The sequence below is a fragment of the Ictidomys tridecemlineatus genome, chromosome 4 (assembly GCF_052094955.1).
Source record: "Ictidomys tridecemlineatus isolate mIctTri1 chromosome 4, mIctTri1.hap1, whole genome shotgun sequence".
In the NCBI taxonomy this organism is placed as follows: Eukaryota; Metazoa; Chordata; class Mammalia; order Rodentia; family Sciuridae; genus Ictidomys; species Ictidomys tridecemlineatus.
The window spans coordinates 12457176-12529264 of NC_135480.1; the positions used below are offsets into that span (position 1 = coordinate 12457176).

Genomic DNA, 72089 nt, shown 5'->3' on the forward strand with positions numbered 1-72089 from the left:
TCCTTCAGCCACGCCCTACCAATTTAGTTAATCCCATCCGGGAGTAATTCACTGATTAATCTAAGGCTACAGCTTAATCATTTCTCCTCCAAACCCTCTTGCCTTGTCTCACCTGTGCGCTTTCAGGGAACACCACATCTAAACCATAACAAGGATCAAATGAGTTATTCGTATCTGACTATCCACCAATAAAACACAGGAAAAACTAAGAACTAACATGGATCACAGATGGTTTTCTCTGGATCTTCAAAGATGTATATGGATGTCACTCTTTCTCCTATTCTATCTCTGCTCCACACTCTATCCCGACACAGCACTTGGAACCAATCTCCCAACTAGAATTGGCATCTCTTTCTCACCCAAGCAGAAAAGTAGATGCTAAGTCTATTCTTCAGCTGTCTGTGAGATTCTGATTATTTAAACTCCATTCCAACATTCAAACCCCCTGCCCCGTATATCTCAGTGTGAAAGTAGACACCAACTGTTCTTCCACTCATTCTTTTTTTTTTTATTGTTGGTCGTTCAAAACATTACATCTTTCTTGATATATCATATTTCACAGTTTGATTCAAAAGGGTTATGAACTCCCATTTTTACCCCATATACAGATTGCTGAATCACATAAGTTACATCAATTACATTTCCATTGATTTACATATTGCCATTCTAGTGTCTGATGAATTCTGCTTTCTATCCTATTCTCTACTATCCCCCCTCCCCTCCCCTCCCCTCTTCTCTCTCAACCCCCTCTACTGTAAAACATTTCTTCCACTTGTATTATTCTTCCCTTACCCCTCACTTCCTCTTGTATGTAATTTTGTATAACCCTGAGTATCACCTTCCCTTTCCATGCAATTTCCCTTCTCTCTCCCTTTCCCTCCCCCCTCTCGTCCCTATTTAATGTTAATCTTCTTCTCCTGCTCTTTGTCCCTACTCTGTCCTTAGTTACTCCCCTTATATCAAAGAAGTCATTTGGCATTTGTTTTTTAAGGATTGGCTAGCTTCACTTAACATAATCTGCTCTAATGCCATCCATTTCTCTCCAAATTCTATGATTTTGTCATTTTTTAATGCAGAGTAATACTCCATTGTGTATAAATGCCACATTTTTTTATCCATTCATCTATTGAAGGGCATCTAGGTTGGTTCCACAATCTTGCTATCGTGAATTGTGCTGCTATGAACATCGATGTAGCATTATCCCTGTAGCATGCTCTTATTAGGTCTTTAGGGAATAGACCGAGAAGGGGAATAGCTGGGTCAAATGGTGGTTCCATTCCCAGCTTTCCAAGGAATCTCCATACTGCTTTCCAAATTGGCTGCACCAATTTGCAGTCCCACCAACAATGTACAAGTGTACCCTTTTCCCCACATCCTCGCCAACACTTGTTATTGTTTGACTTCATAATGGCTGCCAATCTTACTGGAGTGAGATGGTATCTTAGGGTAGTTTTGATTTGCATTTCTCTGACTGCTAGCGATGTTGAGCATTTTTTCATGTACTTATTGATTGATTGTATGTCCTCCTCTGAGAAGTATCTGTTCAGGTCCTTGGCCCATTTGTTGATTGGGTTATTTGTTGTCTTTTTGTCTAATTTTTTGAGTTCTTTGTATACTCTGGATATTAGGGCTCTATCTGAAGTGTGAGGAGTAAAGATTTGTTCCCAGGATGTAGGCTCCCTATTTACCTCTCTTATTGTTTCTTTTGCTGAGAAAAAACTTTTTAGTTTGAGTAAGTCCCATTTGTTAATTCTAGTTGTTAACTCTTGCGCTATGGGTGTCCTATTGAGGAATTTCTTCCACTCTCTTGCTGGAGAGTTCTAGGTGCTTAAAGAGTCTTGAATTGTTAATAATCAAGTACTTACATCAATAGAGTTAACAAAGGAAAGGCTGCTATATGGCAGGATTTAGTCTAAATTAGTCAAGAGAGACACTGGAATTCCTTCACCTGATTGAAAGTGCTCAATTCTTGTCTTTCCAGGTGAAAGAACAGTTTCTACATACCACTACTCAGCAGAATCCAAAAGACACTACTGACAATACTCTAGGTTCAATATAAGCTATTATTAAAGTAAGAACCACTTAACAAAGTGTATTTTTACCTCTGCAATGAAACAGAGTCTTATTTTCCAAACGCTCCAGTTCTCATTCACAGGTGGCAAAGCACAAGCCTCCCCACTTTTTAAGCTGTGAAACTGATTATGTTCATAGTCTGGTGCCCTTGAATTTGAAAGAGATAAGAAACTTTGGGTTCTGTTCTCAGTTCTTTTATCTCTAGCATTCGAGAGTAACAAATGGAAATTGATATTTTGAGGGGCTCAGACTTGCAACTGGGAGATCCTCCATTTGTAGTGTTGAAGTCAGCAGTTACACTTTTGGATTTTTCATTAACATACACACCAGAAATGAAACCTAAGGTCAGAGTGGTCCAAGGATAATGATATTCAAAGGTGACTGAGCCACCGTGCTTTAATGTGGACATTTCTCATTGTATTCCCCTGAGATAAGGTTATTCAAATGACTAGAAATATCTATTACAAAATTTCCACAGTGTCTCTATTGAATTTTCTTAACTGGGCCATATACTACAGTTTTTATATCAGAAGAAAATGCTTCTAGGACAATAAGCAATTTTCTTTCAGCATCAACGAACAGTGCTCTAAATATAAAGAACTGGCCAAAGAAAAATTCTCTTAAAGATGAGAGATTTCAGTCCCACCATAGAAGCCACAGCCTACCTCTTCAAAAACACAGCAAAACTCAGCAATCCAAGCTCTGAAAGCTTTGAGAAAACAAAATGGAAGATATGAAGATCCTGAGAGGTAAATTGAAAGGAATCCTTTCAGACCCTACCCATGTGACCAATGGGGAAATTCCCAGGTGCCTACAAGGAAAATTTCCAGAGAGAATAGACAAGAGCGTGTACAAGGGGGAGGATCTCTCTGTGCCTAGAAACATGAAGAAATGCCATCCCCCACATTCCCCACGAGCCTATTCTCATGAGCCCAAACAAGATCCGGGTCACCTAGAATATGAGAATGAGACTCAAGGTGTCAGGAAGTCCCTTTCTGAGAAAGAAAGTCTGTCCTCTGGGAAAGGTCTTAACACATGGTGGACGTTCCAATGTTCTGGGTGGGGAGGGCACACATGTAGACGAAAACAGACACAGCCAAGTACAAGTGGTGTTTGTGAAGAGTTGCTATGACGGCACTCATAAAATGGCTAATGCACTAACTTCCCTTCACTTCATGTAACGCTATCAGCAGTGTTTTTCCCTGATATCATAGTCTTAGTTGAAACCATCCTGGAGATACCGACTCCCCTGACAGAAGCCGCCCTTTCTGTCATACAAACAGATGTTTCTGCATAAATGTTCCCCTGATCTCAGGTTCTCCTATCCCCCCAAACCCTGAGCTTCCCTCCCTAGAATTTCTACATCTTGTTCTGTTCTTAATGAGGAAAGTCCCAAGGGCCAGGTGGGTCCACCTGGAAGGTACTGACAGCCTCAGGATGAGCCAGGAGCAGTGTTAAGAGGATTTTCAAATCGACTGTCCTGTCTCTGCCACTGATGTCAAAGGACAAGGTAATGGAGAGACCTGTGGGCAAAGATCTGCTTTTGAATCACTTCATAACACCAAACTGAAAAAGGAGTCAGGAGGTCAAACTAGAATAAAAAATTTTAAAAAATAAAGAAAATAAAAATAGAATGTCTTTGTAGATAGTGTTTTCCTACTTTACTTTTTAAAAATATGCCTTGTGATATTTTGTGGAAAGCTGGGTATTTCACACAGGACTGTAACTACTGCGATTCATATTGCTCATTCTTGGGAATGAGTAGGGTTCTCCTCTGCTAGACCTTTGGGCTGGGCTGGGCATGGAGTCTCTTGTGTTGTAATGAACCCTTCCCATCCCTCTGGTGAGACCTGGAGTGTGTGGTGTAGACTGATGTCACCTCTGTCTTTTGCCTCTTTGGCTTTGGGTCTTCCTTTTCTGCTCTTTGCTGGAGAGACTGTCTGCTCTCCCAGCTTCCCCCTTCTTATTTTTACTCAAAGCTTTTTGGAGTTGAAGAATAGGAGGTGAAGGTCATTCTTGAATTTTCTGGCAGCCCTCCGTCTTGGGAGGTACTGTTAGTCTGGACTCCCCATTTGCCTGTGCCCCTGACAGTCTCCATGACTGTCAGCCCACACTCACCTTTAACAATGTTAGAATTTCAAGTTCAGTCTTCTTTCCATTTTATACAACACCAACAGAGACGTGGGCCAGTCCGTCCTGGGTACTTGGGTCCTGTTTCTTCTTGCAGGAACCTCTCTCTCTGTGTATTTAAGGTCATCTGTGTTCCCTGCAACCTTCATTCTCCCACAGGTTCAAGAATAGCTATTAATTTGTGGGTTCTCCAGCTTCTGTCTCGGGTGGGTGGAAGCCATGTTCTCTGCACCCCTGCCTTGAAACTGGAACTGTACTTGTGGTTTTGATATTTGCAAACCACAAATTGGCCCAAACTGTCATGAATGAACAGAAAATGTCTTTATTTCAATGCTGATACATTTTTCCATTTTTTACTAGTATTTATTGTCTAAGACTATGAAAATTGTAATATTTTCACCATTTTGCAGTCCCACCAGCAATGTATGAGTGCACCTTTTCCCCCACATCCTTCCCAACATTTATTATTGTTTGTATGCATATACTGCCATTCTGACTGGAGTGAGATGATATCTTAGAGTAGTTTAGATTTGCGTTTCTCTAATTGCTAGAGATGTTGAACATTTTTTCATATATTTGTTGATTGACTGCATATCACCTGAGGAGTGTCTTTTCAGTTCCTTGCCCCATTGATTGATTGGGTTATTTTTTTGTGTGTGTGGGGGGTGGAGTTTAGCTTTTTTAATTCTTTATATATCCTAGAGATTAGTGCTCTATCTTAGGTACAAGTGGTAAAATTTGCTCAGAAGAAGCTTTTTAGTTTGAATCCATCCCATTTATTAATTCTTGATTTTAATTCTTGTGCTATAGGAGTCTTATTAAGGAAGTGGGGCCTAATCTGACATGATGGAGATTTGGACTTACTTTTTCTTTTGTTATATGTAGGGTCTCTGGTTTAATTCCTGGGTCCTTAATCCTTGAGTTTTTGTGCATTTTGTTGCATATAGATTTCCAGTTTTCCCAGCACCATTTGTTGAATAGGCTATCTTTTCTCCTTTGTCTAAGATAACTGTAATTTTGTAGGTTAGTCTCTGTGTCCTCCATTCTGCACCGTTGGTCTATCACTCTATTTTGATGCCAGAACCATGCTGTTTTTGTTACTATTGCTCTGTAGTATAGTTTAAGGTCTGGTACAGCGATGCCACCTGCTTTACTCTTCTTGCTAAGGATTGCTTTAGCTATTCTGGGTCTCTTCTTTTTCCAGTTGAATTTCATGACTGCTTTTTCTATTTCTATGAGGAATGTCATTGGGATTTTTATTGGAATTGCATTAAACCTGTATAGTGCTTTTGGTAGCATGGTCATTTGACAATATTAATTCTGCCTATCCAGGAACAAGGGAGATCTTTCCATCTTCTAAGGTCTTGAAGAACTTATATGGAAAGATCTCCCTGGTTCCTAGATAGGCAGAATTACAAAGACATTCTAAAGCAGCAGTGGAAATCAGACTCAGATATGACATAGAAACTGTAACTAATCAGATGGTGAACTAAAAAAGAAAACTATGAAAAATATATTGAAGGATCTAATGGGAAACATAGAAAACATGCAAGATGAGAAAGCTATTGTTAAGCAAAGCTTAGGAAACTAGGAAAAACTCTCCAATGGAAACAATAAAAATGAAAAGTCAGTAACAGATAAATAATGCTATCGACTAACTCATCAAAAGATTGGATGCAGCAGCAGCAGAAAGAATTACATGTGGCTTTAAGGTAGAAATTATCCCAACTGAAACACAAAGAGAAAAAGTAAAACAGTAGGGAAAATAGAGTATCTCTTAGCATTTGTATTGGGAATGTCCCCCAAAGATTCAGGCATCCAAGGCTTGTTCCCAGCTGGTGATGCCACTGGGAGGTGGTGGTAACAGGAGGTGGGGCTTGTTGGAGGAAGCCACTGTGTCACTGGGGGCATGCCCTTGAAGGGTTTATTTACCCCTGACCCTTCTCTTTCTCTATATTTATCTTTCCCTCTTCTTCTTCCTCTTCCTCTCCCTCTCCCTCTGCTCTCTGGCCACCATGAGCTTTGCTGTACCATGTACACTCCACCTTGTACGCCCCAGGATATTAACACCTAAAAGCAGCGGAGCCACCAGAGTGACTAACATAGATATAATGGAATTCCAGGGGAAGAAGAAAGAGAATTGGCCGAATAAATGTTTGAAGAGTTACTGACAAGAATATTCCAGGATAAATGACAGATGCTTACCCACAGATTATAGAAGTTTAAATATCTCATCCTTTAAATATTACCAATCCCACACCACCAAATACTAGGCATGTAACATTCATATTATTAAAAGCAAGTACAAAGAAAACACCTTCAAGGTAGACAGTGGAGAAAAAAAGACACATTATCAAAAAAAGGAGCAAGAATAAGAATTCTTTTCACAATTCAAGCATGCAAGAAAACTGTAGAATGTGACTTTAAAGTGCCCAGAGGAAAACTGTGAATCCTGGATTCTATATTCTGCAAAACTACTCTTCAAAAGTTGAAGAGCATATCTTAAAAGGTCTATCTACGTTAGACCTTTAATAATAACACGTTGCCAGTATGTCTCTATGTGGTAAGAACAGTCGGTTCCAGGATTTTGGAGGGGCATCCTAGCAATGCAAAGACAGAATGGTACCATGCCCCAATTTCATACTCAGCCCCTCTCATGTGATATAATGGGGAAAAACTGCAATGGGGAACTTGAAGACACATATTCTTCAAGACAGTGGGTATCCTCTAGAAAGAAAAAAAAATAACTATACTGAGTTTTCAAGGTACAGCCCTATGAGACTCTCCTCTTCTTGGAGTTAAATTCCTCAGCTTTCTATGGGTCTCCTAAATGAGGATACTGAGAGCACAATCCCAGGCCCTGTGTCAGCTGCTGATTTTCAAATTCAAAATTGAGTTCAAGATCAGAGCTGGTATGGGCTGCGGCCTGGGCAACTTCTGCCTGGAAGGAACACTGGCTGCGATCCTCCCTCCTGAGTCCCCTGCTTTCCTGGCCAAGTCTCTTCACGTTGGCACGTCACTTCACATCTCAATGACTCTGTGGCTCCTATGAAGACATCCAGGAGCACATGGGACTCCGAGGGCTGAATTCCAAGGCCACGCTCTCTACACACTAAAACCCGCCACCCATTTCCTCAGTGTTGTGTTTTGGAGTCTCTTTTGGATTATAAGCTCCTCAGAGGGGGAGATAGATACCATCTTACAGACCTGACCTAACCTTGAGAAGGAGGGCGCATGTCAGCATGTAATAACTGTCTATGAAATGAGTGGCATATTTAGGGAATTTTAGAAGTAAATCTGAGAGATAAAGCCACAGACGTGCTTCTCGGAATGAAGAACCCGTGTGGCAGCCAAAAGAAATAAAATTGTCTTTTAAAAAAAGAGTGTGAAGTTTAAAAAAAGAAGTAAAATCCCCATTAACCAAAAAAAAAAAAAAAAAAAAAAGACAATCAACTGAATGTTGATCGTAGTGTATTGATAACTAGAGAAAGGAAAATAACTATGAGTTTTCTCATGTTTAATTAACACAAACAGAAATCGGGGGCGCATGTGCAGGAATGGATATTAAGGGTGGGGAAGATGCGGGTGGATTCGGCTGAATCTACTGATATGGGCCTCTAAGCAGAGATTCTGCTTTAGAGGTTGTAGCTCAGGAAGAAAGGTGCCAAGTTGTTTTGGTGAAAAGGTGGTTCACCACGAGGAAGTTGGGAACACCCGAACTCCCTGGGGTTAACCTAGAGGAAGGGACTCAATGGCTTAGGGAATCCAGGACTCACACCAGTGCCCCACCTCCGACTCTCAGGCCTTTGGCCCTGGACAAAATTATACCATCAGGCTTCTTGGTTCTGGGGCTTTCAGACTGCGGCTGAGCCACACATTGGCATCTCAGAGCCTCCCTATTGCTGACAGCCTCTTGGAGGCATGGAACTTCTCAGACCCCATAATTATGTGAGCCAGTTCCCCTAATTAATCCCCTCAGATGTCTATCATCTGTCTGTCTGTCTATCTATCTATGTATCTATCATCCCCTATTTATTATCTCTCTAGAGAAACAGGTTCACAAATATACAGCACTTTCCCAGGTTCACATAGCACAGCAAATATAATTGTCAGGATTAACTAATAAAATGTGACGTACGTTCCACTTTCCTTTCAGCCTTATCCCACTCTTTATAAACCAGAGGTGGCTGTTTTCTATCTCTGAAGTTGTTTATAGATCATCTTATCTAAGAAAGGGTTGATAAAGAGTACTCCAGACACTATTCTTTGCCCTTGGCTTCATTCAACTGATTCTTGATTCTTCACTGGTCTCTCAATTTCACAGGCAAGTACAAAGACAAGAAATCAAGTTAGGTAACTTCAATTTATTGTACAATTACTAGCAGTTGAGGCTACATAAGGAGATCATGAGTACGCTAATAATTCATCATACTATGCTTCAATAAGAGGGACGGTGGTTATGGAGCAAAGACTAAAGGCTAGACGAAGAGATGCGTATTAGGGAATCTTTACAGAGAAGTTGTTGAAGTTTAGAATGATCATTGGGGCAATGGCAATGTGAGGAGCCTGCCAGCCGTATGCCCCTGGTGGGTGTGTGGCAAAAGAGACTGACTTCTCAGTGACTCACAGGGCTCCTCCACTTAGGCTTCAGACAGGACTGACTCTTTCCTTCTTTTAGAAATAAAAACAGCAACAAAACCATGTGCCTAGCTTAATTTTTCTTTACTCTCTTCTACTTAGTTCCCCACTTAATGCTTAATACCCCCACACACACCTCACGGCCTCTCTCTCCAAACACCTTTACAAATGTTCCACCCCTCTGCTCTTCACATCCCTAGATGGAATGCCTCTGTGTCTTTTGCATTCATTTATTTTGCTATTTTCTCTGCCCCATCTCTTTGCATACCTGGAGTCTATATGTCACTGTGAACTTCTCCCAAGCTTACATGTTTCCCTTATTCTAAGTGTGAGTTATTTTCTCTTTGGTTCAGTTTTTTCTACATTGGAATACCTGATATCCTCTGTTTCTCAGGCACTTTTTTTTTTTTAACTAATTCTTACGCCTTCTAGATTTTATCCTTATTTTTTCCCTCATATTATAAGCATATGAAGTTTAACTTGGCTTTCCTTCATCTCAGAATAACTCTTAAGAGTATTAACCTAATAACGAACTCCCTTGTAATTAAACTAAACCTCTGTCACCCAATTGTGTTGGACGCCATCAAGCCTTTCCACTGCACTTCCCTCAAGATGAAAGTCTAAACTGAGCTTCACCTCAGCTATCTGTGAGCCTCTTTCAAACCTCATATTTCTGAACTATTATTTTTTCCAAAATGACTAGGTGTTCTCCTTTCATCTTAGACTCAAACACTTGATGTATTAGTCAAACCCTTGCTTGCTTAACTTTATTCTTTAACTTGTTAGTAAGACCTACTAGTTTATTTGGGTAGACCTTTTGCTACTTGTTTTAGGTATGATCACTTCTCTCCATGACCACTCATTTCAATTCACACCTTCGTTATTCTTCCTTCATCACAAATGCCTTACTCAATGTTCTTTCCACTTTCAGGTTTCCTGTTTTTACCTGTCCATCTCACCAGATGCTGGTAGCTGAATAAACTCCCCACTACCTCTTCACCAAACACTGTTGAACTACACTGTATCAGTGAATGAACTGGTGATTCAGGCAATATACTGTTATAAAACTAGTGTTTTTTCAAAAATGTGTTGTCATTGAGGGAGTGTAGTATATTTAGATATAGAAAACTGCATATTATGTAAGTCGTATATGTATATGGGTGTGCATACAGGTGGACAGGTGCATATCATACATAACTATAGCTATAAGGAACTCTAAAAATAACTAAGAACTAAATATCATCAAACTGTCAAAGTTTAGCTCAACTCTCAGTCCAGCCTCCTCTTTTTCCATCTTTGCAGAGTTAAACAGTAAAAGTCTAGGGATTTCATGTTGGCTTCTCAGAGTGATCACTTGGAGATCAAGACACAAAATTTAAAAAGTATCTACAAATGGGGGATGATGGTATTTAGTTGATTGGAAATAATAAAAACAAAATATTGCTATTTGAAGGACAAATCTAACATAAAATGTTAGAAAGACTATGCTGAGAATAGTAATTTTGCCTTTTAAAGGTTTTGGCTTTCTGGACTCTGTAAATCAAAAGGTTCTGGGCATATGACTCTTAGGAACTCGTGGGAGAAGATGTTTCTATTTTTTCTTCCAACTCACTGTAAATTGGTGAATAAATGTTTAATTCTTCATAGAGACGATCATCTGGAATCTGAAAAGGGAAAAATCATTGCAAATCAATCACTAAGAACTGTCCATTTCTAGAAGCCCTATTCTAAAGGCTCACCTCCACTCCTCCTGTCCTCCCAAATCTCCCTTCCCCTCCTCCTCCTCCTCCTCCTCCTCCTCCTCCTCCTCCTTCTTCTCTCCCCTCCTCTTCTGTCCTCTTCCTCCTCTTCTCCTTCTCTTCCTTCTTCTCTCTCTTTCCATTCTAACTATTCCCCCCCTTTCCAGAAAACCACACCACATTGGCTGCCCAACTGGACCCAAAAGAAATCATGTGGGTCAACAACAAGTCTGTGAGATTATTGCCGTGTCTGAGCTCTGGTACACCTCCGTCCTATCTGTCTTTGGGGTAAAGTGATGTTAAAAGGTGGCCAGACTTGAATGCATCAGGAAGGTGGACGCACAGAACGCTTCCTCTGGCAGATTTGATTGTGCGTCAGTATGGCTGATTCCCACCAAAGGTGGAACTGACGGAGGGGTGAGTCAAGCAGTAGTGCAGGTGAAATCATGAATTAGGACATAAAACGTGAGGCTCTGGAGCAGTGAAAGGGGGAAAGTTAAGAAAAAAGAGAAAAAGCAGGGACAACTCTAAGGATTTTCTTCTAGAACAAAAATTAAGACGTGCTGTCTGCACATCCATCTGTCATGCTCAACACATTTGAGGTAGCTAAAATTTCTAAAATTATAAAAATCCTATTTCCCAAGTCCTATTTTATAAGATATTTGCTAGTTCTGAGTGTAAAATGAGATTTAAAACATAATGTTTGAAAACAAAAATCAGTGAAATTTGGAAAAACAATCTGGAAACCCCCACTCCCCCTCACCCCCCCCCAAAAAAAATACTCAGCGCCTATTTTTAAGGGATAAATCAAATTACTTAGCTTGTTGTCCAGGATTTCATGTTAAGCTTCTACGTACCTTATTTCTTTTGAATTCTTCTCCAATCCCATAGATTGTGAGTGACACCGTACTGCACAACCCCAGGATGGTGAGAAACAGCATCATTGCCACAATTTCCTGTTGAACAACAGCCCAAAAGATGGTCATGTGACAGGTGTCCCAAGAGTTCATTCCCTCATAGCAACCCCTCTCTTTCACCTCCCGGGACATAATCATCTCTTGCAAAGTGACACATACGTGGGAAAACCAGGAGGCAGACAGTTTCGACCTTGAGGAATCTGGCCAGGGGTGGGGAGAGGGGCAGGCAGCCTCTCCTTGGACTGCAAGTGCCTGCAGAACATTCCCTCCTGAGACAGAGGTTCCCCCAAAAAGGACTGTGTTCACGGGAAAGGAGAAGAGGTTTCCTGCTAGGATGGGCACCTCGAATCTCAGACTTTTCCCGAGAAATACTTACAGTGGTGAAAGAAGCCACGAAGCAGCCGTCATCCTCATGAAGGTTCTCACACTGGCTGATATAAACCCAGTTGTTGCCCAGGTTGAGGATCAGGATGACAATGCCCACTCCCCCGGCTATGCTGCTGACCGTGTTTGCTCCCAGTCGTCCTCGCACCTGGGGACCGAGAGGCCATTCAATCCTGGGCCTGCACCTGCCAGCACGTTCAACGCACTGACCTGCATTTCAGAGCTGGTTGCGTCCAGTAAACTCTGCTTGGTTCAAAGTCTCAGTTAAAGTGGGAAATCTTAGAAATGTCACCATTGCTTAATAAGCAGCTATTACTTTCTTGCTGGCACTGCCTTCAACAGGAGCAGCACAAGGGGTAGGGATGGAGCTCAGTGGTGGAGCACAAGGCCCAGCCGGGTTCAATCCTCAGCACAACAAATAAAGAAACACGAAGGCATGAAGGCACATGGCCTATCCTCAAAGAGTCCCCTTAATTAGAAGCTAATTATCTATTTGATCATATGACTATGCTTAAATATTTATAATATATAGTATGTAGGACTTAAAAAAAAACAACCAATGTCAAGGCAATTAGACTTCCCTGTATGTTTCCAATCATTATATCCAATGTTTGTTACAAAAAGCTTTCCAACACAAAATAGACTGGGAAAAAAAAAATCACATAGCCACACTCACTATAAGACTGTAGCTGAATAAGCACCAAAAAAAAAAAAAAACCAAATAACTCAATCAATAAATGGGCCAAGGACCTGAACAGTCACTTCTCAGAAAAGGATATGCAATCAATCAATAAATCTATGAAACAATGTTCATCATCACTAGCAATTAGAGAAATGCAAATCAAAACTTCGCTAAGATTTCATCTCACTCCAGTGAGAATGGCAGTTATTATGCATAAAAACAACAACAAGTGTTGGTGAGGATATGGGGGGAAAGGCACACTCATACATTGCTGGTGGGGCTGCAAATTTGTACAGCCAATATGGAAAGCAGTATGGAGATTTCTTGAAAAACTGGGAATGGAACCACCATTTGACCCAGCTATCCCTCTCTTTGGTCTATAGTCAGGATTTTAAAACAACATACTACAGGGACACAGCCACATCAATGTTTATAGCAGCACAATTTACAGTAGCTAAACTGTAGAACCAATCTAGATGCCCTTCAGTAGATGAATGGATTTTAAAAATGTGGCATATATACACAATGGAATATTAATAATAAAAGGGAATAAAATCATGGATGGAGTTGGAGAAGATAATGCTAAGTGAAGTTAACCAATCTCAAAAAAACAAATGCAGAATGTTTTCTCTGATATAAGAAGGCTAATTCATAGTGGGGTAGACAAGGGGAGCATGGGAGGAATAGACAGACTATAGATAGGGTAGGGATGGGGGTAGGGAAGGGAGGGGCAGGGGGTTAGCAAGGATGGTGGAATGTGATGTATATCATTATCCAAAAAGTACATGTATGAGACACGAATTGGTGTGAACATAATTTATATACAACCAGAGATATGAAAATTGTGCTGTATATGTGTAACAAGAATCGTAATGTTGTCATTTATTTTTTAAAAAATCAATTAAAAATTTTTTAAAGACTGCAGCTGAAGATGTATCTCCCTCAAGATCCTACAATTCCATTTTTCTTATCTTCCCAGGGATTAATAAAGACAGGGTTGCAACTCACCAGATGAATTCCATTTTTCTTTTCAGACATAATTGATAAGAGTCCAGAGATAGCAAACTGTCCAAAAGGAAAAGGCAAATAAAAACATGAGTCTCTGCTCTCTACACTGTCCCTTTCCTCCCATCTCTAAAGTAAAGTCTTGAGTACTCTATAAAGCTACCTCTTCATGTTCCACTTGAGACCAATATTTCTTTATTCTTATTTCCTATAAAGTGCTTCTCAAAGTTAAACATGTATATGAATCCTGTGTGTCTTGGCATAATATAGGTTCCTATTTGTTAGGTCTCTGGTGCAGCCTGAGACTCTTCATTTTTACCTGGCTTCCAGGTAAGGTTGACTTTGACAGTTCATGGGTCACTCTTAGAGCAGCAGCAATCTGATGCATGAGAGCTGTTATAAACACGATCCTCATTTTATTGCAATTTTTGTGTGTGTACATTCTCTGTGTTGCACTGACAGCTCCCATGCATCTGTGGCACCTCTGGCTCCAGAGTCTGGTGTGCATCCACCAGGCTCATAATGACTATGAAATGTGCATGAGGAAAGGATTGGCAAAAACATAAACGGAGAGCACAAATTCAAGACAGTCTCTAGAAGCTCTCAGATTGTCTATGGGTTGGCCGGAACTTAATGAGCTAAATGTTTGCAATGCAAAGACAGTAGAGAGAAATTTCAAATAATATATGGGAGAGGTTCAAGGTGATTCTTGAACAAGGATCTGAGTACTGTGGATTAGCAGAGTGTCAAGCCAATGTGATATTTTTTAGGGTTAACATATATCCTTATGAACATACCAACACATTCTGGTGTTGATGCCAAAAAAACCATAAATAATTGCACAATAATTATGTGAAGTGAAGGAAGATAGAAAAGAGAACATACTGTATGATTTCAGTTACATAAAACGCTAGAAGGTGCCAATTTAGTTACAGGTATAGAAAGATCAGTGAGTCCTTGAGGGAGGGTGGAGAGAGAATAAAGGCAGGCAGGGAGGGGTTCTAGAGAAGCCCAAGGAAACTTTTGGAAATGATAGATGTGCTCATTATATTCATGTGCTGACATTTTTTTAAAGTGCTGACATTTTAATGTGTATCTATGAGTCAAACATCAAATTCTAAATATGTTCAATCTATTGTTCATCAATTATACCTGGATCAATTTATATATCCTTGTGATCTCATCCAACCACCCATTTTATGGACAATCTACTGATTAAAAGAAATACAATGATAAAGTGCCCAAAAGGATTCCTAGGGCGTAGTAGAAGTTCATCAGATACCTGCTAATCTTCTTACTCTTCCGCAATCTCCCCCCCCCACCCACCACCACCTTCATAAAGATAACTTTTTACATTATTTTTTAAATGGACAGATAAGATTATATGTAGCCATTGTAATATCTTATTGATGAATAGTGTTAGGGGTATTTTCCAGGAATTGAATTTTGGAAGTTTGGGTTCAATTTCTATTAACTAAAAGTCCCTGGACAAAGTTATTTAACTTTTATTAGGTTCTGATCTGATAAAAGTATGTTAAAGGTTTAGAACACAGTTAAATGTAATAAGGTTCCTTTATTGTCATAGTTAGTGAGCACTATACGAAAAAGTGCTTTGAAAACTGCAAATACATGTATCTATAGTGCACATACATGTGAATAATTATATTATATTAATAATGCAGATAAGTAAGTAGTTATAAAGAAAATAAAATCTGTTCAATTGTTATTTAATAATTGTTATTTAATTTAATTGTCATTTTAAAATAGTTATTTCAGTAACAATTATAAATAGATACTCACAAGTACTGCTCCCCAAAATGGGTAGCCTGCTTTAATTGATGAAAATATTTCTTCATCAAAGTCTGACATTTCAAGCACAGAGCAGACAATTATTCCACAACAAAGGCATATGGCACCAATCAGAATCTGTGTTACCTAGAGAAAAATGAAGTTTTATGAAGTTGGAAGATATTTTCCCAGAATTGGATTCATGTTCTTGTAATTAGATCAAATATGGGAAATTGCTTTGGAATCTTAGATGGTCCTGAGAGGGAGTCCCAAATGCGAGATTCTTCAGTCATCCCCTGGCCACTGTAAGAGCTGAACTCATAGAAGAGCAGCCTACAGTGTGAATGGCCAAAGCATGTTTCATATCTTTATTGATGGTGGACATCAGCAATTATTCTTTCCAAGTAAGGACAGCGGTTATAATAGTGAATCCTTCATGCCTATCGGTCATTCTCGTCCCCCTAATTTAAAGTCCTCATGAGGGAATGCTTCTGTCCTCCAAGAGGGCCCAACTAGCTCCAACTCTTCATCTACCAGAATTTCTTAGAAGACCTCTCACTCCTCATGAACCCCAGTGAGAAATCATTCGATGGAACCAAATTCCCTTTCCTAGAGCCAAACCTTACTCCTGCTGAGACGTCTCCACTCACCCCCAGGAACTGCAGCTCTCTCTTCAAAAATGTCAGCCATGTCTTTGGTGGTGGGGGTGCGGTCGGTGTCCCCAGCTGGGGAAGGTCACCAGGAGACACTTCCAAGACCTCGATTTCGGGCGCACTGTGAAATTTAACAGAACTTCGGTCGTCAGGAAATTCTCTAACTCCCTGTACAAAGTCTTTCACTGACAGAAAGCAGAGTTTCATTTATGTGCTTTTCAAAACAACCCTACGATTGAAAATTTTTAAAATTTTGTCATTTAGTATTTAATTTTAACTACTTTTGTTTAACTTTTTATTTATATATGACAGCAGAATGCATTACAATTCTTATTACCTATATAGAGCACAATTTTTCACATCTCTGGTTGTATACATAGTATATTCACACCAATCTTCACTGTAATGATTAAAACATGAAGGCTCAGATGATCCAAGTACCTGATCAAGAAAACTTAAACATTATCTGCATGATCAGATGAAATAATATAGGACAAAAACCATGCCAAGTAGTTTCCTTCTTAATCCAGGTTTACTATTAAACTCTTTCCCATTTATCTATGTTTATAAGTAAAACTGAAAACAATCAAACACATATGTTTACTTTGCATTCCATAGTCCTTGTACCATAGAAATGCACCTGAATGGTTTGTTTTTGTTTTGTTTTGTTTTGTTGTTGTTGTTGTTTCGTTCATGACATACAAAAAAACTTCCTGTGCACTGAGGACAGTAAAGATAGTGGCTTTGACTGGGCACGATGGCAAAACACCTGTAATTCCAGCAGCTCTGGAGGCTGAGGCAAGAGGATCCCCAAGTTCAAAGACAGCTTCAGCAAAAGTGAGGCACTAAGCAACTCAGTGAGACCCTGTCTCTAAATAAAATACAAAATAGGGCTAAGAATGTGGTTCCATGGTTAAGTACCCCTGAGTTCAATCCCTGGTACAAAAAAAAAATGGCTTTGAAGGGTTTATTGGAACTCTATCCCTATTTTCCTCTTCAGAGCAGGACATCACAGTTGGAGGTTCACAAAGGCCAACCAAAGAGGAGGTCATTTTGTAAATCTGCTGTCCCCAGCACATGTCAGGCACAGAGGCAAGAGATCTACATAAGTCGTCAAACTCTCCTGTCCTATACCCAAACCATGAGGCTCTTGTGTTAGAAAACCAACTCGTCCCTTCCAATTCACAAGCTGAGCGAAAACCCACCCATCAGAAAAGAAGCCCTGGAAAAGTAAAGCAAACAGTGTCCCTAAACCCAGTGTGTCAATCAAACTAGGTGAATCCATGCATGAGCCCAGAAAATAGCTTCCATCTGCCGGCACAGTGACCTTCTCTCACCCAATGAGTGATACCAGAAAGGAATAATAACCTTTGCTTACCTGGAAGGCCCCTGTGGGTTTGGAAGAGCCAGATCTGCTCTGCTCGTATTTTCTGGGTCCATTTTTTCATGAACTAAGCTTCCCAGGAAACGATCAAACACATATGTGCGTTGTCACATGGAGGCAGGGTGGACTTCCTCTGACTCGTGGCCTTGAGAGGCAGTTAAAACAGCTCAGCTCCAAACACCGATGACTATCTCCAGCCCCAGCCATTTGTCAAACAGATAAGTTTCCCGGCTGATCATGACCCATGGGGTGGGTCTTCTTAGAATGGAAAGAAACTTGAAAATTCTGGTGAGGAAGAAATAAACAAAGTGAGGAAATTTGACATTTCTGGATCAGAATTCTCCTAGGATTTATAGAACCTAAAAAGGAAATATTTTAGTGGGAGTTGAGAAGGTGCAAGAGAATTGTAGAACAGAAAGAGGCGTGGCTCTTGGGGGGGAGTTTTCTCCAGCTGTGTCTCTGTCGGAAGTCCTCTAGTTACACCTTCGAAAAGGCCGTCTTCCCTGTGTAGTGCACACTCGGTTTCATGTGCAGGTTCAAGGCCTGAGCCGTGTGTGCGTCTGAATCTTCAGATCTGTCTCTCTAACTTCACTGTCTGCTCTGTGTCTCTCTTCTTGTCTTTTGGACCGTGTTTATATAATTGTCCGCAGCAGGTAGTCTTGGAAACCACCTGCTGGACAGGTGGAGTTCTAACTCCTGTGACCCATGCTTAGTTGTCACACTGAAGACTCCTCGGCCTCCTAAACCATTAGACTGTGCTGTTCAGAGCTTTGCCATGGTGAGACGGTGCCAATGGAAACTCTGGGATAAATGAACTTGATTTAAAAGTCCCGTGAGCCAGTCTAAATAGTGTGGGACTAAGCCACATGCCGACATTAGGAGGGTAGAGCCAAACCAACGCACTCATTCTATACTAGACCTAGCCACACCAGAGAAGACGGCGTAGGGGGAGTTCACAAAAGGTCTGTATTTCTTATATTTCAGGTTAATTATAGGCATAACCTTGAGTGGCTTTTAATACACTGCAAGAGACTACCCATGACATCCCGATCACCTGTGCTGTTCTGCTGGGGTGTGGCAAAACTTCTCAAGGAAACGAAGATATTTGCATGAACAGACTCTAAAGGACATATTGGCACCTCTTTCCTAACAACATATTATTGACCCAGGGGCCATCTTTCCACCATGTTGGCAGGAATGGGTGGACCTAACAAATAGGCTACTTGAATGAAGAAATAAACCTTATTCATTTATACATTTATCCAAAAAGACTGTGCTCCATGCCAGGCACTGATGTTATCACTGAGCAGCACATAGGCAGGCCGTGGCTCCAGCCCCATCTAACCCACAATCTAGCAGAGGAGAACAAAGATAAGTGATGTAATATGACCCAATAGGTCAGAGGGTAGGGACTGTTGGAACAGGGAGGAGGGTATAAGAGTTCTGTCTGATGGGGAGATGGAGATCCAGGGAAGGAATTCCCAGGGAATTCCTCAAGCTCAGACTTACACTGAAAGACTCAGGAGTTTCATTTGCTTGCCTACCCTCAGTGAAATTACCACATCTGTTGGGGAAAGTCCTGAAATTGGTAATTTATGGTGTCTCCTATTTATGCGCTACAAATAATCAGGAATCAGATTTGAGGGGTGGAAACAAATTGAGAATGGTCTTTGTGTTGGGACACGATGCTACTCTGAGAATTTTCAACAGAACCTTGAAAAATGTGAACCAGAAGCTGATAGGTAACTTAGGACCTCCCAGTTGTTTCATATCCCAATTTTATCAGCACCTCCATCTTGTCCCTGGGATGCCCATCACCTTCTGTGCCCACACATTGGATTCCCAAAGCTATGGTCTTTCACCTTTCTGAGCAGTGAATATTGAAACACAGAACAAAAATGACTTTTCTTTTTCTTTGGGTTGGGACAAAATTATCAAGATAAGTTTTAACCATACCTCTGCCTGAACGGAAGAGATAATCGGGCTAACCTTCCTCCCGCCATCTCTCTCTCCTCCTCTGGCATAAGCTTTGCACACGCCTTCTCCCCAGGCTCCATCTTGGCTCACTCAATTACTTATGCCCTAGATTTATTTCCCCAAACTCAAATGAAATTTGCTTTCAGATCTCACATGAACATTTTTTTCTCAAATCAAATGCTCAATTTACTTACAATAAATGTGCATTGCTTTGCATGTTATAATTGGTAAGTAATACTAGCTCTTAGAGAGTATGTTCAGATGCTCCCAAAGGAACCAATTTCTGTCCCTCTTACTCCCTCTTCTTCCTCCTTCCCTCCATCTTTTCCTTCTTGTCTCTCAGTCTCATTTCTACATAGCAGGGCCAAGTCTGGTTTAATCAAGACAGTTAAGAGACTAAGGGAGCCAGAGACCAACACCAACCTCCAATGTCCCATGGATAACAACATGGTTACAAAAATAAAAAAGATGAGAAAATGTTGTTTCACAAAATGATAAATTATTCTTAAATACATAGCTCCATGTGCAAACTTGAAGGAAAACCTTTTGTCTCTTCATTATAGGGCAAGATTCACATAGACCAGCTCCTTGAATCTTGGTGTAATTGGAGTTTATTGTTGTAGCCTGTGTGACCAATTAACACAGTGATTGTCCAATTTATGTGAATTCTTATTGAGTCATATCCATCCCATCTTCCAAAATGATGCTTTTCAGAAAGAAGTAACAAGCATCTAATATATTTGTTTTCTTGTGTACAAGGACATCTGCTCGATGGGGAGAGGATTATAAAACAGAATTGCAGGCAAGGTGTCGACATTAGCTGTCCTACTCCTGTCTCGGATGACAACCGTGTTAGCTTTCTTAATCCGTTCTTTCTCCCTCCCCCCATAATCTTAATACAGTTAGATCTGAAGGTCTGGTCAAATCCATATATTTTCAAGATAATTCCAAAACTTTTAAACAACTTATTAGCTTGCTTTTAAAAGCACATCATTTAATCTTAGATTATTGTTTCTATTAATCCCCAGAGGAAAGAAATACACGATGTTAAAATAACAAATAGCATGTATTAATTTTATAGGATGGTCAGTAGCTGTTGACAAACTAAAGACCTGTGTATTTTTTTTTTCAGTTTCTTTATTAAAAACTTCTATCTTTATGAAACTTTTACTATACAGCAAACATCCAAAATATGTCTTTTTTAATTTTTTTTTCACATATTTCCTAATCATTTATCTCTTCTTTCTTCTGGGAGAACTTTCCATTATTTACCTTCTAAAGTCTTCTTGATTTTTCTTTTTTAATGTTTGTTATAATTTTCAAAAGTTTGTTCTCTGTTCCTATTTTCTTAACTACAGGCCTGATTTCCAGGTTCTCATAATATGACTTCTTCTTCTACCTTTCAATGAAGCCTCCGTTGTTGAAGACGGGACAGGAGCTTCCCACTCTTCAGCCTTTCCTGCTCCAGTGGCACAACGTGTCTCATTCCCTTTAGAACTTCCGAGGTGGGAATTTGCACTTGACTTTCCTTCTCTCCACTCATTAATTTAGGCACCTTTCATTTAATTTCACTTTTAAACATCCACTTGCACCAAAGTTAAAGATTTAGTTTCTTTTTTAAAATTTATTTATTCTCATTTTTTATACATGACAGCAGAACACTTTTCAATTCATAGTACACATACAGAGCATGTTTTTTCATATCTCTTTTTGTACGTAAAGTAGTGTCACATCATTCGTGTCTTCATACATGCACTTAGGATGATGATGGGCATCTTATTCCACCATCTTTCCTACTCCAACGCCCTCTCCCTTCCCCTCCCTCCCCTTTGCCCGATCTGAAGTTCCTCCACTCCTCCCATGCCACCCCCCTTCCCCATTATGGATCAGCATCCACATATCAGAGAAAACATTCGACCTTTGGTTTTGGGGGATTGGCTTACTTCACTTTGCATTATATTCTCCAACTCCATCCATTTACCTGCAAATACCATGATTTTATTCTCTTTTATTGCTGAGTAATATTCCATTGCGTATATATACTACATTTTCTTTATCCATTCATCTATTGAAGGGCATCTAGGTTGGTTCCACAATTTAGCTATTGTGAAATGTGTTTCTATACACATTGATGTGACTGTGTCCCTGTAGTATGCTGTTTTCAAGTCCTTTGGGCATAAACCAAGGAGTGGGATAGCTGGGTCAAATATTGTAGTTCCATTTCAAGTTTTCCAAGGAATCTCCATATTGCTTTCCATATTGGCTGCACCATCTTGCAGTCCCACCAGCAGTGTATGAGTGTGCCTTTTTGTCCGCGTTCTCACCAACACTTACAGTTGTTTGTATTCTTAATAGCTGACTGGAGTGAGAGAAATCTTAGAGTAGTTTTGATTTGCATTTCTCTAATTACTAGAGATGTTGAATATTTTTTCTTATATTTGTTGATTGATTGTGTATCATCTTCTGAGAAATGTCTGTTTGGCTCCTTGGCTCTTTTGATTGGGTTGTTTATTTATTGGTGTTAAGTTTTTTGAGTTCTTTATATATCCTAGAGATTAGTGCTCTATCTGATGTGTATGTGGTAAAAAAAAAAAAATTTGCTCCCATTCTGTAGACTCTCTCTACACCTCACTGATTGTTTATTTTGCTGATAAGAAGTTTTTCTGTTTCTTGTCCAGTTTGATTTGTTGATACAATTTCAGGAAAGAGAAAAAAAATCATCCTTATTCTGTCATCTAATATGGAGAAGCTTTAGTGAAGTATTAATAAAAGAAACTTAGAGCAGTAAAAAAATGAGTACATGTATTTTTCAAGGAAGATTCAAAGAAAAGAAAAATAGCTTAAAAAAGGAAAGAAACAATTGTATGATCACTAAATGAATTCACTCAAAAAATGAGAGAAAAGAGGAAAAGGTAGTGGAAATCATACAAATATATGCATATGTACATTTACATATATATATATATATATGTACATGCATATATATATGACTTTTTTCTAATTGAAGGACAATAATCTATATTTAAGGATCTCTCAAGCATCTACAAATATAAGAGAATAAATTTATATATGGTGTCATGTCGCCATAAAAATTTTTAAATTTAAGTAATAAAGATCCTTAAAACTTTCACAGAGTAGAAAATATGTCATATCATAAGGAAATAAATGGAAATGACTCAGATACTTTTCCACTGCCTGAGTTAGAAAAAATTAATTCTAAATTATATATTTCAATATAGAGTTAAATTATCAATCTCAATTAAATTAACCAAAACTTAAATTATCCATCAGGTATGGATTTAGAATAAATAATACTGAAAATTTTTAAGCCAAATTTTACCCCTCCCATTGTTAGGTATGTTCTGGAAACACTGGAAAGCAAGCTGGCAGAGGAATGCATGGAGTCCACACAATGTCCACTGTTGGGCTCCTTTACAATCTAAGTGCTGCCTGGACTTGCTGCTCACACTTTCTGTTAGTGTCCCACAGGCTACCTCTTTGTCTGACATCCACACCACTTGACTAAAACTGACCAAGTCAAGGTCAACAGACCTTCATCAAATCCAGTGACCAACACTCAGACGTTGCCTAGCTCAACCTCTCAAGTTCATCTCTCCTTTTAACTCCATTTTCATTACAGTCTACCTAATGTTCTTTTCTATCTTATGAACTGATCTTCTCCAGCTCCTGAGCTGGTTCCTCCATCTTCTGCAGACCTTTGTATTTTATCTTCCCCTTCCCTCTGGCCAAAAGCATGATTCTTGGCTTCTATGTCTTTCCTAACTACACTCACTCACGAGGGATCCCATTCATTCCCTTAGTTTTATACACTGTCTCCACAGTGATGATATGTCAGCTTTTGCGTTCAATTCAACCTATCAGTTGTGTGTCGGACTTTTTGGACAGTCAATTACAAACTCATCCTATCCACCTGGGCACTTAATATACATCACAAACAGAACCGATTCAAAACAGAACTCTTCTTGATTCCAACTCTGGGTATGTCCACCTACCAAAACTCCATAATTCCACCTCACCTACTTTAGTCTTCCCCATTGAAGACAGCTTTAATTTCTGTTAGCCCTAAAACATATAAAGTGCATTTAGCAAAAGATCGATTACACACTGGAGAAAAGAAGTACTTAGCAAAACATGCGAAAGTCACATCTTTTGTACATAATATAAAAAGATTTCCAAAAAATTAATAGGAAAGAGACAAAATATGATAGAAAGTAGCAGGCACACGAGATAATAATATATAGAAGAAGGAAACTAAACGCCCAGTAAATGTGTTGTCTCACTATTTTTCAGGGAGTATATGTTAATATAAAATTATACATCAGTTTACTCTCAGCTAGGCATAAATCTATAAGATAAAATAATTATCCAGTACTAGTGAAAAGGAGGACAATGAGTTGTACATATTGCTAGTTAGATGATTTGTTTTAGCATTTTTAAAAAACATTTTTAAAAGAATCCTTTATTAATTAAAATACAAATTGTCTTTTGGCTTAAAAGTCTTATTTCAGAGATTTTGTCTCAAAAATAAAAAGCGCATTAATTGTGAGATTTGTAAGCAGATATTAATTCAGCATTATATAGTCTAAAGCAACCTGAATGAAAGAAAAAATAAGCAATATAATTATATATAACTACTACTACAAATAAAGAGCATGATAATATAGATTGGATAATTTTTTAAAAAATAGTATGATATTTGATTATAAATATTTTTTAGATAATTCAATTCTTCTTGCATCAGTATCAAACTTACACAGGATATTACTCTATTTGGTCGGGCTTCATTTGAAGTGTTTGACATGATGAACAAAATAACTTCAATGAAAAATGGGACAAAATGATTCAAAATAACAACTTATAATTTAATCTACGAATTTGTAACACAATGCCAAATATGTGAAACTCATTATTCATTGAATGGATGGATCAATAAATCAACCATCATTTCTTGGATTTCCCAGTTTGCTGGTAAACTCTGAGACAAGAAGATAGGACAAAGTCCATAAATATCAGTGTCTTACAAGTTATAAACTTCAACACCTTCTCAAATTGTTCATGTACCATAAGAATTGGGTGGAGACAGTTCATTAGGATTTTCCATAAGATTCTTTTTGGAGAAAGCCCTTACTGGGAATATTTTTTAAAGCAATACAAGTGAATGAAGCAAAGCCAAGACAGGAGAGAAATTATTTGCTACAAGCATCATTTGTACAATAAAAGTGAAATTCATGTCTTGTTGAGACAGAAGTGTAAATTCAATTTCAGGTGTGGTTAAATTGACTTCCATTTTCTGAATTTCTCCTGTGTGGCCTTCAGCTAAATTCTTAGGCTATCTTATCTCATGGTCTCCTAATAGCTACGATTTCTACTCATAATTTAAATTCACATATTTTATGAAAAACAAAGTCATAGTTCACATATGTGGTGATGATCATTTTTTATTTGACAATTTTTGTAATGCTGCTGTTGGCTAAAGTCAAGAAGAATATTTCTGTGCTGCAAAAAATAAATCTGACTCATCTTCCTTCCTACTAGGTTGTCTGAAATGAGATTTTAGGAAGAAAACATGAAATAGTGCTTATAATAGCTCCTTTCCTTAAACCTCATAAAATGATGAAATGGGAAGAAGAGAGAGAAATAATTTTTAAGGAATGACTTTGGCGTAGTGATAGTAGAAGTTACAAATCCATGAATTCATAAAGAAATACATTGATTCATCCATACCTAGAACACACTAAAGACATTTATGATTAGGACAGAAAAGCCTAAGTCCAAGTTCCCATGATTGGTGCCTTGAGAGAAGGATTGAGTTTCATCAGCTCTTGTTTTCCTGAGTTCCTGAATGAAGCTCTGATTCCTTGGAGATTTGAGGTTAAGTTTTGATGCTCTCAGAATTACCTTCATTAGGAGGTATTCCTGATTCCATAGAACTGGGAAGTGAAGAAATTTCCTGCAAAACAAAACATTTGTCTCTAAGAATGGGATCACCATCTCCTCCTCCCATCTCTTCCTGTTACCATTAAATCATCACTAATAATGTTCATCCAACTTATTACTACTTGGATAAAGATGATGTGCACAGTCTTCAGAACAAACATCAGAAGAAAATGAAAAAATATATATATTTTTATTTTAAAGTTAGGATACCTAAAATCTAGGGAAAATATGTGATTTTTTTTCCCTACAAAAATCATATAGCTAAAAAGTCACAAGTTAAAAGGAAATAATTAAAATTAACTCCAGCTGCATAAAAAAGCATCCTCTTATGTATTAAATACGTTGTTTCCTTTTTGCATTTTCACATTTGAGTTCTTTTCTGTATTTCATCCCGTCTCCAACATTGATGCAATGTCTAACTCCAGGAACCCCAAGAAACATTGCCACATCAAAGTTTCTTTCCAATTCTTCCAGAAATAACTTCAACCCTAGACAGCAATCTGCAGACCAGGCAATTTATTCGTCATTTAAACAAACCCACCTCTCTTGAATTACAGCAGTTTCCTTTGCACCACATGGCTGAGAGGGAGATGGTTATGCACAATTCCAGCAAAGTGAAGATGAGCATTAGAGACACCAAGCCCTGGGGGAGATGGTACCTCACATCAAACACAATGGAAACATCCTCAGGAAAAATCTGTCAGCAGGAAACCAGACCACAAAGTCTCCCTCCCACAAAATGCAACAAAGTTAATCCCAAATTAGATTTAAGACACAAACTCTGTAGAAGGGCTGCACTCTTAATTCAGCAGCAAGGGAACACTTTCCCTGGAGAGAGAAAGGTGAACGATTTGTATATAAATTCAAGTGAACTAGTCATGGGAGAGGGATCCCAGAGGCAAAATTCTAACACTATTGCTAACATTGCTCAGTTAGAAAAGAACTAAACTAAGGAAATGAGCAGGTAATTTAAGAAAATGGAGAAAATTGATCCCTTCTCTGTTTTATCAATAGCACCTCATAGCTGTTTGGGCATTTACGTTATCCTTAGAAACTAAAGCAAAAGGCTGGTGTAAACACAAAGTAAACATTGTTGGTTTGCTAGTGATCTTTCTATATCACTGAGGCACTTAGAAGAAATACAATTACAAACTTTTCTGGAGGGAAAGTGCCACTAAATCCACAAAAAAAAGTCAAACTCAGGTAAATATAAATTTAGATAATTAAAAATTATATAATAATTTTTATTAGATACTTAAAATTTAATAATTTAATAAATTATTTATTAAATTATTAAATTTAATAAAGAAAAGGCAGACACAGATTTCCATGGTGATGCCAGAAAACAGGAGGATCAGGGATGGATAAATAATTTGGCAATCACTGGACTGCACTCAACACACTTGAAGGACAATATTAATTTCTAAGTTGACTTCAAAGAGGTATAATACCTAAAACACAGACCAAAAAAAATCATGTGGCAGCCTATTAAAGAGCTTCTTTTTCAAAACATCATAACTCGGAAACTCAGAAGTGAAGTCAATCAAAACTTTTCAGACTTCAGAGAAAGTTGTATGTCTCCCAAGTTTGCTTTATTAAGCAAAGATACATGAGATAAAATTTTTAAAAAATAGCATAATAGAATTCATTGTAATGTCAATAATAATATAACATGATGTGCTAAATATTGCCTTCATTGCTTTTCAAATATTATTTCATTCTTACACTAACCCTATGGTTAATATGATTTTCCTCATTTTAAGAGTGAGAAAATTAAAATACCAACCTTATTTAATTTTCCCTTCATTACAGCACTAATAGGCAGCAAAGACAAATTTAAATCAAGGTAGCATAATATATGACATATTGTTTTCTGTACATTTTGAAATGTTTAAATTATCTTCTATGAATAGACATAGTTATAATTGCCTACATTTGATGAGGAACCCAGGTAATTGCATAAATCTGGAGACCGGGAAGATTGACAACTCTTGAAGGCTTGGTTATTTAGTACTAGATGTATTAAGAGAAAAACGATCCCAACTAAGGCAATTGTAGCACTGGCAATGTTCATTCCAAAACTGTTTTGCATCTAAGAAAGAAAAAGAACTTTCCATTAATATATGTGGCCCTCTTTTATCCCCTGGCAATAAATTATTTCTACAAATATTGACTGATTGACACCCAACAATATTCTAGATGCAGGACAGACATGGATGAACAAAACGCACCACCACCCATGGAGCTTCTGTGCTAGGAATAAAGATAAAGGAAACGATAAACCTACTAATAGGTAATATATACAGTATTTTGAAGACATGAAGTACTTTGGGTTAATAAAATTATGTAGGGAGAATCTGAAAATCAAAAAAAAGGAGTGGAGGTTTGTGATATTAAATGGGAATAAATGACACATGGGGAGAGGACCAAAGAACTTATGCTACTCCAGATGTCTGAGAAGATGCATAGGGAAATGTCCGCACAGTCAGAAACACTTGTTCACAGCCCCAAGGCCATGGTGCTCCAGGGAAGCCAGGTGACCAAGGCCATTGGAGGTAAACAGAGAAGATTAGGAAACCAAGACAGAAAATAATGGAGAGCCAATCACACAGGGCCTGGTAGGTCCTAAAAGGATTTTGGTTCTAACTTTGAGAAAAATGCATTGCTACTAGAGGATTTTGAGGGAAGGGGTCATAGATTTATTGCTAAAGGGCTCCCTCTATCATGGTTGATAGTAAAGACAGGGTCCTGAACAGACTCTGTGAGCCCCACGAGGAGACAGGTTGGTAGATGGGATGTAGGGTCATCAGTAGAGAGAAGAACAAAGCTCAAACTCTGACCAAGCTCGGAGGCAGAGCCCACAGGGCTTGCTGACATACTGGATTCAGGATTGTGACAGAAGAGCCAGGCAAAGTTTCAGGCCTTTCATCTAGTAACTGGGAAAGATGGAGCTCCCATTGGCTAACATGCAGAAGACTACATAGAGGTGGATTCAGGAGGAAGATGCAGAATTGGGCTTTGGACCTTTTTGATATCTAAGTGGAAGAAGGCAGATATGCCAAACTGATGCTCAGGAGAAAAATCTAGTATGGAAATATTTGTCTTGGGGTTGTGGGGTATAGAGATGTTATTTGAAGTCATGAGAAAGGATGAGAGGACAGAGTATAGGTTGAGAAGAGCAGGTGGCAGGGAATCGCACACTGAGGACCCTAACACCCAAAGATCAGGCACAAGAAAAGGAATCAGGAGAGGAGAGGAGAAGGCGAACCCAGAAGACAGGAGGAAACCGGCCAGTCAAGGTGGAGGAGAGGCCAAGGGAAGAAACTCCTGGAGGAAGAGTGAGTGGCCAGCTGTGCTAACCATTGTCATCATTAAGTCAGATGAGGACTGAGGATTGCCCGTTGCTTTAGCAATGTGGAGGTTTCCAGTTACAGAGGTGTGATAGGGAAGAAAGTCGTCTTACTAAAGTAGGTTTGGGTCAAATTGTGTGTGTTTGTATGTGTATGTGTGTATATTTACTTAAAAAAAATATATATATATATACATATGTATATGTGTATATATACACACACATATAGACATTTTTAAATAACTAGATGCTCATATACCGATTTAGAAAGATCTGGTAGAGAGACATAAACAGGAGTGATACATTTCTGTGGAGGAAAACGAAAGGAATATAACACTCAGGTAGAAGAATCAGCTTTAAAGGAAATCAGAGAGTTCACCTAAGCCAAGAGGCTCTAATAAGAAAAATATCGATGCAGATCTACTCCACAGAGTAGGTGTTGTAGTGGGGTCTGAAAGCTCTCTTTCGATGGCTTCTGTTTTCTCAGACTCTCAGAACAGAGAGCAAGGACATCAACAGAGAGTGGAGGTGTAAGAAAGGGACTGGTGTTTGAAAATGAATATTGTTATGGCTTAGATTTGAGGTGTCCCCCAAAAGTTCATGTGTGAGACAATGCAAGAAGGCTTAGAGGTGAACTGATGGGGTTATTGAGAGCCTTAACCCAATCAGTGAATTAATCCCCTGAGAGGGATGAACTGGGTGGTAAGTAAAGGCTGATGGATGTGGATGGAGGAGGTGGGTCATTGGAAGCTTGCCTTTGGAATATATATTTTCTATCTGGTGAGTGGAGTCTCTCTCTCTCTCCGCTTCCTGATAATATCCTGAGCTACTCTCTTCCACCACACTCTTCTGCCATGATGTTCTGCCTTATCTCTATCCCTGAGGAATGGAGCCAGCTACCTTTGGACTGAGACCTCTGAAACTGTGAACCCCCAAATAAGTCTTTTCCTCCTCTAATTGTTTTTTGTCAGGTCTTTTGGTCACAGCAGCAAAAAGGCTGCCTAAAACAAATATAACAGTAAAATAGTCATGGAGAGAGGAGGAAAAGTGAATGCATGGAATAGGAATGTGGAATATAAATGGCTGGGAGACTCAGCAAGGACACATAATAGACAGCATCATTTAATCAGTGACTAAAGGAATGGAATTTCTCACTCTCCGTTTCAGGAAATCCTATCCTCAAAATAATTAGAATTGGTTAAACCAAACTCACAAAAACCAAGAAGCATTTTCATGAAATATTTTGTAACCATCCCAGATAGACATGTCCACAATTTATATGACTTTCTGAAACCCTCTATCTGAATGCTCTAAGAAAAGAACATTAATTTTCTGGTACATTAAGTGACTCAGTGTGATTCGCCAACCTCTATCTTTCCACCTGTTTGCAGATCATTTATTTTCAGTCCTGTGTTCATAGAGAAAGAAGAACTGCCACTTACCAGCATTCTTGTGGATTTTCTCCCTGCTACAACAGTCAAGGATCCTGAACTAATAAACTGAAAATGGGAAGTAAAGGAGATAGAGAATATTAAGTCTCAACCACGTGCTTCTTGGCCTTCTCTGAATTAGTGGACGCCTAGCGTTAGTTACACAAACCTCATTTCTAAACTCACACGCTAGAACCAAAATTATACTTGATGTTGCTCATTATTTTACACAACTAAAATTTTAAAGAAGTTTGTATTTTAAGCAAGCTTATCCTCTTTTCATTTTGTTTTACGTCTGGCTTTGAACAAGTTTTTGTGATTATAGACACTTTAAAAACATATATACATTTAGTTAACTCAATAGAATTATAGTTATGTTTATGTTTATATTAAGTATATGAAATTATATATGCATGCATTTAGAATATGATTTCTTATATTTCTACTCAGGCTGCAGATAAATGTCTGAATTATTGGACTAGATATTCCAAGAGATATTTTATAAATCTAAGTGTCTTTATCTATGTACCCTATAGTTTTTAAATCTTTAATAATAATCCTATTTCTGTGATACTAATTTTGATACACTGAATTCTCACAATAGTTACATTTTCTTAACTTTTATCATTTTTAACTCCTCAGTCTCACCACCCTTCACCAAATCATTCCTGTGGATTGAGAGAAAAGTTGCCAAAATCATGGAGAGAAATCTTGCTTCTTAAAATTCAGCTATTGGATTCCGACTGAACATGCAGGAACTATCTATGGATTCTGCTTCAGATAAAGAAGCAGAAGTTATCACAGGACCCTCCTCAGCCCCTCTGTAAGAGCATATGCTCTGTGTCCCCATCCCTGCTCTCTCTCACACTTGTCCCGTCACCTTGATCAAATCCCTGCCAAATCACTCCCCACCTGTTTGGAGGTGTGTGCATCCCCATTGTTGAGATCACCTACCTGATAGCAGTGTGGAGATAAAATAAAATGATACATAAAAAGGACTCCAGTATTTGCCCAGCACACAGAAAACATCCAAATTGTCAATGATATCTAAAGTTTTTATACACATTTTTTCATTTAATTCCAGAGATCCAGAGAGGGTCCTCATGCTATTTTTACCATCCTGGTGAGGAAACTGAAGGGCAAGAGCTCATGTCTTTTCTGCTATCACACTGTTCATCAGGATGAGCCAGAGAGAGATGAGAAAATAGAAAGGATCATGTGGTCAGTACACGACAGGGCATGGACACATTGGGGTGAGGACCAGGCTGTGGCTGTAGGTAAGAACAGGCACAGAGGGCACATCATAGACCTTAGACTGTGCTCTGCAGTGGTATGGACCAGAGAGAAGCTTTCAGCAATTGTCAGTTTTGAGTCTTAGTGTTGATGATGTTAAAATGAGAAAAAAAACAAACACTATCCTCACTGAAATACTGCAATCAGTATTCTCTTTTCTACAGTACAGTATGGAAATCCACCATTTAGGTAGTCAGGATTTATTATGCAAAATATATTTAGAAAAATTCAGAGCTTAACTAGCATCAAAATAATATTATCTAAAAATTTCTGGAATGCTAAACCCAAATTACATGTTTTGGACTGTACCCAGAAACAGTATATAATATTTTCTCAGAATATGAACTCTGATTTTGATCAAGAAATAGCCAGATTAAGTACAATCTTCTTTTTCTGTGGTTGTTATTGTTTTTAGCAATTTCATTTTAAAGGAGAGCTAAAGTTTGGAGATTAGGGGAGAAAAAAAGGAATGAAATATTCATTTTTAGAAGTTTTTTTCCCTTCATTTGCCAATAACTGTCCTATTCACAACTTTCAATTAAATATCTCCATCTTACATTTTATAATAGCTGCTTTATTTTTTAAGTTCAGTTCAGAACTGGACATAGGTAACTTGTCAAAGATCTAGCACTAGGGATTAAACAAGCAAATAATAATGATATTAGTAATAGTAAGTAGTAGCAATGGCTGATTAAGAGTTTCTATTAGCCACTTTAAAAATGAATCTCAGGCAAACAATAATCAAATAACAAAGATGAACGAGTAAATTCCAAAGATCACCTAGGCCCCCATCTGTGGATTCTGACTGGACATGTAGGAACCATCTATGGATGGGGTTTTTGTTTGTTTGTTTGTTTTTCTGAATACATTTTGACCCAGATAAGGGAAATGGCTCTTCTGATTTTCCAACAGTGATCCAAAGAAAAATTTCTTATCTCCCAAGCCTGGACTCCCAGCTGAACCACAGGGCAATACTCATTCACCAGTACTCATTTTTCATTGGATTCTGTTAGTATCCATAAATTTAACCTCTAGATACTAAGTTCCTGTTTGGGACTTAAATGTGCTTAGCAAATATGATTTCTTGAATCAGAAACAAAGGGACTTCTTTTCACCTTGCTTATGTCAAAAACTATAATTTAAAGCCACAGTATGTAGCCTTCAAACGACCTTCAAATGACCTACAAACAACACTTTCATAACCAAACATAACCAGCCTCTTAATTCAAAATATAGACTATGAACTTGATGGAGCTCATGCTTCTAGCTGTTGCATCTAAGAAATGATCAATGAATAGCCAGGGGGGAAGGGGTACTCACAAGCACAGCGCCATATAGTGGATACCCTGTGTAGACCGTGAAAAAAAAGAAGTGCCTGAAGAAGTGGGTCAGGAACTCTGAGGATCCCAGGAAAACGCCCAAAGCCAGAATCACCACTCCATTCAGGATCTGCACCGCCTCCAGGAAGAAAAGCAAAAGACAAAACACCATTTTAGCTTCCTTCAGAAAGAAGAGATCATGGCTTCCAGTGGTTAAAATATGAAGCCTAATTGCTAGCGGTGAACATTTTTTCATATATTTGTTGATTGATTGTACATCCTCTTCTGAGAAGTGTCTCTTCAGGTCCTTGGCCCATTTATTGATTGGGTTATTTGGTTTTTTTGGTGCTTAGCTTTTTGAGTTCTTTATATACCCTGGAGATTAGTGCTCTATCTGATGTGTGAGGGGTAAAGATGTGCTCCCGAGCTGTAGGCTCTCTATTCACCTCACAGATTTTTCCTTTTGCTGAGAAGAAATTTAATTTGAGTCTATCCCATTTATTGATTCTTGATTTTAATTCTTGTGCCAAAGGAGTCTGATTAAGGAAGTTGGGGCCTAATCCCAATATGGAATGCAGTATGGAGATTCCCTGGAAATCTGGGAATGGAACAACCATTTGACCCAGCTATCCCTCCCCTCGGTCTATACCCAAAGGACTTAAAAACAGCATACTATGGGGACACAGCCACATCAATGTTTATAGCAGCACAATTCACAATAGCTAAACTGTGGAACCAACCTAGATGCCCTTCAGTGGATAAATGGATAAAAAAAAAATGAGGTATATATATACAATGGGATATTCACTCAGCAATAAAAGAGAATAAAATCATGGCATTTGCAGGTAAATGGATGGAATTAGAGAAGATAATGCTAAGTGAAGTTAGCCAATCCCCAAAAAACAAATGCTGAATGTTTTCTCTGATATCAAGGAGGCTGATTCATAGTGGGGTGGGGAGGGGGAGCATGGGAGGAATAGATGAACTCTAGATAGGGCAGAGGGGTGCAAGGGAAAGGGAGGGGGAATGGGGTTAGAAATGATGGTGGAATGTGATGATCATTATTATCCAAAGTACATGTGAGAAGACATGAATTGGTATGAATACACTTTGTATACAACCAGAGATATGAAAAACTGTGCTCTATATATGTAATAAGAATTGTAATGCATTCCACTGTCATATAAATAAAAAAAAATATGAAGCCTAAATAAGCTGGGCCAGAGCATCTCCTAGGAGGTTCTTGTTCCACTCTATCCCCATCAATTCCAGTGGCAAGACTTCATCGTCATCTGTCCACCTCCCCCCCTTTTCTATCCATTCTCACAAGGTCTAACTCAAATAAAGGAGCAGAAGAACAACGCAGATGTGCTGGAAAGACAAAAGTCCCAATACCTTCCCAGCAAGCTTTGGGGTCACAAGGTGAAGGAGGCAGACAGATGTTAAGCAGTATTCTGCTCGGCCTTTCTCTCAACGCAGTTTTCTTAATTCAAAATATAGACTATGAACTTGATGGAGCTCAGCCTCAGACCTGCGGGTCAGAAGGCACAAAGCAAGAATGAAGGGGGCCGTGGAGTCCTTCCCCCACGGTGGGACAGGCTGCTTTCTGCCATGAGAGAAGGCCTCTCCATGGCTGCTTCTCAGGTCGGACGTGTCTCAGACTTTTCTTCATCGTTGACTTAGTGATGAATAACTCAGAAATTCCTCCTGCTGGCCCGACACAAAGGTTTCCACATGATGATTATTTTTCTTTCCTTTTAATTTCTAAACGAAGGCTGACTTACCCCAAGGGCCTGCAGGACTCCCTTCTGGTGATCCTGTGATCCCTCCATGAGCTGGTAAGCAGGATTATTCACACACTCTGGTTTGGCCTGGCCGCCCGGGGTGCTGCCCGCAGAGACCCTCGGTGGCTCTGCCTTGTTCCCTTCTTCAGAGGCCATTTGGGGTTGTTTTCGGCTGTCATGGAAAAGAAATCCAAAAGCTTAACGTTTTCCCCTTTGCCACGTGATAATAATATTTTTGGTGTGTTGGAAGAGTTCCACTCTGTCCATGCACCAAAATGATGGACCACAGATGGAGCAAGAAGGCAGAAGACAGAGTTGACATGATGCTCTGCTCTGTCCCACCCTTCTGAGGGCCATTTCCACGCCAGAAACATGTTTCTCTGCAAGCTTCACCCAGCAGTCTGCTCTTCTGCCAGACTGAGTCTCACCCCGTGCCATGCTCCCACGATGCCCCTGGAGTCCTGGCCGTCTAAATGAAGCACCCCTCTTGCTTACTCTCAGACTCCCCAACTTCCTTCTCTGGCCCCTTAATCAGGCTGAGCTTCAGTTTCTAGAATACTTGTCTGAGTCTCACTTGCCTCTCATCACTGGGTGACAGTGCCTAGCCCAAATCTATCATGTGATTGGCACGCAGCTAACACACAGTTCATAAACAAACTTTGGTCCAGTATGACATAGCCGTGCCTCACAGATGACACTAGAAAACATGTCTGCAAACTGGATCCTCTCACACTGCGAACCCCAGGCCACTCTGGAGGGAGGAAATCTAAGCACGTTCGTGCGTTTAACTTTTCTAAACCGTCAGAGAGAATTTTCAGTCTTCAGGTAAAGCAAGTTATGTTCTGTAACTTTTGGTCAATTTAATGTTAAAAAAAATCAGAGAAATAGAAGTTTCCTAGGAATTTTCCAATTTTCCCTCTCCAGCTCTGAATGTAGCAGAAGTTGGTCTAAGTGCTTTGCTCATGTTAAATAATTTAGTTCTCACCATATCCATTTGAGTGGTTACTATTGTGAAGACCCTTTCTTTCTTACAGGGGAGGAAGCTGAAGAACAGAGAGGTTAAGTAAGTTTCCCAAGGCCACCGGCCAGTGATTTCATGAGCTAGGGATCATAGCCTGGGACTCTGGCTCTAGTTATCATTATACATATCATTCCTTGGAGTTTATGCTGAAATTCACTCACCAAACCCATACAACCCTCAGGAACATGCAAACCATTTCTTGCTATCAAGACTGGCAGCCATTTGGAATTAACATGCATAAGAGGTAGAGGTGTGTGTGTGTATGTGTATGTGTGTGTCTGTGTCCATGCCCACATTTCCCAAAGAAATAGCTGCATGTCTCCATAATTTTTTATCATAGCACCAGAGTAACATTCACACTCTAAGTAGAAGCCATCCTTATGGATGAATATTTCCACAACTCCATAAAACAATAGCAAAACACTTTATAGACATCCCAAGGAGGTCACTGGGAGGCAGCAGACCAGAAAGAAAGGGGAATTTCTACCAAGAAGGAACATACAGGTATTACCTGGGGGACTTCAGGCTTTGGCAGACTTCTTTCCACTCAAGTCCATCTTCTGGAGAGTAGGAGACACTCAGGAATGATCCCCACGGTGTCTGTTCCAGAAAACAGCAGCCACTTCCTCCTCAGGCCTAACGGATCTTTCCCTTGTGCAACACTTCACTGGAGCCAGTGAAAATGTGTCCCTGGCCGATTGGAAGGTGTGCTAATCACATGTGCATTTATGGCCTCTCTGACCATCAGTTTCCCCAAGGCTGAGCAATAAGTAGGAAAGTAACTGTTGGGAGTAACTGTCTTCTGGCTTTGAGATGTTGCTTAACCCATTGTTGGAGCAGAGATGATATCTCGGTCAATGGGAAGGGGTTGTAGAATAGAAGAGTAGAGCTGGTAGAGTTGTATAGTAAGAAAAGATAAGAACAGGAGTAAAAGGGAGGAGGGACAGTGGTCACTGAGACACTTAGACTCTATCAGCTGCCAGCAAAGATACCAGGTACTTTACATGCATGAACCTGTTCAGTTCTCACAGGTTTTGAAAGGTGAATTACTTTGTCCAATATCGTAAATTAACAATGCTAATTTAGTGTAAATGTATTCAATGATTACTGTGTACAAGTTGCTGTTTACTTATATAAACTCCTGCTAGCCTCACTGTAGCCCATGACCTAGGTACTTCCATTAATTCAATATGATGGAAGACAAATCTGTGGCATGGAAATGTTAGCCAGATGTCCTCTCATTTAATGAATTATCCTAGTCCACTTTCTGCTGCTGTAACACCATACCACTGTCAGGGAAATGTACAGATAACAGACATTTACTTGGCTCATGGTTCTAGAGGCTGGGAAGCCTAAGGCCATGGCACAGGCTTCTGGCGAGGGCCTTCATACCGCATCATCACATGGTGGCGGGCCGGTAAGCACCACAGGACAGACAGGATGCAGGCCACACTTCATCCTTGGATCAGGAACCCATGCCCATGAGGACTAACACAACCACAGTGATATTAACCCAGCCCCGAATCCTGGGCAGCCTGGGTGGCGACCTCCTCAGGCCTTGCACGACTCACTCCCTTGGCTTTCCTAGGCTCAGCCCATGCCTCAGCTCACCCAGGTTGCCCTCTCCTGTCTCCGAGACTGGCATAGCGTATTGGTAGCTCTGCAGTCCTGGGGTCAGCCAGTACAGCTCTCTGTGGTATCTGCACCCCTGCAACAAGTCTCTGCCTGGGCACCAAGCTGTCCGCAGCACTGTTGGAGATCTGGATGGAGAAAGCCATGTTCCCCCCAGCTCTTAAATTTTGCATACCTGCAGAATGAGTACCTTGTGGGTGCTGCCCGGGTTTGCAGCTGGTTGAGCCACAGCCAGGCCCACCTGAGCACTGGCTGCGGCAGCTGAGAAGGGCTATGCGAGAATGCTGGGAGCAGCGTCCCAAGGAGGTCAGGGCAGGCAGCCTGTGGATGGCCTCCTAGAACTTGGTCTGCGACAGGACAGGCAGATTTGAAGATCTCTGAAATTCCTCCCATTATCTTGATGACCCCTCTTCCTATACTTATGTAAAATACTTGCTTGGCTCTCCTAAACAGACCTATTCATTCTTCACAGGGACAGCCTGTGAATTTTCCAACTTCCTCTCTGCTTCTCTTTGAATTATAAATCCCATCTCTGAGCGATTTTCCCCCCACCCGTCTTACATTTCCCTACGTGCAGTTAGAGTGGACACATGGACGCCAGAATGGTTTTCTGCTTAGATATTTCTTTCCCCGGGTATCTTAGTTCATTGCTCTTAAGTTCCTCATTCCAAAAAGGCCCAGGACGTGGACATCATTCCGCCATGTGCTTTGCAGCTGTGTCACAAGAATGACCTTTACTCCAGTTTCCAACCCCTTGATCTTCCTCACCTCTGTCTGAGCCCTCATCAAAAGGGCCTTTCCTATCCACAGAACTTACCAACGTTCTGGTCGCAACTGCTAAGTCATCTCTAAGAAGAGTCAGACTTGCCCTACGGCTGTCCTCTTCTGAGTTCTCACCACGACTTCCCACAATGCTCCGTGGATGGCAGTACAAGCATTTTCAGGCCATTCTTCCAACTCTTCCCAGTACCCAGTTCCAGGTACTTGGTATCACAGTAGCTCTACTTCTTAGTACCTATTTTCTGTCCTGGTCCATGTTCTTCTGCTACAACAGAATATTGCAGAAGGGATAACGTATAAACAATCGAGGTCTACTTGACTCTTGGTTCTAGAGGAGAGGAAGTTGCAGACCAGGGCACCAGCTTCAGGCAAAGGCCTTCGATGCTACGTCCTAACACACTAGATAGAACTGTTAGCAAGCACCGGCGAGACAGAGGATGGGGCTGAACAGCATTTATCCAGAGCCCACTCCTGAAGCCACTAACCCATTCCTGTGACAATGACAAAAATCGATTGAGGAGGACTCTGCCCTCAAAACCTAATCACCTTTTCAAGGTTCCACCTCTTGTTACTGTCACAATGGCCATTAAATTTCAACAGGAGTTTGGAGGGGACTTTCCAAACACAGCATCAGCAAAGCCACGTCCAAAACCCAGGTTCTGTGCAGTGTGGAGCCAGAATCATGCCTGGTATCCCAGTGTGATCCTAACAACTGGGATATGCCCATCTAATTAAACACTAGATCATATGCTCATCCCAAATAAACAAGCATCCTTAAATAGGCAGGAAGATGAGAGCCAAGGGACAAGGAGTAAGGAAGTAGGCATTGTGCAAAGATCCGAATTACAATCCTCACAGAGGGTCACAGGGCAGGGCCTGGGAGGAGGGCCCAGAACAGCGGGGCCACAGGAGAAGTCAGTGAGAGAAAAATGCACGCAGCAGAGTGAGGTCCCAGGCCCAGAAACCAGAGCATAAACAGGGACAGTTCACAGGTAAGAGGAAGAGGACCGGGTTCCACAACTGAAGGGCAGTTCAGCAACGGAGACTGTGCACACGGGGTGAGCAGGGGTCCAGCGTCCAGGAAAACACACCACACAGGAGCTCTGCAGCCAGGGCTGGCAAGGGAGCCTGGAGTACCTCAGCAGAAGCCAGAAGGAACTGGTAGAAAGGACGGTGGTAAAAGATGTGACAACCCCCTCTCACCCCATTTTAGCCAAAGCCACTGCAAACGGGAATACTGGAGAAATGACAGGAAAGTGCCCTGAGCAAAGGAAGGAAGAAATATGAGGAAGTGAGAGAAAAAAAAAACGAATCAAGCTTATTTTGAATTTAGGTCTCTAAACACAGCCACGAAAGGAACTTTTGTGGTCTTCAGTGATCTCATTTAAGACCTTAGAAAACAGTATTCCGTTTATGGCCTGGGGTGGTGGCTCCGTGGTAGAGCGTTTGCCCAGCATGTGTGAGGCACTGGGTTGGATCCTCAGCACCACAATAAATAAATTAGTTAATTAATTAATTAATTAATTAAAGGTATTGTGTCCATCTACAATTAAAAAAAATTTTTTTTAAAGTTTAAATGACAAAACGCAGGTCAAGGTCTTGGTAGCTAAGACCTCTACATAAGTTCCAAATAAACAATAAACACAAGAATGTCCTTCACTTCCTTCGAAAGGGAGTGATTGTGAGATACATAGCCTTCGAGAAAATATTCGTGATAAAGATTTAATGCGTTTGCTGTGTGCCAACATGATGCATTAGGTATGTATACGTTGTGAAATAACAATCATGAATTAGATAAGGGAACTATCACGGTTTTTGACTTTGGAATGTGATCCACGTGTTGGATTCCTCGTTTACTACTTTATAATGTTGTAACTTTTCAGTCATCATTTTGATACAGTGTCCTGCCAGTGAACAAGTAAAACCTGTTCTCAACAACTTCCAAGTCCACCACACACCACTGCTGTGGACCACAGCCACCTAGCTAAGCATTAGATCCTCAGGGTGGACTCACTTTGTTATACCTCAGGAAAGCTGTGGGGGTTAGGGGGGAGTCAAATAAATAAATACATGAGGGCAAACATTTGTGAAAAGGAAGAGAGAAGACTTAGAGGTTTTTCTTTCATTTGTATGCAATATTTCCTAATTATAGAAGCTACCGACAGTCTCTCCAGGCTACCAGTCATGACCTTACAAACACAGAGTATTTAACAATACAGAGACATGTAATTTTATCATTTGCTTTGTGAGTCCAAAAAAGGACTCGTAATTGTTTGTATAAGAAACTCCTTAGCCAAAATAACAATGACTTTTGGAGCTCTGAAATCTTTTCATGAGAAACAAACTGTTTTTTAAGGGCTGACATTTGAAGTCCTGTCTTTGTAGCAGAACCTATCAATGCTCTTTGATGCAATAGACAGACAAACCTACACAGCTTGGCAGAGCTGGCTGTGTGAGGCCTCACCTCTGAATTAATTCACTCCTAGATTCCAACTGTCCCAACAATAGTCAAATTGCCCTAAAATATTACTCAAGAACAGTGTAGAGATTAGAATTCCCCCAAATAACAATTTTTAAAAAGCATACGCTGGGCACTGTGGCACACACCTATAATCCCAGTGTCTCAGAAGCTAAGGCAGGAGGATTGAGGGTTAAAGTCACCCTCAAAAACTTAGTGAAACCCTAAGCAAGCTGGTGAGACCCTGTCTCTAAATAAAAATTTTAAAGGGGCTAGGGATGTAGCTCAGAAGTTGAGCAATCCTGGGTTCAATCCCTGGTACCAAAAAAAGCATACAAGTTTATGTGGGCAAATTGGGAGAGGTGAAGAACAAGGGCTTGCTCAAATATTTTTTTATTTCTTCCTTTTAGTTATACATGACAGTATTTTGACACATCATACATACATGGAGTATAACTTCCCATTCTTGTGGGTGTATATGATGTGGAGTTTCACTGATCTTGGATTCATATATGAACACAGAAAAGCTACATCTGATTCATTCTACTTTCCCATTCCTGTTCCTCTTTTTTCCACCCATTCCCCTGTCCAATCCAGTGAATCTTCACTCCTCCCCACTTCCTATTGTGAGTCAACATCTGCATATTAGATGCAGCCTTGGGTTTTTGAAATTGGCTTATTTCACTTAACATAATAGTCCTCACTTCTATCCATTTACCTGCAAATGCCACAATTTCATTCTTCTTTACGGCAGAGTAATATTCCCTTGTGTATATGTACCACATTTTCTTACCCATTCATCTATTGAAGGGCACCTAGGTTGGTTCCATAGTTTAGCTATCATGAATTGAGTGGCTATGAACATTGATGTGGCCACATCACTATGCTGATTTTGAGCCCTCTGGGTATAAACCTAGGAGTGGGATGATTGGGTCAAATGGTGCTTCCATTCCAAGTTTTCTGAGGAATCTCCATACTGCTTTCCAGAGTGGTTGCACCAATTTGCAGCGCCACCAGCAATGAATGAGTGAACAATTTTCCCTGCATCCTCGCCAATATTTATTGTTACTTGTATTCTTGATAATTGCCTTTCTGGCTGGAATGAGATGAAATCTCAGAGTAGTTTTAATTTGCATTTATCTAATTGCTAGTGATATTAAACATTTTTCACATATATATTTATTCTATGAAGCATCTGTTCAATTCCTTTGCCCATTTATTGATTGTGATATTTCTGTTTTGTTTTTAAAGTTTTTTGAGTTCTTTATACATCCTGGCGATGCTCAGTCTGAGATGCAGGTGGCAAAGATTTTCTCCCTTTCTGTAACTCTCTCTTTATGTTCTTGATTGTTTCCTTTACAGTGAAGAAGCATTTATTGATTATTGATTTTGCTTCTTGTGCTTTAGGAGTCTTGTTGAGGAATTTTCCTAAGCTGACATGATGAAGATTTTGTCCTAATTTTTCTTCTAGTAACTTCAGAGTCTGTGGTCTAATTCCCAGGTCCTTGATCCACTTTGATTGACTTTCATGTAGGATGAGATAGGGGTCTAATTTCATTTTGCTACATATAGATTTCAAGTTATCCCAGCCCAATTTGCTGAAGAAGCTATCTTTTCTCCAATGAATATAGAATCGTGCCTTTTTTGTCTAGTATGAGATAACCGTATTTACATGGGTTTGTCTCTATGTCTTCCATACCATTAGTCTTCATGCCTGTTTTGGTGCCAATGCCACGAGTTTCGTTACTATAGCTCGATACTATAATTTAAGATCTGGTATTGTGATGCCTCCTGCTTTGCTTTTCTTGCTGAGGATTGCTTTGACTATTCTGGACCTCTTATTTTTCCAAATGAATTTCCTGACTGCTTTTTCTATTTCTATGAAGAACATCATCAGAACCTTAATAGGAATTGCATCAAATCTGTATAGCACTTTTGTTAGTATGGCAATTTTGACTATAATACTGCCTATCCAAGAACATGCGAGATCTTTCCACCTTCTAAGGTCTTCTTCAATTTCTTTCTTCAGTTTTCTGTAGCTTTCATTGTAAAGATCTTTTACCTCGTTAGTTAGATTGTAGTTCCCAAATATTTGGAAAATATTTTCTTTGAGAATATCATGAATGGGATAGTTTTCCTAATTTCTCTTTCAGTTGATTTATTATTGATGTATAGGAATGCAATTGATATATGGCTGTTAATTTCATATCCTACTTCTTTGTGGAATTTGTTTATGAGTTCTAGAAACTTTCTGGTGGGGTTTTTTGGGTCTTCTGAATATGGAATCATGTCATCAGCAAATAGGGATAGTTTGCCTTGCTTCTTCTGAGGCAATTGGATGCTATAGAGAGTAGCCTACCTAGAACTACGAACAGGGACACAAGCAATTTTCAATGCATTAGAAATTTTTAAAAAACAAAATAATAATTTTAACACTAGGCATAAAGATGTAATGAAACATTTGAAATTTTTTTACCAATAATCGCAATTCTTACCTTTGTCCTGATGCCACAATCATGAACAGGATACATCAAGTCATATATATAAGTTTGAATCTGAGTCACAGGGCAGCCCCATCCCAGAAATAATTCATCAGGGAATATATGTCAGTTGCAGCTACCATCTGAAATGGGCTTGCTGAGACAATCACCCAGTCCGTAGAACAACTTATTTTCACTATGGAAAGAACCAAGTGAGAAAGTATCAGATGTGTGTCTGCTTTAAGGAAGAAAGAGTTCAAAGAACATTTGGATCTGCCCTTTGTGATAATTAGGAGGCCTTTTTATGGATTTAAAGAATAGCCTATAAAAGGCTTTCATATTATCAACACCAAAATATCTGCCTAATTATGCCCCAAATAACTAGCTTTCAGTTGTCTTACAAGGGAAAAAAAATCAACCTGCAAGTCTAAAGATAAAATGTATTTATATAGATCCTTGTTTCCTTCTAAAAAATCGGATCCCATAGGAGGTCACATATCTAGGACTACATACAAGGGATACAAGCAATTTGCAATACATTAGAATAAGAGGGGTGTATTCCCAGTATTCTTTTTAAAGAGGGAGAAGGATAAAACGTGGTACGGGGTAGTAGAATTCATATCTACAGAAAGGGTGGTGCAGGTACAGGAGAGTCCCTATCTAGATCAGCCATGAGAGAGAAAATCTACTACCTGGGATGGAAATGCTATGAAAGCTTTGTTTTAAACCCCATTCTTACCCTGTACACCGAAATCTTCAAGAAGTCAAGAATAATCACTATTTTCATGGATTCGTCGGGAGAAGTTGAGTCTTTCAACATGAAAAATATATACAATTAAGGAGAAAGTGACCACCCGGCCTCCAACACCACTGGAGCCTGTAAGTCCTTGGTCTTTACAGATAAACCCTCACCAAGGAGGAGGAAAAAGCCAAGCGTGTCAACACAAAGGGTTGGAGAGGGCAGGTGTTCCACATCAGTGACAGTGACCTCCAAATCACATCTCTTCAAGTGTTTGAAATATTATTCTAACATCACCTAAATAAGATAATCAAGAATTCCCTTTCTAAAAAAAGAAAGAAAATATGTTTTAACAGCTGGAACTGAGGATGGATTCAAAAGGAAGCAGACACACAGGAAGCCCATGCGTCTGACTTCACTGCTGCTGCCCATACATGACAGTCACATTTCAATGTGACATCGTGTGGTTCTCAAAGCCCAAAGAAATTATTGAGACAAAGCCTGAGGAGGACATAGCATCAGATACTTTAACTGAGGCAGAATTCTGCACCCAACCATCAAGAATTAGGGCCAGGGCCTGAAATACCGTACTTACACCATCCCAGAGAACCAGAATTTTCCAGTCACTGTCCTTTCTGTACATGTGCTGTTCTTTTTAGTAATTAACTTCTACATGGTGAGCTAGACTAATCAAGCATTCTGAAGGATTTATCTTAAAAAAGTGGAAAGATGTCAGAAACTATATATGCTCCTTCCGACACAAAATGAATGCATAAGAAATTCATAACATCAGTTCCCAAAAGACCTCACTTCAAACATAAGGAAACAGGCAACTCTACTTTATTTTAAAAAATACACAAGAAGTAATATTTACATGCTGCCTGAGAATAGCTGACCTTTCATCATCTCTTAAAGCCAGGAGGCATTTGGATTCCAGGTAAAGTAGAAGAGATACATTAGAATAAGCTCGTAAACAGCCAAGATTTGATTTAGTTTTATCCTATTGGCTTTGTAGAACTATTGAAGAAGTGGACATGAGTGAAAGGCAGAGCAATATTTTTTTAAGGTACAAAAGAGCAATAGCATCACCAAATGGAATCATGAGGCATCTAGAAGCAGGAAGATCAGCTAAGATAAAACCAAGCACTGGCAACCGACAGTGGGCTTGAAAAGGCATTTGAAACACAGAGGGCTTGAAACAGAGCGCAGGACGATTTCTGCAAAGGAGAATCAAGATAAGGAGAAGACCAAAACAAAGGAGAGAGCAAGGACCCCAAAAAAATGCCTTGGGACTCAGACATTTAGGCAGAAAGAGAAGAACGCATCCTCAGCTTATCCACACAAGTCCAAAAGGCTGCAAAGTATTTCTCTTCTGGATAATCCTGGCTTCTCTGAAGGGAGAGAAGCACCTGGAAGGAAAGCAATCATCATGAAATTGAGAACGTTCTTTCTAAATGGTCACTTACCCTTGAAGCTCTCAGCACAAGGCCAAGACAAGACCCGGAGGAAAAGCGAGACTTCTAAAGCCATGGAGTGGACTCCAGCTCAGGTCCTCTCAGGAACAGGAAGTGGGGCCTGGCTTAGCGATTTTATTTGGTGCCCCATGCTCAGCCCCTTCACTTTTCTCCCCGTGGGTAGCCCATGGAGCTCGGTCATGGGGCCACCCACCCCAAGACTCGGGCTCTTCTGATTACAGAAACACTGATGCTGATGGGGCCTGTCAGGGAAGGGTCCTTTGATGACTGTTTGCTCAGAGCCTGGGAAAATCATCTGGGAGGCTGGCACCATACACAATACTTCCATTAGACACTAAATTTCAAGAGACTGTTTTTTACTAAATAATGTTCAGGTGTTAAGCTTCTATCTAATACGTAAACGGCCTAAATCATACATACTTGAAATCAAAAGGTAATTATTACTTCATTTCTATGGATTTAACTGGAAGAATCACAAGAAGAAAAAATGACTTGGTCAGGAACATAAATTCCTAGGAGGGAGGGGCCAAAGGAAAATCAATTTTCCTGGTATTAAAAAAAGAGAAAAAAGCCAGGCACATTCCTGTAACCTCAGTGGCTTAGGAGGCTGAGGTAGGAGGATTTCAAGTTCAAAGCCAGTCTCAGCAATTTAGTAAGGACCTAAGCAACCTAGCAAGATCCTGTCTCAAAATAAAAATGAATTAAAAAAAATTTTAAGAAACATAAGGGCTGGGGATGTGGCTCAGTGGCTAAGCACACCTGAGTTCAATCCCTGGTACCAAAAAAAAAAAAAAAAAAATACAAATTCAAGTCTGTTGTTTCTTCCTAAATTAATGTTTTAGTTAATACAGTTATTTCAAACTTTGTAACTATTTAAAGAAATATCTTATATACATATATACACATATATAATTATATATGCATAATGTGCATAATGAATATAGTTCTATTCCAATACTCCATTGAAATATAAGTTCCAGCTAATTTTTTTAAATTTTATATTCTAAAAATGTCAGTCATAATGTTTCTCTGTAATTTTAAGAGAAACTTAGAAATCAAAGGCTAACAGTAAATAACAATGAGCCTGAATTGATTTCCTATTATGATTTTTATTCATATCTAAATAATATTTTCAATGTTTCAGTCTGCTCTCAAATGACTACAGTCAACCCTCAGCGTCTGTGGGTCTGCATCCATAGATTCCATCAATCATGGATCTAAAATGTTTGGGAAAAAATTGCATATGTACTCAACAAGTACAGAAATTTTTCTGATCATTATTTTCTAAACCACACAGTGTAACAACTACCTACATGGCACTTATATTGTATTAGGTATTACAAGTAATCTAGAAAGGATTTCAAGTGTGCAGGAGCATATATGCAAATACTACATCATGTAATTCTAAGGACTTGAGTAGTCACAGATTTTGGTGTCTGCAAGGCTCAGATCTTATATCCCAAGGGTTATACACCCAGGGCATCCCTGTGTGTTATCAAAAGACTTCTATTTCCAACCTCATATTCCCATTCTCTAATGTGAGATCCCCAAAGCTGTGACCCACCGGGTTCCACATCAGGAAAGCCTGAAAGACCATTCACCCACCGCAAAGAGGGCAGAGGACTAGAGAAAGACAAGGCAAGGCCACATTACAGTTTTTGTCTTATTTTAGTTAAGCTTTTTCCTGATGTTATTAACATTTGTACAATCTAAAATTTGTTTTACCTTTGTCCTTTAAATTATGCCACTATAAACATCTAAGATGCTTCCAAAAGGCTTCTACGGGTTAAGAGTTCAGCCTATGGAATCATTTGACCAGTTTATCCACTGCATTTGTGTAAATTTTTAGAAAGCTAAGGCTCATTTTCATATTCTGTTAAAAATACAGCAATACTATGTAAATTACAAGTTTGCTGTGGATTTAAAAAAAAAACAGAAAAGCATATGGCCGAAGTTAATACTGGGGGGAAAAATGACTATTTCCCTCATCTTGAGCTCAGTTGGTTCCTTCAGTGTTCCCAGTACTACAAAGACCTCAGGATGAACAAAATCCACTCCCAACATTTCAGTTTTAATAATTTTTCTATGAAAGAATAATGGAATTTAAATATAACCTAGTGTAAAATGTACAGAGTTAAAACAAAAATCATATTTATTTGAGCACTGACTTAGTGAAATGCTGTTAGTACAAAGAACCTTATTTTTTCTTCACCCTTTGAGAGTAAGTTGTTGATATGATGCCCCTTTGCATTTAACTATTTTAGAATGTATATATCCCACAAAGAAGAATATTCTTCTACTGCCACAGGTCTCAATATTTGGTCATTGGATATCTGGAGATTTGCAGGACCAAAATATGTTTGTAATAATATTGAGACATTGTTTTTCACCATTGACATCTACATGCATTGTAAAAACATTGGTTCACCCTGTTGCCTCCTAAACACCAACCAAGGCAGTGGCACCAAACTGTGATGATTGTCATTGTATTCTTCACCCCATATACTCACAGTAAGGGGGTAGGATCAATTTCACTTAAGATTTAAGGCAGTAAAAAAATATTCATTTTGTTAATTGTCATCCCTTGAGGACACATCTCTTCAATATTCTGTGTGATAAAATGGAAAGGATGTAGAAAGTCCCCCAGGTGCATGTCAAAGTAGAGAGACTTCCTGGAGGAAAAGCTCCGTGGGCATGTTCAGGCTGTGAGTTGAGCTGGCCACGTTTTACAGAGGACACCATCTTTACTGTTGGGCAAACAATCATTACTCAGCTTTGGGTATTTGAGGGATATATTCTTGAAACTGAATGAAGTCAGTCACTTTAAATGACTCACATTTAAGTTCAGCAATTAAATTCGAACTTACAAGAAAATAAGATTTTTGGAAAACCTGTCTTGTAGCGGTATAATTTTTATGTTCCATCATGAAATATGTCATCATTCAAAAGATCTGCATAATGCAGCAAACCAAGATTTTCCAAATTGTTCGTGCATGATGTTATAGAAGCATGCATTGGCAAAAGGCAAGAAGGATCAATGGATTTTAATGTAATCAATATGAAAAGTTCTTTAGGGTGTTTTCAGATTCCACATTTTGCAGCTAACCTCGAAGAAACTACCCTCTTATCCACCTATCCCACTCCCAGGTATTTATCCAAAAGAACTGAAATTACAATTAGTGATACAGTCTCTATCACTACAGTAATGTTTATGGCAGTGTAATTCATAATAGTCAAATTATGAAGCCAGCCTAGGTGCCCATCAACAAATAAAGGGATAAAGAAAATACATACACAATAGAGTTTTACCCAACCATAAAAAAAAGAATGAAATTATTGTATTTGATGGTAAATGATTGGAACTAGATTCATGATTCAGTTAAAAATAAAAACATATTAGCCATTATTCCCAAACCTGCACGGAACCTATAGAGGACATCCTCTTTGTGTTTATTTGGACCTAGCTATTGTTTTGTAGCATTTCTGGAAAATACTTCATAACTAAGTTTTGAAGATAACTGTTTCTTTTACTGTGTTAGTTGCATTATCCATTTTTGTAAGATTATTTGTGGTAATTCAAAAATTAGACCACCACTGTAAAACAACTTTTCTACATATACATGCCAAACAAGACAAGTGCATAATAATTTTTCAAGTAGCTTTATGCAGTTTGTCCAGAATATTATTGGCAGGAACCACATGCATAATTCTTTGTATTACCCAAACCCTATCTTAGTATAATGAACTCATAAGAAATATTTGATTAACTTTCCTATAATTAAAGCACAAATCTTTCCTTAGTTTTCTTTATGGCTGTGCTAAAAACAAAATTATATTTTTTCATTATATACAAATGAATGAAAATATATAAACTCATGTTTGTACACGTTAGAAACAAGAAATGTGAAGAATCCATTGCTTGAATGTTTATTAGAATCATTCTGATTGATACTCAAAGATCATAGAAATTCTGATCACACCCATCTGACATCCAATCTCATTCTGTTCTACCAGGGAACCCAGGGAATTAACTGATTTTTCCATTTACCTTCTTTATTCTCTATTTTGTCAAAACTGCTTTGAGAGGGATGAAACCCATTACTCACTTAGCCCTGTTAAACCGTGGCCCAACCTTTCTGGAATGATTAGCAAAAAAAAAAAAAAAAATTATATATATATATATATATCTTTCTGAACTCCGAGGGAGACTTTAGGGTATATATATATATGATAGACCAGCAAAATTAAATGGTAATAGCTAAAAGGTAGATTCTGAACCTGTCCAAATATTGATTTCCATAGAGATCTTTTCCATCTAAGTAGCACCACAGTTCATACACTCATCCAGGAGACATCCTTGAGTCCTTTGTTCTCCTCAGACTCTGCCCAAACCATTTGGATGTTTTCACATCATCTAAAACTTATCCTTGGGCTGGGGGTTTGGCTCAGTGGTAGAGTGCTTGCCTAGCATCAATGAGGCTCTGGGTTTGATTCCCAGCACTGCAAACAGTAAATGAAGCAACATATCTCCTCTGTTGCACCAGGTACAACCTTAACTCTAACCTTTAAATCAAAACCAATTTTCATCAGATTAGCTGTTATAGCTACTTCCAGCTGGTCAGCCTTGCATTACTAGGCTTCCAGGAGATCAGTAAGATTCTTTATGTCAGAGAAGCCGTTTCTTCATTTTCACAGCTGCCTAAATCCTTAGCAAACAAACAAAAAATAAGTCAGGAAAGTATTGTCCATCTTTCTTTTCCCTTGGCATGCTGTCTACTAGTGGAACCAACAGTGAGATTGGAAGTTAAAGAAATTTTACCCAAAAGTTATTTCAGACCCTCTAATGAAGGCCTGGCTAACTAATGATCATGGAAAGGTCAGTCAATTGTCAGAGTTCGGTATTTGTTGAACAGCTCAATTAAGTCACACACAAATTCTAGATGAAGAAATTGCATGTCTTCACATTCTCTAGGAATAAAAGTGTTTTTAGCTAGATGGGAAAGAGGTACTTTCTTTCAGATTTAGCAAGCACAAATTATGTCTAATGAACAAAGCAATGTTTTTCATTTTCCTGTGTCATTACGAGTTTTGCTCCCGACACTGCTACCAGGAATAAGGAATCTAGACATAAGACAGGGTTCTACCCCAAACTACTAGTTTTCCCCATGGGAGACAATTTTTACTTAAAGAAATAGTCATTTGTATACATGAATCCCTGTGCAGGTCTGTGGTACCCTCTGGTTTTGGCTTACACAGTATACTCAAAGGCACAAGATTTCACTTGAAGAGATGAACTGGGTAATTATATTCAGAGGAGAACCTGAGACCAACCCATGAGAAGTAGAACTTGAGTTGTGAGGGAGTACTTTTGTGTTGGGGAAGCCAGCCACTGTACAACCCGACAACACAGGCAAGCTTTCATACGGTAGCAGATTTATTATGAACTCGACTTCACATACAAAGTTGCAATGGTCATGCCACTTCCAATGAACTCATTTAAAAGGTTTAAACATCACATTAGAGATGTAGACTATCCAAAATTCCAGAAAGGCATTTAAACAGACAACACCTATTGGTACTTATCTTGGGATGACAGAACAACAGGATTATTGAAACTGAGTCCCAGATGAGGGAACAACATTTTCTCCCAGAACTCAGGGAGGAGAGGAAGTCTTGATACAGACATTTTTGATCCAGGGCTTCATGAATAGTTGTTCCTATATGATAAGGGTAAAAGCAATTAAAAGTTGCTCACAAGTCACTCTCATCCAACAGTTGTTCACAGAAATCAGACGCTCAACGGGAAATAGTGTGATGAATGGAATTTGGTTTTTGTTTGTTTGTTTGTTACCAGAGATTGAACTCAGGGGCACTTAACCACTGAGCCACATCCCCAGCCTTATTTTATATATATTTTTATAACTTGGAGACAGGGTCTCACTAAGTTGCTTAGCGCCTCCCCTTTGCTGAGGCTGGCTTTGAACTCACAATCCTCCCATCTCAGCCTGAGCTGCTGGGATTACAGACATGCACCACCACACCCAGATGGAATTTATACTCTTAAATGCAATCTATAGTATTACTCAACTATATCAAATATATAAGTAAAATATGCTATTGAAGGGGATTATCATGCATGTTTGTATAAATATATCAAAATAGGTTCTATTATCATGTCTATAAAGTTTTTTTTAAGTGATTAGCATCTAAGTATTGGTTGGATTACTGCTTTCCTGAGACTCAAGATATCAAGCATTTATACGTCTTAATTTTAAGTGGCTATCTATCAGATTCCTAGAACAAAGTTCATTTCCTTACCAAATGTCAATTTCAAAATTGTCTATGCACAAATTGTGTGGCATACTCAAACCCAGAAAAAAAATTAAGAATAAACCTTCAGAAAAACACCTTTCTTATGAGAAATACTAATTAGACTTAGCAAATTCCTCTAAATTTTCAAGCCTATTTGGCCTATTTCCTATTTCTATCATTTTTGTTATCTTATACATCCAGACACATATATGTATAAAGATACTCCCAATCTACAGGGTTCAGCTTAAGACCAAAGCAATTTGAGTATCCAGTATTCAAATAGGGCTTTTTAAAATTTCTTCCATTGACATTACACCAGGCAGATCACAGTTGACCATGAAATGATGAATAAACTAAATATCCTCACCTTACTGTGACTGCTAAAGATAGGTTCACATTCTTTGCTTTGTGGGGGAGCTGACATTGGTGGCCTTTCTTTTGTCACTTCAAAGCTATCACCCAACATATTGGCATCATACCCATTCATTCCAAAAGGCATCAGAGATAATTGAAACCTAAATGCAAAGCAAATTAAAAAATACATACACATAGGATCAATAGTCTTTTCTATGTCACAAAAACTTTTGTGGGAAATTATTTATACATTTTACATAGTAAATACATATTTATAGATATAAAATACAATCAGGTTTATGTTAGTGATAAGTAAAAAAAGTACTCAAAGTAACTAACTTAGCAGCAAGGCAAATTAGTTCGATGAACCTAAAAAAATGTTTATAATAGGATCTTGAATAGGATGCTACCTATTGAGCCAGAATTGATCCTAGAGCCCCAGAGTTGAAGTCTCAAATGTCAAAACAATCGTCAGATGTGACAAATATTCTATAGGACTGAACAGACTGACACTCGGCACCAAGCCAGCCACAAGTAGGTCTCTAACGCACAGAAAGAGATGGGGAATTTAAAATGAGACCCATGTGTGTGGGGGAAAGATTCCACCACCCAACTCGTAGCCTGGCAGGAGAGATGGATGCTCCACTCGAAAGTTACAAAGCTGTTAGTTTCTGTCACCTTCAACAGCCATCCCAACCCTTCTCCATCCTATTTAAGGAGTTACAGAGGGGGGAAGGGAAAGGAAGGGGCTCACCCATCGCCCAAAGCCAGGACTTGGGTAGTCGCAGGAGGATGAGGGTGACCACGTGCACGTGTAAAGGCTAAAATCTCATTCACATTTCCTAGATCCCTTTGTGAGTATAACAGGCTTTATTTCCACATTTGCTTTTGAAACAGCGAATCCTTTTCTTGAGAGCTTAGTGGATAAAGTAATTGAGTTGCAACTTGTGCCAAGATCCTCCTTAAGTCCAGCATAAGGAAATAAATTGAAGGATCCAAACTGCGGTTTGTCACAGATCCATTCGTAAAGGCACACAGGGAGGAGAACCAGTGTTTATACTGACCCCCAAGAAGGCATCCGTGGCCAGAGTTGGCCAGGAGAGACCTACAACCATCTCAATGGATGGACATCTCCTCTCCCTGTCTCAACATCATTGCCCTACTGTAACACACCCAGAAAAAAAGAGTAGAGAGACTTTAAGACCTCAAAAAGAGATCACCTCTAGAAATCTACAATCAAAAACCTCATACCCTAGAATGGCTGAAATTGTGGGAAGGGAAAAGAAAAAATAAGTCGTATATGAAATTCTAGTGTTAAATGGTACTCCCCTGTCCACTAACCAGAGATCCAACTTCCCAGGATGCTATCAAGAAGTGGGGAAGATGTTACATTGCAGTGAAAAGCAGTGACTGCCAACAAGAACCCCACTTTTTGCATGTTTAGATTATCTAATAACTGATTAAAAGATGAACATAGCAATACCAGTCACAACAAGGCAACTAGAATTGGAATGCATCGTTGCTCATCGTCTTGATTCCATTGCTGTACACCACTCCTATTCATGAGCCAAAAGAGGGGAAACTACTTTTCTGAATTGTTATGTTTTGTATTTTTTTAATCTCCTAGCCTTTACCCTACCAGAGGCTGAAAGTTTACAAAGCCTTGGGGGTGGGTGGGGGACTGACTGGCATTGTTCAAGTTAGAGGCTAACCCCTGGTTCAATTCAGTGGGACAGGATATGAAGTTCTTATAAAAATATAGCAATTACTATTGTAGCCACTGGGGTTGAAAAGAAATTGGAGTCTGGAAGAACAGATAGTTCCTCAGATTAAAGGAAGTTGCCCCAGGCACATTTCCTATCTATTCCAGGAAGTATAGGGAACTCAGACCAGTTTGTGAAAACTTTTCATGAGAAAAGCATGTTTCTTTAGAACACAAGCTTCAGGGATGCATGTTTTCCTAAATAACTAAAGACAAGTATTTGTGCATTCAAACTTGAGGACTTAGTTCCTCTAGCCTCAGGCCTAATGCTAAAAGCCCAATACCTTGTTTGTAGAGAACCCTAAAGACCAAATTTTCAGAGATTTGCAGAAGTTTCAAGTAGAATATGGTATCAACTGGTGTCAGATCTTGACTCTAATAAGCAGATCATATAATAGCTACTTGCTTCAATGCCTTCATTAATAAAGACTAAAGATTATAGCACATACTTTATGGCATTAAGATTAAATGAGATGATTTAAGAAGGATGTTTCCACAGTACCCAGGATGTCAGAAATAGTCAATAATGTTCCTTCTCTTCCATTATTTAGTAACCATTTATCCTTCAAACCGTTTTATATTTGCTTTCAACTCCAATATGATTATGCAATCTAAATGTAACTAGCATAAAAAAACACAGGACTTGGGGAAAGGCTATTTAGTGTTCAGAACCACATAAAGAAAAATCTGAATGCTTATGATTAATCAGTAGCCACTGTCCAGTTAAAAATGCTATTTATTCCGTTTAGCAACACTGTCCAGTGTCATTTTCTGTGATAAAATAATTGCTTTAAATTTGCACCGTGTAACCCTAGCCACGTGCTGTCATTGAGCATGAAAAATAGCTAAAGCAACTAAAGAACTAAATTTTACTTGTATTTAATTTACTTATTCATTTGTTGCGTTATTTAGGTGCCAGGGATTGAACCCAGGGGCACTTAACCACTGACCCACTCCCTAATCCTTTTTATTTTGAGGTAGGGTCTCCCTAAATTGCTTAAGGTCATCCCGAGTTGCCGAGGCTGGTTTTGAGCTTGCCATCCTCCTACCTCACTCAACCTTCCAAGCCACTGGGATTATAGGCGTGTGCTACCACACCCTGTCTTAGCTGTATTAAATTTAAATGTAAATATTGCATGCAGCTACTGACTCCTAGACAACATAGGTTTAGAGATGATGACTATTAAAGTCTAAAGAACACAAATTTTTTAAGTGTTGGTTTCTTCCAAGGTGCCCCAATTTTGTCAGGAAATATGAGGATATAGTGAGAATGTGTGTGAAGGCATCCTGAATATCTAAAGCTGGCATTGCTAAGTTGCAAATTAGAATAGGCATGACAGATTAATTAGAACATAAAAGACAGTCCAGAGAAATCCAAACTTATACGGTCATTTACTTCAGAGGAGTCAATGCAATCAATCCAAGAGGGAACAGAAAGTCATTTAAATTGAGTATTTTATCAACAAGATATCCATGGAAAGAGAAAATATTTGATCTGCCTAAATGCCTATAAAAATTAAGATGGCTTACAGACCCAAACAAATCTAAAACCACAAAGTTTTTCCAAAGAAAAAATTTTAACAGTAGGCAAGAATTTTAAAACAGAAACCAATAAGCATAAGAAGAAGTCTATAAATTTCAAAATGAAGTATGTCTGCTCATCAGAAGATACCATTAAGCTGGGTGCAGTGGCACCAGCCTATAATCTCAGTGACTTGAGAGGCTAAGGCAGGAGAATCACAAGTTCAAAGCCAGCCTTAGACACTTAATGAGGCCCTAAGCAACTCAATGAAATTCTGTCTCAAAATAAAAAATAAAAGCGATGGAGATGTGGCTCAGTGGTTAAGCACCTCTGGGTTTAATCCCTGATACCAAAAAAGAAAAATGGCTAGAAGACAACTATTATCATCTGATTAAACTATCAGAGTTTCCTACATTTGTAGTATAAGTGCAAACACTACACCCTATTTGAGAAAACAGATATGTTTCTTTCAAAACTAAGCTACTCTTTCCTTATGATCAAGCAGTCCTATTCCTAGGTATTAGCCCAAAGAAAACATGCACCTGCACAAAGAATTGCAGAACTCTGGCCAGAGCCGATTTATACATATCTGCCAGAGCCTGAGAGCAACATGTCTTCATTACAATAACAAACATGCAATGGAGAGCAACAGGTTACTGGAATATACAAGGCAAAGGAATCTCCAATATTATGCTGAGAAATAGGAGCCAGACAGAGGTACACACTGTGACTCCATTTATACAAAGTTACAGAAGAGACAGGGCCGTGAGAGGTAGCAGAATCGCTCTACAGTAATCATAGTCTGATGAATGCTGATGGAGTTTGGGGCCAAACATATCAATGAGATGACAAATGCATATACTCATGTAACATCTATATGTTTAATAGTGGGTAAATTTTTGTTGAAAGTAAGAACTTTTAAGTAAATATTGATCCCTTATTCACGACAGCATGAAGTACTTAGGGGAAATGCACTTGTGTCTGCACTTAGAAATGCATCCAAAAAATTGGTGGAAAAGTGGATGCTGGATAAAGTTCAGGAAAAGTGACTGGATGTGAGTTATACAGGGGTTCACAAAAACAAAAATCCTTTCTACTCTTGTATGCATTTGAAATCTCTCCTATCAAGGATTGAGAAAATTTTAGACATCATATTTGTTCCCTAGGCATCCTCTGGGTCTGTGTTCTTCACAGAAACACCTATCAAAGAATAAATTTTAAAACATGGAAGGGGATAGTGGGCTGTACGTACCTCTTCACAAAGCAAACCACCTGAAATGAATAGGTGATATTCAGTGTTGGTCTGTAATTGATCTTGGATAGTATGAAAACGTCATCCCCTGAGAATACCTGAAATGATTGAGAGTTTTAATACTAGAAGCATTGAACTATTTCAGTGATTGAATAATTTGAAGAGAATGTGTCCGTTCTAGAAAAATCTGAATATGACATTTTACATTAAGACAGTAGACTGAGTGAAAACACTTTATCCTCCCTTTGTACCCATCTCCACAGCCAGATGAGGTGATAAGAGACAACTGACATCTCTGGGACTAGTTTAAAATATATTTGCCCTTTCCAAAATAGCTTGCCAGGTGCACATATCCACACCCAATTCCCACCAAAAAAAAAAAATCTTAAAATCTGACAGCAGGTGAAAGGAGAAAAATGGAGATGACATTGTCCATAACTTTGAACATTTTCAAAACCCCTCATCTGAAACATCATTACATAAACATATACTTGACCCCTATGTGAGAATTTATGATGCAAGTGTTGTAGTTGTGCTTGAGGTTTTTTAAAAGAGATCTTTGATACTATGCATGCCTGAATAAAAATGCAGAATGTTTTAGGAAGAATCATGAAGGCACTTACAAATTTATTGATCCCACAGGAAACGACAGGATAAGAAAACTCATAGTTGAATGAGAGCATCCTTGTTACAGGACAGCCATCTCCCAGGTTAATGTCACCAATTTTCACTTCTGTGTCATTATCAAAGGGCCTTATTTTCATTCTGACTATCAACCAATCATCAGAACAGATTGAGATCACTGCTAAAACAAAACAAAAATCCAAGAATCAATATGTTATTAGCACATCTTTACCTTAAGACGTAATAGTGCAGTCTGACAACAATATAACACAAGCCACACAGGTACCTTTCAGTTTTCTGGTAGCCAGATTCAAAAATAAAAAGGACCTATAATTTGGGGGATTTTAAAAAAATTATTTTTAGTTATTTGCAACACCAGGATATACCCTGACATAATCATGAAAGCATTTTGAAATTTAGTTCATGTAACCAAATGTATCCCAAATACAATCATTAACTAATAATAAAACAAAAATTGTGATTTCCCTTCTTTCTTATACAGATTTTCTGAAATAAGGGTGCATTGTCTCTTTGTAGCACAATTCACATTCCAAGGACAGTGGGGGTAACTTTGGAACTCTGTATTTTACACTGTCATAAAGCCCATCTTAAAAGATAATTTGATATTTAATTCTTTGCAACCATTCTACTCATATTTAAAATGAATAGAGTGATTATTACCTACCTTTTGAAGTTTGTGCCTAGAACTTAAATGCTCAATCAAGTAAAAGCAATTTAAAGGTCTGTATAAAAGGGGATTCCCACCCCAAATCCCTTCATATAGATAGACCTGAATCTTAATACTACGTAAAGGATTGGTACATGTAGGTTCAGACTCATGTTGACCTGAAGCAGCTGTGGCTATAGACTAATAACATTTTTAAGAGTAAATATAAGGCACATGATGCCATCTATCCCTAAATATCAAATTGCTTTATCCCCAGCCACATGGCATGCATTTTATCTTCAATGAGGATTTTAATTAAATAAGTGATGTGCCCAACCACAGGGATAAAACATTAAACTTTTTTCTCAGGACACTTGGAAATATTCAACGATCTATAGACGTCTTTTTGTAAAATGTTGGCTGAGGAAGGGGGCCTCATTTGGGCTAGAAACATGAACTTGAACAACTCCACACTGTTGCTTACTGAGATAGCTAAAATAGGTTAGAAATGCAAGCGCAAGGTGCTTATGCTTTGGAGGGGAACTGTATTTTTGCTATGAACATTAATAGTACGAATTATATAAGTAGTTTGACATATACTGATAGCACATATAGTGATAACAGTTTAGAAGCAAGATGTGGGATAGGAATGAAACAAATTTGCAGTCCTTGTAGCAACAGGAACATAGTTCAATACTGATGTTCCACATCACAATGGGAATCACAAGCACCATTCAAACCAAAATAGATGCTATAAAGTAGGCAACCCAACAATGGATGCATTAACTTTAAAAGTAAACCATTCCCAGGCAGGCTCACTATCGTTCCTGGGAGAATGTTAGACTCCAAGCTTTGTTTTTCCATTGGAGACTCCCAAGTTTATTGTCATCACATTAAATAAGCAGAGTTTTGCTATTTATGTGCCAGTTTCCAGGTCAAGTGTCAATGCACACACATATATTTTTGTTTTTGAGTATACAACAGGAGATTTTGGAGACAGGACAGTTAATCCCTTCATTTCCCAGATGAAAAATGAAATGCTCAAACCATCCAATAACTTGATCATGATATCAAACAGAGTAACATAGTGTAGCTGGCATTAGCACCAAATCAAACCAACGCTCTTGGCCATCACTAGTCGACCGAGTCATTACTGGAATCCAGACTATGTTCTCTATCTACTGAAGATCTATGTCTTAGGAAGATATGGTAGAGTGAAAATGTGAAAATCAGAACAGCGAATGCTCGACTCCCTTCATCAGTTAATTATCCTTTTCATAGAGAATCCTCTGTCAGTAAATTATCTAAGGCCTTGTTAAAGTGTGGTCCACGAAGGGGCAACATCAACATCCCCTGAGCACTCAGAAATATTGATTATCAGGTCTAATCCCTGACTCATTGAATCACTGTACACTTACAAAGATCTCTGATGACTTGTATATACATCAAAGTTTGAGAACTGGTCTGATGGGTACCAACACTGAGATCTGCAAGATGGCCAATAAATAAAACAGAATCAGGTGAAAAAGATAGAGAAATAGATGGGAGACAAGATTCCTTTTTAAGCTATTTGTTCAGTTTTCATTTCACTGATGATCTCCAGTGAAGGACCAAAGGCTTTGCCAGAGATAGATAGAGTCAACCACAAATATGTAGGTGGTACTCGCAGAGCAGGAGCTAGGTTTTTCATTCATTTTACTCCCATTTCCCAGGCTAATCTGATGTAACTCCAGTACACTTAATTTTCCATCCCACTCCCAACCTCATGCAGTGATTTTGGTCTCATGGAATGGCATGGAGAAGTCAGATCCACGTAACAAAATGTATATTAAGGTAAAAATCTCAAAATGCAGAAAGATCAAACAAACAAGTTATGACAGGCAAAGTCTGGAGACGAATAGCTTGACCACCTCGGAGAAGCCGAGTCAGAGCACAAGAGAAGGGATCACAGAAGGATTAGGGTTTCATAGCGGGTGTCCCCACTCGTTATTTACTCAGAAACCCACTGGAAAGAGAAAGTCACTATCCTTAGTCATTAGAAATCAAGATTATCTGAAAGAGCTGTGGTTGGAACTAGTTTCTGATCTGGTTTTGCCTAGAAAACAGTCTCACAAACACAGGTCTTCAAGCACTCTAAGCAGAGGTAGAGCAGCCCGAGGCTAGTTTTCTCGCCTCAGTCCTGTGGACATTGGGTTCCTTTGGTGGTGGTGACCTGGATGCTCTAGACTGTACTCTTGACCAGTATCCACTAGATACCACTAGTAACAACAACAAAAAATGCCTCTAGAAGTTGCCAAATCTTCCCAGGAGGAGGGGGGGATGTCACCCCTGCTGAGAACCAGTGTTATAAAGAGATGGAAGAGGAGCCATGCAATGGCAGACATGGAGAAGGTCCACCAGCGTCCCCTCTAACCCCTTGCTGCAGCATGAGCCTCACAGACTTCAGGCTGGGCCCAGAGGCAAACCATAGAAGGCTTCTCAAATTACCTCACTGCAATACTAAGTCAGACTCGCCTACATCCCAATAACCTCTTGTGGACGGCCAAAATTAGACACATGGACTTCAAATCACTCACCCAGGTCCACACCGCTAACAAGTACCAGAATTGAGGTTTCTGGAAGCTCAGCAGATGAAGGAAACTATTATGGTCTCTCCGAATCCAGCTGCTCACTTCTTCGGTCAGTACCGCATTCAGGTGAAGAGTTTCTACCCTCTCCTCCCAGAAACCCATGGATCTCTGGCCCCTTCTTTTATAACTAGGATTCGTATATTTTCAAAGAAATATTAGAAAAGGGATAACCATAGGAGATAATTAAACCTGAGGGGCCCTCAAATTGGTTTGTAAAGGCAGAAAATACCTGGAGCAAAGGTTAAAGACACTAACTTTTTAAAAACTGAGTCTAACTGGGAACAGGCAGCCCTTTCTGTTGGTTTATCATCCGGGGTGAGTGGGGGTGGGGAACAGGTCTTTGCACAGCCGAGTTTTAGAAAACAATCTTGTCACTTTAAATCACTATCCTCCAAAGACATTTTTTATTTGTACCTGGTTCGAGTCCAGAAGAATTCCAAAATATCAGAGAAAGGAGGAAGGATCCTCCTAGGAGCACAGAGGTCTTCATCATAACAGCCTCCACGACACTGCAGCCAGGGGGAGCAGGAAGTGGCCAGGAGTTGGGCGTCCTCGGGTTTTTATAAACCTTGGCCACACTCAGCTGTCTGCAGTTATCCTCCACTTGGTTAGCACAGGAAAACTCTTTTGCATCTTTGCTCTCAACGTCAGGTCCATCTGCTAGTGTAGTTACATGATCTCACCTGGGAGGCGCTTAAATGCAAAAGATCAGGTTCCACACCGCAGCTACAAGACCAGTCATCAAACGCATTTCAACAATTGCCAGGTGGGTCATTTGCATATTAAATTTCAGAGACATCTCTCACAGCTTAGTCTTAGTGTGGTTTACCCTAGTACTAACTTTTTTAAAAGTACTTTAATATGAATAGATAAAGATAATTATGTTAAAAAATAAGGATATCTATAAAATCTCCTATATATCTAGGTACCTGAATGCACCTAGGTGATATCTACTTGTCTGTATGTGCTTATTAATTATATTATAATGAACAAAAGCTTAAGAGTTTATCAAGCAACAAGAAAGCTGACACAGGGCACACATTTCTGATTGGATTTCTCATTCTCTCATTGAGGTTTTAGATTTTCTGAACTACTAATGAGTTGTTCATACCATAACTCTTTCATATCATAATTTCTGGAGAAATCACATTTATTGACCCTATGGATGTCTTCTCTTAAGAAATGTTTTCCTGTTTCCTATTTAGTTGTATTTTTAAGTTTAGTTTGTAAGGATCATATATTCTAGACATGACTCTTTCAATTTATGCATATTATGAATCTTTTGTGCCAATTTCTAGGTGTGATAGTTAATTTTATGCCCGTTTTACTGGTTCACAGGTTTCTGAATAGTTGATTAAACATTTTTCTGGGTGTGTCTATGAGGTTGTTTCTTAGAGAGATTCACATGCGACTCAATAATCTGAGTAAAGCAGATTGCCCTCCTCAATGTGGGAGGGCTCACCCAATCCACTCAAGGCCTGAGTGGAACTAAATGGTTGGTGAAGGGAGAATCCGTACTCTGCCTGGCTGTCTCCAAGCCGGGACATTGGACTCCTCTTCTGACTTGAACTTGGCCTGGAACTTACACCATTAGCTCTTCTGATTCTCAGGTAGTTCATGTGCATAATAATTTTGACAGACCTTTCTCAAAATGTCTTTGGACTTGGCCTAGAAGTAGGGCATCAGTTCTCCTGGATCCCCGGCTTGCCCACAGCACATCCTGGGACTTCTCGGGCCCCGTGATACCAAGAGCCGAATCCTTATTTTATACATGTATGAAGTTTGATTCTGTTTCCATAGAGAACCCCAAACTAATATGGATGCGATCCTGTTCATTTTCTCGTGGTGCATTCTTTAATTCTTCTGTTAAAACAGAAAAAAAAAATAAATATTGATGTGATCTAAGAAATCAATCTTTCTCTTCATAGTGTATTTCATTCCTCTTTTAATATGTTTACTGATCTGAAATCCATATTTTCTAATATTTCCCTCTAAAAGCTTTATAATTTTATTCATCCTATTTAAGTACTGGATCTACTTTTATTTTTTTAACGTTTCAATTCCCCCTCTTAAATGAATTCTTGTTAGCTTGAATGTGAGGGAAATGATTAAATTTGATCAGAATTTTTTTACTGCTATTACTCTACAGACCACCAGCATCCAAGACTACAGATAATGCTTGCACTTCTTGACTCTGGCCCTTACAACCTCATAATCAACAATCAGCAGAAAGGGGTAACATAGCAGAGAGATGCAGCACATGTAAACAGTGCAGGCCCCAGGACTCCGGTAGTGAGGCCCTTCCATCCTGCTGCCCCTGCCCTAAGTTTGTTACCTCTCACTCATCCACACTTCTTTGCCTCTTGCTGTAAGTATTATGCCCTGCATGATTTCAGCATCACTTTTGGTATGAACTTTTGGAAGCTCTATGACCTCCACAAGAGCTGATCTGACATAGCTATAGACAATTTCTAATAGTGCCTTTTTCATTTGGACGTTTATTTAATTAGAAATCTTTGGGTTCTCTCCATCCTTTGTTTTTCTACCATTTCAGCAAGCTGCAGCTAACTCAAATACTTTGGTTGAAAACCCCCGAGAAGTAGGAAATATATAATTTTTATATTATATTTTATATTTACAGCACATTTATTTACAAAAGGAATTGCAGCTACTCAACTAGCTAAATCAAATTATCTTCAGTCTAGTCTCCATAGGTGACGGATATTCTAATGATTGGCTCCCCAGAGAAGGAAAAAAAAATTTCTCATGAACTGAAATAAAAATGTCCTTATATTCAGCATTAGAGACATTCCATATTATCAATAAATCCTCTGATCTGTATTTTGTCAGGAAGCAAAAGGGGGCAGAGGAAAAGTAAGCAGGAAGAGAGGAGAGACAATAGAGCCGATTGCACTTGGAGAATATATTATGCACTCTCCGCTGCCCAAGGAGGAGGTGCATATGTGACATCCTTCTGGGCTTTCTCCTTGACACTTTCAATTGTTCATAAGGGAATTCAGTCCTCGTTCCATTCACAAGTGAGAAGGGAGTCCCTGGACCACTTCATCTGGCTTGCTGGTGGCCTCCCCCAGTTCCTCACAGTGTAGAAATTCTGTGAGCCTAGGGTCCTATCCAATAATTGGTTGATTAAATCCAAGACAGCACAGACTGCAGGATTTTTTTTTTGTTTACTTATGAGAGATTAAATAAGATTCACTTACAAAGCTGACAGAAATCGTGACAGCGAGTATAATTTTTCCCCCTAAAAACACTAGCCTCTTTGTATGAGCAAGATAGTTTGTAAACTTCAGATTCCTCTGAGTTGAAATTACTACCACATAATAAGATAAGTGATGCAAAAGTAGGGGTGGTGGATTACTGAAAATCCAAGAGTAGCAAATAGAATAGTCCACTTTCTCTTAGCCTTGCGGGGAGAACTCTATTTCATTTTATTTTACACCCATAAGAACTGAAATGGGTATTAATCAGAGAAAACACCACAGTATAATACTCAAACATTGTCTGTGCTCTTGGGTGGTGAGCACACTCTTTGCTTCCGCAGAATAAAGTTGCCTGGTCAACCACCCTACAAGTCAGGATTTCAGCTTTCTTCAAAGAAGAAAAGCAACTCTTCCGATTTTCAAAATTTTATTTTTAAAAATCACTTTCACCCACAAATTTAAGTCTGGGAAAAAAAACTGCATAAATATGTGCAGCAGAGCAAATTCATTTTTAAAAAGAACATTATTTAAAAGGTAAAACAGAACATCCATAGACATCTTCCAAGAGACAGTGCAGTCTTCAGATGACTGGAGTTCCAGGGTTGGTAGAGTGCACACCACCGGAATCGACAGCTTAATTCCTCCAATTCACATCAAGCAATAAAAATTAGACAGTGCAAGGGAAAAACTGGTCCTGTAATGAAGCAAAAGACATAGACAGTGGCACTGACAGGAAACTATTACAAAAGTCCCTGAAATATTTCATTGTGTCTCAACCAGGAAGGAGGGCATGGACTATCATGACTCAAGTAGAACCGATGTACTCACTACTTGTATACACTTGTTATTGATTAATAAACTTAAGTTTTACATAACAGTAACTCACATCTTAAGATGGTTACCAGATACCTGAAATAAAAATTAACAAGGTCTGTCCCTTCTGGGATGCTAAAGTTCAAGGGCTCTAGGTCATTTGAACAATTCTTAGGAGCTCCTTCCAATTCAAGAAGGGTTCTCTCTTGCACACATTTATTTAGTCCTTACAAAGCAAAATGGAGATGTTAGAACTAACACATACTATCCTTATAGCAACTCTTGTCAATTCCCAGTTCCTTTATTCATGTTAGGGTCAAAGTTTTATTCTGTGGTTGGTTTGAGAGCAACCTGAATAGTCATTGAAGCCTCTTCAAAAATGGACATTTTTATCTGAAAGAATAATGAGAAACAGGCCTGCTGTGGTGGCACACGCCTATAATCCCAGCGGCTCGATCAAGAGGCTGAGGCAGGAAGATTATGTGTTCAAAGTGAGCCTCAGAAAAAAAAAAGAAACCAAGGCACTAAGCAATTCAGTGAGATCCTGTCTCTAAATAAAATACAAAATAGGGCTGGGGATGTGGCTCAGTGGTTTAGTGCCCCTGAGTTCAATCCCTGGTATCCCCCCTAAAAATAAGAAGAAACACATGACAAATTATATTCCTGATCATCAGAAATGCATGGTTATAACAAACCTAAACTGAAGTCACATGGGTACACATATGTACACATGTACACATGAAGTACATGGTACACAATATGCCACTTTGAACCCTTACCTTTTTTTTAATAAGTACATTTGAAAACATTTACAGTACTAAGTCAAAATTCCTACCCACCTGATATTCCTGGAAGGATCCCCAAATTTTCCACTTGAGATGATGTTGACTCTCTGGTTTCCACTGGCCCTTGGGTTGCTTCCCCAGAGGCACTACTATTAGTTTCTACCCGTTTTTCTAGAAGGGAGAATGGAAGCTTTCTGTAAAGGAAGGGGGAAGAGGGTACATGGAAATGAGGCCAATGCAAATATTACTATTTTTATCATGGCTGGGAATATAAGGATAGAAACTAAATACTACTTTTTGGATAGAAGAGGGGGGCAGAAAGACAAATCAAGTAGTTTAATATAAAAATAGAAATTAGGTATTGCACAGATATTCAAGGAGAAGTTTCTAATAGAATGTGACTGGGACTTCCGATTACCCCCAGAATTACTTACGATAATCCACAGCTAAAACCAAAGCAGTCGCCAAAGCCAGCCACACTTTAAAAGCTGCTGATCCTGCTGCTACTACAACCAGCCCACCCTGTATGTGTAGAAAATGAATGTAGACACAGTGTTGTGTTCCTGGCCTGGCAGGTGAGGAGGATACTGAAGCACATCTCTTTTTAATGAGGCCAAGTAAAGATGCGTCAAATGAAGCCTTAAATACTGACAGTACCCACCCTGGAGACTGACATCTGACTTCCTGTATTGCTGTCTGCTTATCCAATGTGGACTAGTATATATATTTCATATGGTATAAACAAAAACAAGTTTGTGGAAAGAGTAGTAAAAGGAGAACATACTCTCAAACACCTGGTAGAAGATTTTCCTCACAATAAATACCCGAATTTGAGCTATTTCTCCATTATGTCTACCAACATACTTATTATAATGTTATTTATCACTTGTACCCAGTCCCCTCCAAAATAAGAGGCTCAATGATCAATAACTAAGTTAGGAACTGGCAGATGGGAGATGCTATCAAAAGTGACATTTGGCTGGCGCTGGTTAAGCCTTATCTAGACTGTCCCATCCAAATATACCCAATGAGCATCTCTATGTCTTATAATGGCCCTTAACCCAAGTGTTCATAATTTTAACTGCATTTAGGGTTCATAGTGCACATTTAACTAGGATGATAATACCAGGTTGATGGTATTCATCCCTCTACTCTTTCCTCCTTTTACCCTACTTGGCATGAGATGATGAAGAAAAGCAGGAGAGAAAGTATTCATAGATTATGTGGCATCCTCTGCCTCACCCATCATTTGTACCTGGAGAGGGCAATTGTGAAGGAGGATAACATTAAATTTGATATGACATTGAATTTTTCGTTGTCTTAATTTCACTTCTAATGGGTGGAAAGACCAGAAATGTTGTGAAGGTATGAGGGAAGGTTTCACATAACAGAGCTGAGCTCGATTGCTGTAAAATGAATACAACCACTTAATTATCGTGTCTTCACGGATCTCAGATTATTCAAACAATCGTTTAGATCTAAAACTTCAGCTGACCCATAATTGGTGTCAACAACCCAAACAAGGACAAGCTGAATGGCTGCTCTTCAGCACCTTAGGTATTGGGTTTCATTCTCTCATTTCAGAAAAGTTTCTCAAGTAAGGAGAGACCATTTCATCATTAACAAGTCTTGATTTTTATAACTAAAGGTAAAGACTCTTTTTTTTTCCATGTTGCTCTTTTTTTTATTTTTTTATTATTATGTTTTTTTTAATTGGTTGTTCACAACATTACAAAGCTCTTGACATATCATATTTCATACATTAGATTGAAGTGGGTTATGAACTCCCAATAAGGTAAAGACTCTTGATTTTTATACATCAGAGGTTCACTGAGCTCTCCTTTTGAAAAATTTAGGAGAAAAACTATAATTTTTAACTTCTTAGGCCTTCCTTCTCTATGGGACAATCAATGACAGAGGGATAGTATGTTCACAAAATAATTTCATTGTTCTTATTTAACCTTAGGAATGGTAGATGTAGAAAAGGAATGCTTTGCAAAGAGAAGAGAAGTTACTAAAACACTTCTGATATATTCTCTTTGCTGACTCTACTATTCCAATCTAATATGCCAAAGAAGTCTTTACTAAGGGATAGAACAAAATTTGGTGCAGGTGTGTGCAAGAGATGGCAGGGTAACTAAGACTCTGAACTCATCGTTTTCGTATCAATCTTTTATCAAGTGCCATAATGATACAATGAAAATACAGCATCCAACCCACTTATCTGAGGATTATCAGCATCTTCTTATTCTATACATACACACGTATAGAATTGATGGCAAAGTTGAAAATACAGATTCTAGAAATAAAAAAAGAACTGGCTTCTTGATCAAAATTCCTGTCAGTTACCAGTGAAGCCTAAATTAGTAGGTTCATTTTTAAATTAACAAAATACATTTAAAGGGTTGATTTGACATATAAATATGCATACTAGACATTTATTGTGTCTACTAACATGACTGAACAGAACCCAGTAAATCAGACAATCTCAGGGCTGTATCTCAGCATATTTTCTAACATCTCTCTCTTGTCAGAAACACGTAGCAGCCAAAAAAAAAAAAAAAAGTTAGATAACAATCTCCACGGAAAGCTAGACTTACCTTTCAACAACGCAGGATACTGGCATGTAACCTCCGATATTTATAGTCAGTGGCTCATATGTGATGAAACTTTCAATGAGAATGCCCCACAGGCTTTCCTGAAGGAGGGGGATACAGTTAAGTCTGACAGTTCAAGTTAGAAAAATTGACAAATTGTCATTTTACATTAAGAAGGAGGACAACAGAACTAAGTGATAAAATGTGAATGTTTAGAATAGATCTCAGCAGTAGTTCCTGATGTGGTGTCAAGGACTTTATAGATGGCTTGGTGGCCACCATATTTATTTAGAATAGAGGTCTAGTTTTGGAAGAACTAGATTATAGGACCAGCTTTGCAACTTATTCTGAGCCTGAACTTTAACTATTCAATAATTTCAAAGATTCTCTACTGGTAAAATAGAGATAATTATAAGTCAGGGGTCAGCAAACTTTCTAAAACTGGCCAGAGAATATTTTAGTCTTTGCCCTGTACTATCTCTCTTGAAAACAGTTCTGACATGGTGGCATGATAGCTGTTAAAGAGTGCTGAGATGAATGTGTCTTTCAATGAGACTTACTTTAAGAACATAAATAGCTCGCTAGAGTTGACCCAGTGGCCATAAATACCAACTCTAGATATGAGTTGGTATTTATGGCCACTGTAAATGAGAAAATATATAGTACATGCAACATAATATTTCTAGAGAAAAAAAAACAAAGCTATGTACAGGCGTGCTGACATAGTAGATTTACAGAAAGGGCAAGCCAATAAGTGTGTATCTCATACATGATAATTTAAAATATTCAGATTATACGAGGTATAAGCCAAGATTAAATGGAGATCATCTTTCTGTTCCATGCAATTAGCCATAGCCAAAATTTGGCTATATTTCAACTTTAAGCATATACATTGAACATGCTGGATGTCTGGTATTCAAGAATTCTTGCTAGTACCTCAGATTGTTGAGGTTCAAACACCACTTTGGGCATTTTCTCTTTATCTGACAATAAGGAATAACTAGGCTTAAGCTTTTTAACATATAAAGTGACTGTAGCAAGTATTTATAGGGTAGAATTTCATACAGGACCATATTACACATAAGAGATGCTCCATCTACCCTGACATGAGCACAAGTGAGTCTGTGTGCCCAAGTTTTACTTAGCACACGTGCAGGCCTTGTCACATGCTGGGCCTTGTTCTAGGCATCAGCAGAATCAGCAGTGAACAAAGGTGTGGGTCGCCAAACTGAAGCCAGAAGTAGAATTAGTCCAGATAAACCACATATAGTGTAAGTGAGGCCGACGTGGTCCCAAAAGAGGAAAACCACCCTGCCATTGTCAAATGCAGCAAGAATATAACATAAAGCAGAATCAGTATAAGTGTCAGATTTTAATGAATGAAGAGCTACCCCATTCAAATCCCAACTCAGATCCCACCTGCTCCATTTTCTGTGTGACACTGGGACAATTACTGGTTCACTTGGTCCCTTGATATGATATTTAACCAGAGGATAATATTTAGCCAAGAATGCTACTGTGGAGATTAGATAAGTAAAGTATCTTACATGTGACAACCACTATTTATGACATAAATAAAATAGGAACTGAAGGTCATGATAATCAAAGGACAGTAGCCTCTAAAATGCTTATTAGCATGATGGACACATAATTATTTAGGAAGTGTTATTCTTCCAGTTTTCTTTTTGAGCTAGTGCACACTCTCTCCCTGTCTCAACTTGATCCATTTTATTCAAGCCAATTATTAGAATTCCAAGTATTTTAGTTTCATGAAAGAGGATTAAATTCTCTTATTTATACAGCAGCTATATAACTCGTTTCCCCTATTCTAGTTCAATATTTAGATCAACAACAACAAATGAGTGAGGGATTGTGGTGCTATGCCAAAATAAAATATTTTCTGCAAGTTCAACTTTACCCCGCAAAACATAGAATCTCCATCAGGCAAGGGAGAGAATGTTGGAGAAATGGAAGTTTAAAAAACAAAATCATGGCTTTTAAATCCCCACATCATATCTGATAGTTCTTCATATGAAAATCATCAAAAAACTTAAGACAGAGTAGTCAATATAGAAGGTATAAAACCCACTGACAGTTAAAAAATAGTTGCACAACGCTAATAGTAGAACTTTAACCCAGAAAAAATAAAAGTCTTTTATTAAAATAACAAGTACTCTTACAGATTTCTCGATGCCACAGGAGGTGACAGAATACAAGAATTCGAAGTAGTCATTCACCATTCTGCTTACGGGACAGTCAGTTCCTAGGAACAACTCGGAAGACTGGGGTAGCATGTTATCCAGAAAAGGTGTCTGTCTAATTCTGACCCTGAGCCAGAATTCAGAACAATCCACAGCAACTTATGGGAGAAACAGAGACGAGACGTCAGAAAATACAAAATTTTCAACCCCAGAGACCACCAGAATGCCCAGCCCCAGAGTGAAAAAGCCTTCTATTTCTGTTTTTCTACTGTGAGATGTTGCTTCAATATCCAGGTCTGAATGTGGATGGAACCATAGGAGCTACCTCCTGGGAACCGGCAAAGGACTTCAGGAATGTTCAAGGATTTCTTGATATTGTCAATCAGAAAATTTGTCTCTTATCTGGTAACAAAAGATGGTTTCTTCCCTCCAATAGAAAACTTGGTTCTCCACTATGTACATATTGCCCAGAGAGACACCAATGAACAATCACCTTTTCATCAGAAATGACATCCTTTTGAGAGCATTTCCAGCAGTAAATGTGAAATAATTTAAGATTACTTTTTATATTATTCGCTTCTCCCTACCCAATGGGACTTTTGAAATGTACCAGTTACTTTCGTTTCCTACAGTCCCAAAACTTTAGGTTTCACTAAGAAAACTCTGTAATAATTTCAATTTTTTTTTTGCAACAGAGCACATACTCTGAATCCATGGTTCTCCACGTTTCATCCCTGAACAAACAAACAACCTCACCTAGGAACTTCTTAGAAATACAAATAATTAAGTACTCCCAGGCCTACTGTGTCAGACACCGAGTTTGACACCTGCTAACTTGTGTTCTGCGTGGGACGTGCCATTTGACAACCACTACTTTAAAGGATGCTGTAATACCTATTTTATCATAACCCTGTATCGCATCATGTGTTCACAAATACACGGATATTTAGATGGCAATAGTCTTTCTTACAGACATTGTTCTCTCTTCTTTCCTGTTATTTGGCCCTGTCTGGAGTTTCTGCTGACCATAAAGCAACTGTTGGCTTTTTCTATGTAGACATCCCCAGGCCTCCAGACAAATTAATTTTTGTGGTGTGCTTCTGGTGAGAGGCTCAAGTGAGATCCAAAGAAAAAGAAGAGAAATTGGAGAGTGACACAGATCACTTCAAAGGGAAGAAAAGTGAGGCAGGAACTGGAAGAGGAAACACAGGATCAAGGAGCCAGAGTAGTGTCACAGATGTCCACACAAACGTGTGGATCTTAACACAGAAATGTTGAGCTTTCACTAGGGCACAAGAATGCTAAAAGCTGAGGCAATTCAAAGCTTGCACGTTGGTGACAATGAGGTTATAGGTCAGATCTCCCACAGGTCATTCAGAAGTCGCCCAACTTTCACATAGAAAAGGGCCAACCACAGAAAACATGGATCTAACCAGGCCCGGCAGCACACTCCTGTCATCCCAGCTACTTGGAAGGCTGAGGCAGGAGGATTTCAAGTTTGAGGCCAGCCTTAGTAACTTAGCAAGAACCTGCCTCAGAATAAAACAGGACCAGCAATGTGCCTCAGTGGTAGAGTGCTTACCAACCAGAGACAAGGCCCTGGGTTCCATCCCCAGTGCCACAAAAAAAATATAAATAAATAAAAATAGCCACTTGGTGGGCTGGGGATGTGGCTCAAGCGGTAGCGCGCTCACCTGGCATGCGCGTGCAGCCAGCACGCATACGATCCTCAGCACCACATACCAACAAAGATGTTGTGTCCGCCGAGAACTAAAAAATAAATATTAAAAATTCTCTTTCTCTCTCTCTCTCCTCTCTCACTCTCTCTTTAAAAAAAAATAGCCACTTGGAACAATGCATTGAATACTTTGATTTAAAAATTTTGTTTAGACTCAGATTATTTAAGCAAGTTAATGTCAGCATGACATTCTATGTAAATGTAAGCTCGGAGAGAAGTAATTGACCCTGACATGCAATTAACTGCTCTGTCTAAATTTCATACCTTGTGGCCAGATACAGGAGGACCTCAGCAACCTCCTTTCCTAGATACCTGGCCAGCTCTCCCCACTTATCAATTCACTAAAAGTATTTCAGCCTAGATAAGGGGACAAGCATCTCCAAGAAAAAGAAAATAAAAACTTTAAGGATGTTTCCAACAAAAACAAAGAAAACCAGCATGGAGAAAACTACCTGGCAGCCCTGAGATGTTAGCGGAATGCATCAGAATTTAGTAAAAACGCAAAGTCAAAAATACCTAACAG

At 39.0% G+C, this 72089-nt stretch overlaps 4 protein-coding genes across 5 annotated transcripts; all 4 read right to left on the reverse strand.

Moving 5' to 3' along the window:
* Positions 1-8598: 8598 nt before the first annotated feature.
* Ms4a2 (membrane spanning 4-domains A2) lies at positions 8599-17449 on the reverse strand. Of its 2 annotated transcripts, none has more exons than XM_078045003.1 (7): positions 17388-17449; positions 16007-16130; positions 15369-15503; positions 13572-13628; positions 11874-11918; positions 11438-11536; positions 8599-10505 (listed from the first exon to the last, which is right to left on the reverse strand). In XM_078045003.1, the coding sequence occupies exons 1-7, from the start codon at positions 17447-17449 to the stop codon at positions 10407-10409; spliced, it is 621 nt and encodes a 206-aa protein (XP_077901129.1). In that variant the 3' UTR covers positions 8599-10406. The 2 variants fall into 2 exon arrangements, with proteins under 2 accessions (XP_077901129.1, XP_005331598.1); XM_005331541.4 differs by having other exon boundaries at positions 11874-12029.
* A 7005-nt stretch (positions 17450-24454) lies between these two features.
* On the reverse strand, positions 24455-36316 carry Ms4a3 (membrane spanning 4-domains A3). The gene is made up of 7 exons (XM_005331649.4): positions 36036-36316; positions 34504-34675; positions 32721-32858; positions 30120-30176; positions 27262-27420; positions 25870-25971; positions 24455-25341 (listed from the first exon to the last, which is right to left on the reverse strand). Exons 2-7 carry the CDS (start codon positions 34657-34659, stop codon positions 25264-25266), a joined length of 690 nt encoding a protein of 229 aa, XP_005331706.2. The 5' UTR covers positions 34660-34675; positions 36036-36316; the 3' UTR covers positions 24455-25263.
* An 815-nt stretch (positions 36317-37131) lies between these two features.
* Oosp2 (oocyte secreted protein 2) lies at positions 37132-45143 on the reverse strand. The gene is given in 4 exon segments (XM_013361244.2): positions 37132-37284; positions 42890-43029; positions 43032-43070; positions 45080-45143. Coding segments are annotated over 4 exon segments (396 nt in total).
* Positions 45144-50742: 5599 nt separating this feature from the next.
* On the reverse strand, positions 50743-60313 carry Oosp4b (oocyte secreted protein family member 4B). The gene is made up of 5 exons (XM_040286843.2): positions 60158-60313; positions 56914-57099; positions 56291-56388; positions 51768-51915; positions 50743-50805 (listed from the first exon to the last, which is right to left on the reverse strand). The coding sequence occupies exons 1-5, from the start codon at positions 60311-60313 to the stop codon at positions 50743-50745; spliced, it is 651 nt and encodes a 216-aa protein (XP_040142777.2).
* Positions 60314-72089: the final 11776 nt, after the last annotated feature.

Coding starts and splice junctions, on each gene's coding strand:
- Ms4a2 (XM_005331541.4), bottom strand. CDS start 17,449: ATGGACCCAGAAAATACGAGCAGAGCAGATCTGGCTCTTCCAAACCCA. Junction 16,131..17,387: donor AACCCACAGGGGCCTTCCAG/GTAAGCAAAGGT, acceptor TAAATTTCACAG/TGCGCCCGAAATCGAGGTCT. Junction 15,504..16,006: donor GAGAGCTGCAGTTCCTGGGG/GTGAGTGGAGAC, acceptor ATTTTTCTCTAG/GTAACACAGATTCTGATTGG.
- Ms4a3 (XM_005331649.4), bottom strand. CDS start 34,659: ATGGCCTCTGAAGAAGGGAACAAGGCAGAGCCACCGAGGGTCTCTGCG. Junction 25,972..27,261: donor ACCTGGGTTCCTCATCAAAT/GTAGGCAATTAT, acceptor CATCTCCCCCAG/GGCTTGGTGTCTCTAATGCT. Junction 25,342..25,869: donor ACTGCTGTAATTCAAGAGAG/GTGGGTTTGTTT, acceptor TTTGTTTTGCAG/GAAATTTCTTCACTTCCCAG.
- Oosp4b (XM_040286843.2), bottom strand. CDS start 60,313: ATGGGTTTCTGGGAGGAGAGGGTAGAAACTCTTCACCTGAATGCGGTA. Junction 51,916..56,290: donor GTGGTTTGCTTTGTGAAGAG/GTACGTACAGCC, acceptor CTTTGCATTTAG/GTTTCAATTATCTCTGATGC. Junction 50,806..51,767: donor TCTTTAGCAGTCACAGTAAG/GTGAGGATATTT, acceptor CTTATCATATAG/GAACAACTATTCATGAAGCC.